Raw genomic sequence first — 72089 nt, 5'->3', positions numbered from 1 at the left:
ACAGAAAGAGAAGGGAGCTGCATGATGGTGAAGAGGGAGGTGGAGCTAAACCACAGTTGAGGAGTATATGTTCTATGCTGTGTGCAATGAAATCAGAATGATTAAACATGTTTGCAAAAGATAAAAATATGGAGGTTATCACATAATAATAGCAATGATTGAGCACTAAGTAATTTTGCATATCTTATCTCATTTAATCAGTTGATGGCCCATTAAGCTGGAGAAAATAAGTTGTGGCTTATTTTACTTACTCTTATAAAGTCCCAAATAATGTTCTGTATTTCCTAAGCATATATCTTTTTTTTTTAAGCATATTTCATTCTTTCTTCTTGGGTATTGTTTTTTTTTCTCTCTTTTGTTTGTTTTGAGACGGAGTTTCGTTCTTGTTGCCCAGGCTGGAGTGCAATGGCACTCATTTTATTCTACAATTTATTCTACAATTTATATATTCTTCAAAATTGTTTTGAGTTTATATAATGAGTTTCCCATTTAAAATCACAGGTAGTTGGGGTTTTTCTTTCGGAATGTGAATCTATTTTAAATCCTTCTTAAAACGTGGTTGTGTACAGATGAATATGATGCATGAAGCCACTTGAGATGGGCAGAAGGATAGCCTCTGATAATAATCTGGCCACAGAACCTTTCTAGTCTTGGTTTTCATTGAACCTGCTAAGTCTAGTTCCAGGAGCATCTTGAGAAGAAATCCTATCCATTCTGCCAAAATGTGTCTCAGTGTTTGGAAACCTGCATGCACGCATGGCTACCACCCTCATTTTTATGTTGGACCCATTTGAGGAGTAAAATTCATTGCTCCTCAAGCAATCTGCAAGAGCACTAACTCACTGTGGCTCCTCAGGCTCCTGGCACAACCCAGATTCTCATGAGTGATCACCTTAAATTATGTTGTGAAGGGACTTCTGATTAAATGAATGAGCACCGGAGTTTGACTACAGTAAATCAGCAAATAATCACAGGCATGGAAAAATATATGAGTGCAATTTCACAATGCCTCATATATCTGCATTCACCTTGGCAGGATTTGATACTCCTTGCATTGAGCTAGAAGTCATCTTTTATACCTAAGTCATGGGGACAGGAATATTCAACTTTGTTTACTCTTGTAACCACTTATACCATAGTTCCCACAACTTCTCGCTTCAGATGCTTCTGATGTACCTTGAAAGCCCTTCATATATAATTTTTATAAGGTTCTGTTCTATGAAAGATTGTCTAAATTTTTAATATTAAGGTCGTATTTTGCAGATACTATTTTTTAAACGTGAAAAATCTTTGATATGGATATATTTCTTTTAGAAAAATATCATTTATTCATTTGATGAGCTAATTATCTTTTGTACAATTTTAGGACTAAATTATATGTGAAGAATTCCATTAAAAAAGAGTAGTTTGTATAGATTATGCCATTTCTATTCCTTAACTATATTTAATTAGTCCATTTTATTTTACCAGGATAAAAAGTTTTAAGACATGTGCTAACCTCAAAGCTATGGACTAGTTCACAGAAAATAATCAGTTGCCTTACTTATAAGTGCTCATTTAATAAACCCATGAGTATCTTCATGTTTTGTTAACCTCACTTGAATAAATAGAACTCAAAACTGACTCTACATTAAGGCTCTGCAGCTCCTTAAATTTATTTGAGAATATTGACACAGATGTTTATGACTTCTGTGTCGAAGAAGGGGCAAGGAAGAGTCCTCACCTCACTGATATTCCCTCCTAAAGTCAATGTTGTTGACACAAGTTAATGAGAAAATCACAGACCATTGTCTTAGTCATGGTAGGATATTTGCAAGATTGCTGCTGTCCTCCAAGAATTCCCTAGAATTGCATGTATTTTTCATAATGAGAGATGGTCTTTGAGGATTTTAAAAGATATCTTAGCAGTTTATGGATATATATATATATATTTCTAGGAATAATATATATTTTTTCTTTCTCTTCTGCAACACTGCTGCTACAAATGTAGATCCTCAAACATTTGATTTTGTATGAAGACACATGGTCACCACTAGCACATTTAGAAGGCAATTTGGCAATTGGAGATCCTCTGGGTTTTGTTTTGTTTCTGTTCTCATTATTGCTTCTTTATTTCAAATGCAGTATTTAATGATTGTCATATATAATTTCAAACATAGTTTTAAATTTGGAAAAGTGAAATTTTATTCTACAATTTATATATCCTTCAAAATTGTTTTGAGTATATGTAATGTGCAAGGAACTTTGCTAGCACTCAAGATGCTACAGATATATGAGATATCTTTGTATCACACAGATCTGTGAAACATCTAAGCTCTACTTCCTAAGGAGAAGAAAGGTTAGTAACTGAAATGTTTACAAAGTAATATGTGCTTTAAGACGTATACAAATCTGAAGATGTAGAAATTATTTTCTTCAATGGGTGCTCAGAAATGTCCTCATGTAGGTAGCCATTTGAACTTGCTCATAAAGAAAGGTAGGGTTTGTGCCTATGGGTGGGAAATTGATGTAGATCAAGTGAAGGGCAAAGACATGTAAAAAGAGATGGAGGATGGAAAGAATGGAATAATCGAAGAATTTGTTTTATATGAATCAAGTGCCTAGGGTTATGAGATCCTTGAAGGGCAGCAAAGGGAAGGGAGATTTTCTTTAAAAATTGAAATTCTGAATAATGAAATGCTAGTTTTGACTGCAAAGCTCTGACCACTCACTCTTTGACTTTCAATCTGACCACTCACTCTTCTACTTTAAATCATTGGTGGTCTCCATAGACACACAAGTTGTCTGAAAACAGATTGGAATAAAGAGACAATGAAAGCCATAGAAATAGAAGTGATAGAAGGGCTAATTAGGGGCTATTCTAAGTTAAAAACTAGAGATCATGGGAGGTTAAAATAGAAAGTTCGAAATAGAAATAGGGGACCCATAATAACCTGTAGATTATCGTAGCAACAACGGTACGGGTTTACATGACTTGTTTGTAAATCGGGCCCTTTCTCCATGTTGTAACACATATCCAATGATGATGCTGAAGATCAGAACATAGGGCACAGGAGCAAAATACATTCTGTTTAATACAAATTATAAAGTTGGAAAGAACAATAATTTTAAGAAGTCAAAGAGATTAACCTAGTTTTGACATTAGACTTAAAAACGTCTGTAGGATTTCATTTATGTGTAACCTTTAAACAGATAATCAGAAACTGGAACACATGGTGGAAAAATAATAAAGATATAGATTGAGGAGTCATTTGGGCAGTTTAGTTAAGTAAAGCTATTAGAATGGATAGGATGCATGATAGCCTACTCTACAGAGTAGAGTAGAAAAGCCAGACTATAACCAGGATTCTAGTTTCAGCTTCAACAAGAACTACCAAGAACTCGGTATGTATTACTCCTAACTTTACAAGAGGAACATGGATAAACTAAAAATCAACAAATTTTCTTGCACCCTTCAGAGATCTGAGGTTGCAAGGCAAATTGCCAACCCTAAATCTGGAGATAGAGGTGGATCCAGAGAAACAGTTGAAATCTGCTTACTTTGGGCAGAGCTCCCTGAAGCCATAAACTGGCAGGTACAATTTAATGGTTTGTAGGGTGAGTGTGGATTACTCTGTGGGTGAGAACCTCCTGAGGCCACAGTCTTGAGTTCCACCCTTCTGTAGATTTTACCTTCAGGGCCCTCATCAGCTTCTCACAGTGAAAAACCTGAGAAAGATCCCCCTCATGGTTTCAACAATGAGAGGTGGAGGAGTGGAGGGTGGGAAGAGGAAGAGACATTATGAATATGCCCAGATCTTTCTTTATATTAAAGGTCTATTGCCCAGGAGCTCAGGAGGTACTTTTGTCACAACCTTATCCAAGATAGAGGAAATTCAATTTTTCTATTTCATCACCCACTAACTTTCCATCTTGCCAAAGAGATAAAAGAAAAGCATAGTCAACAGGGGTAAGAACATCAACAGAGTAAATGGGAAACACTACAGCCAGGGAGTGAATGGGAGAAAAGAAATTGTATCATTGTTGAGATACTTGCTAAGGTCACAGCTGAAAGACAGTTCCACTAAAAGATGGAGATTTAATTTGACAATTACATAATGTTTCCCATCTTTGTCACCTTACAACAACAGAGACCCAGTGCATTAAGAGTGGATTGCAGATGAAAGAGCTGCAAGAAATTGATTTTTCTCTGAGTAGGGGTATTTAGGAAAGCGCAGAGCAAATAGGAAACAAAAAACATCATTAGAGGAATGTGAAGGCTTTGGAGCCTACAGTTATAGCAAATGTCATGCTTGTCTCAACTCTTAGCTAGATGAAGATAAAAATACTAGAAGCCTGTGTTCCTCAGTTCCTATTACTGCATATAATATGTCAGTTTTCCACAAAAAAATATTCAAAGAAATGCCAAGGGCAAGAGAAAACAGTCTGAAGAGACAAAGCCATCAACAGAACCATACCCAGATATAATACGGTTGTTGTAGATTATCAGAGATGAAATTTTAAATATCTATGTTTAAAATGTTAAGGGCCCAAATGAATACAATGAACTTTTAATACTCAACAATAAGAAAACAAACGCCTAAGTTAAAAGTTGGGAAACATCTGAAGAAGCACCTCACCAAAGAAAATATAAAGATGGCAAATAAGCATATGAAAAGACTTTCAGCATCATAGTTCATTAGAGAAATGCAAATTTTTAAAAATGACGTCACGGCACACCTACTAGAATGGCTATCTTTATTCAAATGGCAGTACCAATGCTTTTGAGGATATGAACAACAGGAACTCTCACTCATTGATAGTAAGAATGCAAAATGGCATGGCAACTGTGGGCATAGTTTGACAGTTTCCTGCAAAATTAAGCATGGTTTTCTGTACAGTCCAGTAATCACACTCATAGATCTTTGTCCATGTTATTTGAAAAGTTATGTCCACATAAAACCTTCTTATAAATATTTATAGGATATTTTTCTCTAATCACCAAAAACTGTAAGCAGTAAGATATTTTTCAATAGGTGAATAAATAAACAACTTTTGGTGCATTTTTATAATAAGATAACACTCAGTGATGAAAAGGAATGAATTATCAAAATTTACAAAAATGTGGATGAATTTTAATTGCATATTGCAGTTTGGACAGGCTATCACTGTAAAATTCAATTTATATGACATTCAAGAAAAAGTAGCACTTTAGAGACAGTAAACATAGTACCGTTTGCCAGGGGTTTGGGCAGGGTTTTGAATTTGTGAAGCACAGGGGATTAGTAGTGTGGTGAAACTATTTTATATGATACTGTAATAATAAAACATGATACAATGCTTTTATCAAAAGGTACAGAACTTTACATCACACAGGGTGATCATCGATGTCTACAAAGTTTAAAAAATCATTTAGGCCCGGCGCAGTGGCTCATGCCTGTAATCCCAGCACTTTGGGAGGCCGAGGCGGGCGGATCACAAGGTCAGGAGATCAAGACCATCCTGGCTAACACAGTGAAACCCCGTCTGTACTAAAAATACAAAAAAATTAGCCAGGCGTGGTGGCGGGCACCTGTAGTCCCAGCCACTTGGGAGGCTGAGGAAGGAGAATGGCGTGAACCCGGGGGGCAGAGCTTGCGTTGAGCTGAGATCCCACCACTACACTCCAGCCTGGGAGACAGAGTGAGACTCTGTCAAAAAAAAACAAAAAACAAAAAAACAAACAAAAAAAAACAAAAAGCAAAAAACAAAAAAAAACCATTTAGGTGGGCATAGGATTGTAAGGTAAAATGCAGAATGTGACAAAAATGTCTAATTGAATGAAGTATGTATGTGAAACCTCACTAAAGTGAGTGGTTGGAAAAGGTGCTGGCCTAAGTGATTTTTAAGTGAGTGGGATCTGTAAGAATAAAGCCAAAGGAACTGAAGAACTGTGCATAAACACTGTACTTGAGTTGATATAGCTGTTTCCATTGGAGTAGGGGTTAACGATTCTGAAATCACTATACATATATGCTATAATTGAACAATTAAGTAAATTGATGTCTGATGGTGGGAGCCAAGTTTTTTTACTGTTGGACTACAACGTTGAAAATATGCAAGAAATGGAGGCTGGCATGGTCCATGTTGTAATGAGTTACAGTTAGAGACATCATGCTTAGCTTATAGATACAGATGGTTGCATGGAGAACTATTTATACATAAGTGTATCAATCGGATCAGTACTAACACATATATTTCCTTCCTCTGTCAGCTGAGAGGGACTACAAATAATAACGCCCCAGTAGCATGAGTACACCTAGCACACAGAACTTGTTTTCTGATACCATTATTGCATAAAGAAACTAAATCTTTTTAAAAAGATGTCTTACTTTAGGTCTGGGGCCAGAAATATGCAAATGAGACTGGAGGTTCTTATAGTGACAGAAGGAAAGAAGTACTCCAAAACGCCAACAATGATGGGGTTTTGTCAAAGGAACACAGGAGCCAACTGAAAGAGCTCTCAACAGCCAAACCTGGAACAGTTTGAGAAAAAAAAATATATATATATATATATATATAAATATATAAATTGCTATTAGATTGTAACCCAAAAATATACAAGATAATTTAAAGTATTAAATATCTATAACAAACGTATAAAAGTATAAAATGTATATACGTAAACATATATGTATATATATAGGTAAAAAAATGTTTAGAACACACTAATACAAATAAGAGATTGAATAAAAATATAGAGGAGAAGAGAAAAATCTCCTGTGAAAAATAATTTCAAACAATGTATGTAGATGTGCCGCCACTGGAGAGGTGGAGCACAATTTCTGCTCCTTCAGTTTGGACTGTGCATAGTGCATTTATTCTGAAGAGTATAATATAGAAAAGTGGGGGAAGAGATTAACTTTACAGGGGAGAAATGTGATAAACACTACCTCAATCAGGTGATCAAGGTTAACACTAATATTAATAGTGATAAGTGGTAGAATGTGTCCTTGACATGATGTGAAGAGAATGTACATTACTATTTTGGTTTTCCTCCCCAAAACCCATAACCACTGTGTCATCATGAGAAAAACGTCTGACAAATTTCAATTAAGGGGCTTTCTATTATTAAAAATACCTGATCAGTACTCCTTAAAACTGTCAAAGTTTTCAAAAACAAGAGAAATCTATGAAACTGTCACATCCAAGAGAAGCCTAAGAAGACTTGATAACTAAATTTAATGTCATATTCTGGGTAAGATCCTGGAACAAAAAAAGGAAATTGGGAAAAAATTTATAGATCTGAAAAAAGTATTTGATAATAATGCATCAATGTTGACTCATTAATTGTGACAAATATGGTATATTATTGCAAATATTACTTACAGTTGGAACTGGGAACTGTAAGCACATGGGAACTCATAATCTTTCTGTAAATCTAAAAGTATTATGAAATAAAATAATTTTATAAAGACAGGGAGAGAGATTAAGAGAGTTCATGAAAGTAGATGTATTCCAGGAAGTCACGTGCCAGCAAGCAGAGATAAGAAACCATTTCAAGAAGAAAGAGGTAAACCACTGCATCGAATATTGAAGGAAAATTAACATACTATGAGAGAAATGACTGATAAATTTAACACCAAGTAGTAAAGCTGCTACTATCATGAAACTTTTCTTTAGGGTAGCTGAGTAGGTTGGCTTTCCAGGTGAGAAAACCACCAAGTGAAAGGTGTTCAAGTAAATTAATAAAAAGTTTCTATTGATTCTGTTCTATATACTGCTTTTAACCATTTTCAACACACTGAATTATTAATCCCTTGGAACCCAGGCAAGGTTCGTTTGTGTGAATTTGTATGGGTGGCTAACAGCACAGCCAGTTTCACCGCTTGGGGAAAGCAGAAGGGGACAGCATAGCCTACACTTTCCAGTTGGCAAAATCTGGAGGAACAGAGGAAAAAACTGCTGGCAGTGGGCATGGGAAAACTCTGCCAGTTCTTTGGTTGCACAGTTGAAAACTCCATGTGCTTCCTGTCACACAGCAATATTTTCACACCTCTTGTGCCATTAATTAAGTTCTCTTTATCCTCCTGAATTCGGAGAAGAGACCCCCATCATTGAATGTTGAGATCCATTTATCATGGGGCAAGCATGGGATATATTCAATATTGGATGGTTTTTCCATTATCATTTCTGCACGGTAGGGCTGAGTTAGGTGTGAAACACCACATGTATTTGCTAAAGCAATTGATCTTGTCAGAGAGCTAAACCTTTTGGGAAAAATCATTCAGACTGTCTGTCTAAGACTGGGTCATAAATTGCATACTTTTATTTCCATAGAATTTTATTCTGTAGCATTAGTACGAGTTGAATAGTTATTAACAGACTGTGACTTGAATAAATGAATTCTACTATATGTCAACAGCACTGTGGAATTTCAAAATTATAGCCTGAATAGGTATATATATATATATATATATATATATATAATAGTAATTTAGTTTATGTCAAATATGGGCATTGTATGTAGTCATCATTTAAGTTGGTTACCTAGTCAAAGAAATTACCAATAACAAGTAGAATTTATTTTTGGTTAGTTCTTTGTTGTTTCTCTCTTTTTTAAATGGGCAATTTATGTCTTGTGTTGTTTTTATTTTTTTTACTTTGAAATAATTATTGATTCACAGAAAGATTAGAGAAAATATACAGAGAGGTCTTAGGTACCCTTTGCCTAGGGGACACATCTTGCAATGCTATAGTACAATATCTAAACCAGGAATTTTATACTCTTATAATCCAAAGAACTTATTCAGATTTCAACAGTTTTACATGCACTTGCATGTTTGGGTGTGTATTTCTACAGAATTTGATTGCATGCATTGATTCCTGCAACTACCAGCACAATCTGGACACGCAACTCTTCCATCACACTCACCAGCCTTCTGCTACCCTTTTTTAGGCACACCCACTCCCCTCCCGCATTCACAACCCCTGGAAATCATTCATTGCTTCTCCATCACTATAATTTTGTTATTTTAAGATGAAAATATATATGCTTTCATCAAAACCTGTAGAACTTAACATCACAAAGCGTGATCATTGATATATACAAATTTAAAAAAATTAATTACAAGGTTAGAGAACTGCAGAATAAAATGCAAAATTTAACAAAAATATCTAATTGAACTAAAAATATATGAGAAACCTCACTAAAGGAAGCAGTTAAGAAAGATGCTGGCCCAAGTAATTTTGTAAATGAGTGGAACATATATATATATATGGAGTATATATATATATATATATATATATATGGAGTATATATATATATATATATATAGAGAGAGAGAGAGAGAGAGAGAGAGAGAGAATATATATGTATTCTCCCTTCTGAAACCTATTTAGATTGGCTTCTTTCACTCAGCATAAATCTTTTGACATTATTTTTTAATTAAAAATATAGTAACAAATCTCAATTCATTATCAAAATCCCTTAAGTCACTTTAAAATTAGATTTCTGAGCCCAGACAGCAAGGATTTTGGAGATGAAGAATGTGATTTCAGCATCTATTGGCTGAGAATCTCTATGTGTATGGGAAGACTAGACTCTTAAGGTGGGAAGCTTGAAATTTCCTCTGAAGATAATTTATCTTAGTGTCTACTTCCTAAATATTTGTGTTAGGGAGCAAGGTGTCAGGCCCGGGCTATTAAAGGCAGAGGCAGCTGGTGATCAGGGCCAGTAGCATACTGTTGCTGGGTCAAAACAGGATGGTAATGGCCAGAATACCACAATAAGATGATAAGAGTTGAACAGAATGACATGCTCTTGCATTTGACCTGGCTCTACCCTGTCTCACCAGTTCCTTTTCCTTGTCTCTTCCTAGCTTCACATGAGTAGCTAGAGAAAGGCCAGGGGTCAGCATGCTTCAAGCTGGCCTGTGCTACATGGAAAGAGTAGATGACAAATTTATTCACTGATTCCAAGCCCACACTAGAGGTCTGGTCCGCTTGACATAAATCAATTTTTATTATTCCAAAAGTCAAAAGGAATATGGGGCAAGGGAGAAAGCATTATATAAAAAAGACTAGCATATATAATATATAATAAGTTATTCTCTAGGTATCTACAAGGAAAATGAGGCATACAATTTTTTTTAAATTCAGGTGAAGCCCCTATTCTCTAAGAAGAAGCAGACAAAAGAAGCAAAGTCTATTTGTGTCTAAAATATTTGCCACTTACCAAGGGATACTCTGTAAGTATAATCTTGAGAGGCAGAAACCATATTACTTTTATATAACTAGTGCATTCTAGAGCCTAGCATAGTGCTTTGTCCATAGTATATGTTAATATCGATCGTATAAATAACATTATGAGGTAGTAATTATCTCCCTCTTATGGTAGAGGAACAAAAGAAAATTGATTAATATTTATTTATCTGAATGCCTTTCTTAGTCACCATCTAGACTTATCTGAAATCCATGAAGTATAATCAGAATAATTGTTTCTCTATATTCACTAGGTTCTATTTCTAGGGTTACCCGCAGATAACAATATGTGTATTTGTATGCTTAAGTCCCTTATATAAAATGGCATAGTATTTGCACATAACCTATGCACATTCTATTGTATACTTTGAACCAGCAGTCTCCTACCTTTTTGGCACCAATGACCAGTTTCACGGACCAGGGGGCAGTAGATGATTTCTGGATGATTCAAGAGCATTACATTTATTGTGTGCTTTATTTCTATCATTATTACTTCGTTTTAATATATAATTAAATAATTATATAACTCACCATAATGTAGAATCAGTGGGAACCCTGAGCTTGTTTTCCTGCAATTAGATGGTCCCATCTGGGGGGGATGGGAGACAGTGACAGATCATCAGACATTAAATTCTCAAAAGGGATGTGCAACCTAAATACCTCACATGTGCAGTTTATAACAGGATTGTGCTCCTGTGAGAATCTAATGCTGTGGCTGATCTGACAGGAGGGTGGAGCGGAGGTGGTAATGTGAGTGATGGGGAGTGGCTGTAAATAACAGATGAAGCTTCACTGATTCACCAGCCCCTTACCTCCTGCCGTGTAGCTCAGTTCCTAACAGGTGGGTACTGGTCCTTGGCCCAGGAATTGGGGACCCCTGCTTTAAACTATTTCTAGATTACGTATAAAACCTAAATATAATGTGAATGCTATATAAATAATTGTTATATTGTATTATTATGGGTATTATTTGTGTTGTTGTATTGCCATTTTTTATTTTGCATTTTGTATATTTTTGATCCAAGGTTGGTTGAATTCATGGATGCTGATTGTATTTAGAACTCCTCTTGAGTTACAGTTATTATTACAAGTGACACCAAATATAAGACATGCATGTCCTGGAATAGCAATGGAACAAGGCTTTGGGAACACTGCTCTAAGCATGCCTTTCTATGAGAATGTGGGACTGGTACACAGCGGGTTGTAAATAAAATAAATAAAATGTGCTGTCCTGATTTGAATTGTTCAGGTCACAGCCGGTCGTTAGAATCTGGTGAGAATGGCTTTTTTTTTTTTTTTTTTTTTTTTTTTTGAGATGGAGTCTGGCTCTGTCGCCCAGGCTGGAGTGCATTGGCACGATCTCCACTCACTGCAAGCCCTGCCTCCCGGATTCATGCCATTCTCCTGCCACAGCCTCCTGAGTAGCTGGGACTGCAGGCGCCCACCACCAGCCTGGATAATTTTTTTTTTTTTTGTATTTTTAGTAGAGACGGGGTTTCACTGTGTAACTTCGAATCAAATTAAAGAGTTTGTTTGTAGGAAAGACATTTTTGATGTTGTTGCATCATTTCCTTTTTCCTTTTTTTTTCTTAAGTTTAATGATCAGAAGAGATGATTTCATTAGTTTCCTTTCCTCCTTCATATTTTCACTTTGTCCTGGAGGATGACTTTATAGATTTTTCCAGAGGACCACTTTTCCAAAAAATGTTTATAAATCACTAAATCTCATATTAGAAATTTAAAACTAAAATCTATTTCTGTGGACAGCAATTAATTAATCCCTCTTACCCCTCCACAAGATCACAAATTTAGTAAGTGATGAGAATGCAAACATGAATTCTTGAGGCATTAGTGACGTAAGCCAGTCATTAGAATTCTATTTCATATTTTTCTCTAGATAAGAGAGATAAAATATCTCATACTGGGGTGGAGTGTTAGGTGTTTTTTTGTTGTTATCCACTGATTTGGATCCGTACTAATTCTGTGAGTAAGGGTCAAACATTCATTAACAGTTTGAAATGTACCTTTTAAATTATTTTATGAGTTTATAGATTGTGTAAGTCATATTTATGTCATGTTAAAAGGAGGGTGCTTGTTGATATAAAGAGAAAAAATAATATACAAAAAAGTAATTTTAGCATCCTGGTATAGCGTAGAGACCTCCACTGAATAAATCCCCCACAGATACAGTATCTTAAGTTATATCTTAGAAACTGCCTGGTAAACATGACCACAATTGCCATTGCTTTTTAGGAGAATATGAGCTGTTAATTTTATGAGACTACTTTCGTGCATCATTAATTTTAATGGAGCTCTACATAGAGAAATATTTTTTAGGTATTGTATAATGCGTAGCAAGACCTATGATTCCTAAATAATACAGATAATATTATTTCCCATATAGGAATTAATAAAGAATTCTACATTATGATTTGAGTTGTTTCTGGCATCAAATCCCCCTCACTACCACCACCAATGGCTTTCCTATCAAGCCCAAAGTACAAAATTCACATACTGTTTTGTTTCTTTTTTCTCAAAGAAAACACATCTCAGAGCTAGGGCATAATAAAAATGATTCATTATTAGGAGATTACAAGTGAGTTCTGTGTGATTAGTTATTTCATTGTTGAGGGAAAATTCATTCAGTTAACATTAAAAGAGATAATTGATTTAATTCCTTAGAAAGGGTAAGAAAACTTTAAAACATCAATTTAAGACATATAACTTAAGGAGAGTGAGTTTGTGAAAGTGCTGTGAGAAAGCAGACCACTGGATTGATCATATAAGCTTCTCAAAATAAAAAATTCAGAACTTAATCTATGCATCTATAATATATGAACTGCATTACATAGTGAGGTCGGTCATGGGTCAGTTTTTGTAGGTTGGAGTCAGATGTTCATATGTTATCATTGCAGACTGGGGACTTATATTTAATTTGATGCCTCATGTTCAGAAAAGAGTGCTGTATATTGGCATTTGACCATATCTGTCAAGTTTCTAGACAGGAAAATTGAAACATATTAGCTTTATTCATGTATAGTTAAGTAACTAGCAAAAGCCTCCCTTCTATTGCTTTTTCTCCAAATTTGAAGATACAAGGCACCCGAGTCTTATGGAATAATCTCATTTTTCCTATTTTTTCATAAGAAATTATTCTTGTTTTCCCAACTCACTTGGATAGTAATACCAAGGAATTAGTCCTTATTCTACCTCCAATCCATTCATTTGCTTCCAAGTAGCTTCTCAGATGAGGAGGGGTAAAATAGATCAAGAAGGAATAGACAGGAGATCACATTTGTCTGGTACAACTTGGCTTAACTCTTCCTCCTTTTATAAATTATCTCCTCTTCCTTCTGAATAAATATGGTTTCTTTGTTGTAGTCCTCAGTAAACGAAGTCACTTTCTAATTTGTCTTAAAGTTACATCCAAGCAGGGAAAATAAGTTCTAGAGTTTTTAAATACATTCTCAGTCTCCATTCTAGACCTTCGCCATAGTCTTAACAATAAGATAATTGATATTAAAGCAAGCACATATGTTTCCATACATATAGCCTTTATTTTGTGATGTCGATTGAAAATTCACTTCTTTATTTTGAATACTCTCAGGTGTCAAAACTAGAAAATTGGAAGGTTATGACATTTACAAGTGATTATTTATTTATTTATTTATTTATTTATTTATTTATTTATTTTGAGACAGAGTCTTGCTCTGTTGCCCAGGCCGGAGTGCAGTGGCGTGATCTCATCTCACCACAACCTCTGCCTCCTAGGTTCAAGTTATTCTCCTGCCTTAGCCTCCCAAGTAACTGGGACTACAGGCGCATGCCACCATGACTGGCTAATTTTTGTATTTTTAGTAGAGACAAGGTTTCACTATGTTGGACAAACTGGTCTCAAACTCCTGACCTTGTGATCCACCCACCTCAGCCTCCTAAAGTGCTGGGATTACAGGGGTGAGACACTGCGCCCGGCCACGAGTGATCATTTAAACATGCTAAGGTAATTCTATCCTACTTGTCTTCTCTTTTTCATTAAGATATTTTCAGTGCCTCATTATCAACATTAGCTTAAGTAAAAGGGTTTAATAAATGTTAGCCCCAAATTATGTCCTGCCCTTGTCATCATTTTATGAATTTATTTTGCTTAATCCTCAAATCTCTATAAAATAAATATCATTATTAACTTTTCTAACTGAAGGTTTGTTTGCAAATATGGTCACAAATCCTTTCATTGTATCCTCTGTGCAGCCACATTTTGGTATTGTGCCTTCCTATGCAGATTCTGGACTTGATCCTGTTACTTGCTCTGGCCAAGAAAACTACTTTAAATTTCATATGGATCCAAAAAAAGGGGCTGTATAGCCAAGGCAATCCTAAGAAAAAGGAACAAAGCTGGAGACATCACGCTACCTGACTTCAAACTACACTGCAAGGCTGCAGTAACCAAAACAGCATGGTACTGGTACCAAAACAGATCTATAGACCAGTGGAACAGAACAGAGGCCTCAGAAATAGCACCACACATCTACAACAATCTGATCTTTGACAAACCTGACAAAAACAAGCAATGGGGAAAGGATTCCCTATTTAATAAATGGTGTTGGGAAAACTGGCTAGCCATATGCCAAAAACTGAAACTGGATCCCTTCCTTATACCTTATACAAAATTAACTCAAGATGGATTAAAGACTTAAACCTAAAACCATAAAAACCCTAGAAGAAAACCTAGGTAATACCATTCAGGACATAGGCATGGACAAAGACTTCATGACTAAAACATCAAAAACAATGGCAACAAAAGCCAAAATTGACAAATGGGATCTAATTAAACTAAAGAGCTTCTGCACAGCAAAAGAAACTATTATCAGAGTGAACAGGCAACCTACAGAATAGGAGAAAATTTTTGCAATCTATCCATCTGATAAAGGGCTAATATCCAGAACCTACAAAGAACTTAACAAATTTACAGGAAAAAAACAACCTCATCAAAAAGTGGGTGAAGGATATGAACAGACACTTTTCAAAAGAAGACATTTTTGCAGCCAACAAACATATGAAAAAAAGTTCATAATCACTGGTCGTTAGAGAAATGCAAATAAAAGCCACAATGAGATACCATCTTACACCATTTAGAATGGCAATCATTAAAATGTCAGGAAACAACTGATGCTGGAGAGGATGTGGAGAAATAGGAATATTTTTACACTGTTGGTGGGAGTGTAAATTAGTTCAGCCATTGTGGAAGACAGTGTGGCAATTCCTCAAGGTTCTAGAACCAGAAATACCATTTGACCCAGCCATCCCATTACTGAGTATATACCCCAAAAATTATAAATCATTCTACTATGAAGACAATGAACACACATGCACATGTGTATTTATGGCAGCACTATTCACAATAGCAAAGACTTGGAATCAACCCAAATGCCCATCAATAACAGACTGGATAAAGAAAATATGGCACATATAAACCATCGAATACTATGCAGCCATAAAAAAGGATGAGTTCATGTCCTTTACAGGGACATGGATGATGCTGGAAACCATCACTCTCAGCAAACTAACATGGGAACAGAAAACCAAACACCACATGTTCTCACTCATAAGTGGGAGTTGAACAATGAGAACACAGGGACACAGGGAGGGGAACATCGCACACTGGGGCCTGTCAGAGGGCAGGGGGCTAGAGGAGGAATAGCATTAGGTGAAATATCTAATGTAGATGATGGACTGATGGGTGTCACAAACCACCATAGCACGTGTATACCTATGTAACAAACCTGCACGTTCTGCACATGTATCCCAGAACTTAAAGTATAATAAAAAAAAAATCTGAGCCACCTCAGATTGATGTTACTGGACTCTAACAGAGGCCATAGATCCAAGGTTAATTTTTGCCTATTTTTTTATATTATGGATATAAAACTGTGTTTTTGGAATTATTTTTTGATTTAGAATATCTATTACAATGACATGATAGATCTTGAAGATATGGAAAATGAATAATGACAATGCATAAATGTTTCTGTACTGTTAGACTCCTACATTGCTTCTAAATTATCAACTGTTAGCAAAAGTTGAGGTAGATATCACAAAACTGACATCTAGTCTAGTAATCTGCTACCTATTAATTAAGTTTTAACATTAGCAACAGCCTTATAAGGTAGTTATGACTTAGATATTATAGGTGAGGAGATTGAGGCTCAGGAAGGGAAGTAATTTTTTTCATTAATGAAATTTATAAACAATAAAATCAAAATTCAAGCTCTTCTGACTCAAAAGCACATGTTATTAAGCATCACGTCAGACATTTGTTGCAGGTGTTCTAAGTTATATTAATCTTCACACTATTCACTTGAAAAACGGATTGGCATAAATGCCCTTTTAAATCACTTTTCATCAAGACCATCTGATCTCAGCCTACATTGTTGTTAAAGGCGTTCAGCCTTGCAGATCTCAAAAGAGAGATTTTTCTAGTAATTTTCAAATTCCCCTAGTGAGTAGGAAGAGCCCTGAGGCTCTCTGTGCCATATAACTTGTGCCCTCAGTCAAGTCATTAACTGGCTCTGAGCCTCCAAATTTCCATCTAAAACAATGGAAATACTTACCTTAACAAACATTTGGAGGGAAATTGCTTTATGCATCAAACCATCGTTGCGATTTATCCTCCAGGGTTCACACCATTAACATTTCACATCTAAATTAGTTTGATTATTCGTGCAGTTTTTTTTTTAAAACATTTTAAGGCCACCTAATTTAACTTCAAGTTTTATATGAAATAGATAAAATTAAATGCCCTGGAAAGCTGAAGAATGTGGAACTGGGAGCCCTGCCTCGGGGTCTCAGTCTTGACTCCCATGAGAGCTAAGGCATTGCTATAAAAACCTTAAAGATCTGGGAACAGAACGTGAATCATGCCACTGATTAAGCGAATCTATTTCTTCCGTTATTCTGAGCCCATGCATTCAACCAATGGCTAGTACAGTGCCTGGCACATAAGACAATCTAAATTCAACAAGTTATTCAGTTTTACTACATGTGCTGCTGAAGCAAGCACACCACATGTTATTTAAACAGTATTAACACAAAAAGATAAGTGATACACTCCTATAGTGTTTCAAATAATTCTTCACCATATTCACTAAATGACTGCTGTCTGCCTTAAGCATATTAATCCAACTCTGTCAAACACAGCACATGTCAAGCTCACAAATCGTCTTTGTTCCTGGGTTTAACAAGCTGACTTACCTGATAATATCCAGTGATATCCTTATAGGAGCTAATTAGAGAAATGCTGTAGAAAATGATTTAACAAAATTAGTATAAAGTGACTTTCACTTAGTGTACCCATGTTGGTTTATATTGATCTCCACTATTAATTGCATAGTCTTACTATTTAAAAATGCTCTCTAATTATTACGGGACCTTAGCTTGATTTGCTTCTGATTATATCTCTTCCAGCCTACTTTCCTGATCTAGGTTAACTTTTTTTGTTATTAAATTTCTGACTTGCAAAACAAATTACACATGAAAATAATAGGTCTAAAGACCAGCAATAGGGCCCATTACAGAACAGATAATTATAACTCTGATGCTCAAAAGACCTATTTAGAAAGTAGGAAGAAACCACTATCACATAACATTGCTTGAACACTGGGAAAGGCACAGTGAGATTTGTCTTTTTTTCTGGATTTTTTAAATCAATGTGACTCTGGCATAAGTATAATGAGATCTATAGGTGGAAGAAAGTAAAAACATAAGGAAGAGGTATAAAGACCAATTTTGTTTTCCAGGTAGGCTCACACAGTTGTAAATTACGAAATTAGAAAAACAACTTTGGTTTAACTGACATATATTGATTTTTAAAAATACAGAAAAAGAAAAACAGAAGGTAGCCAAGATGGCTGACTACAGGCAACTGGTACCTCCTCCAAAAGAGAACAGAAGTAGTGAATAAATAATTACCATTCAAACTGATCACCTAAGAGAGAATGCTGTAATTTAACAGAGAAGTGATAAGAAACACCTAAGACAAGGAAGGAAGCCAGGCCGACTGCTCAAGGAGCTGAAATTGGCTGGGAACCTTGAGAGACTCCCTAACGTGGGGTAAGGATAAGTGAATGACCCTCAGCAGTTTACATTCCTACTGTAAACTCTTGAAATCCTAGCCACTGGCGAATGTGTTGGTCAACATGGGCCCTGAGATGACCATAGGCAGCTGCCTGGGGACCACATGATGGCACTGCTGCAGAGAGGAAACACAATGGGTCCCCCTACCCCATCATAAGCAGCTATAGTAAGATGTCATTTTGAGATTCCAGTTGGCCACCAGATTATATCTTGCCCTGGAGCCTAACAACCTTTGCATATCCACATCCCTGGAGCTCAGTGACCTTATTCACCCCCAACTAGGTGCCATTGCTGGCTGCTGACACCAGGGTCAAAGCATGAGACATTGGCAGTTACCCACTACACTGCCCCCAGTAACAGGACTGCCACACATACATAGGAGCCCTGAGGAAATGCTTCCCCACTTGCAATCACCACCTGGGGCTAAAACACATGGTCTTCAACTGCTTGTATATGGTTTCTGTCACTGAAAATATTCCTGTCCTCCCTGCAGCAGTGCTGTGGGGCAACCATTTCTGCTTCCACTGGAGCTTTCTTGGGGATTCACCTTCCTCTGCCTACCACAGCCAGCACCTGCATACAACAATAGGGGGTCCAGCTCCATATCCGCTTCAGTGCCTGGGTATGCGATCCCAGGGTTAGGGGATTGCCTTGAACTATTCACCACAATTGGCATTTGAGCACTTATTCAGGAGCCTAAATACCAGCTCATCCAACCTGCAGCTCCCAAGACAGCTGGTACCCACCTGTATGTACTACCTGCAGACCTGGGGATGAGCCTGTTCAGCCCATTGCAAACACCATCAACAGCAGTGTAGACTGCTTGGGAGCCAGGTGATTGTTCAACCACTGCTACTGTGATCATCCACTCCACACCAGCTGCCAAGTCATATGAGGAGTCAGCAACTCACCAAACCTACTGCTGCCACTGCTGGCACTAGCAAGATGCCTGGAGGCCCAAGAATTGGCCCACCTGGACCCACTAACACTGATGCCAGCATATACTGCATGGGACACAAAGACAGGCATGCTCAGCCCACTTCTGCTACCACTGTAGCCTAAGGACTGTCTCAACTGAAATCCCTGTCCCCAGCAAAATTTTGCCACGGGCTCCACTAAAAACTGCACCCTAAGCTACAGAGGAAACCACAGACACCACTGATACTATTCACAGCAGAAGAAATCAGACAGAGACTACACTACTGCACACACCTAGAATCAAAGCCAAAGTGCCCTACCCAACCAACAACAGAGCTACATCTTCAGAAAAAAGTCTTTCTCTCTCCTTCATTTTTGAAGGACAGATTTGTCAGGTGTAGTATTCTTGGTTGATGATTTCTTTTTATTCCTATACTTTGAATATGTCATCCCTCTCTCTTCTGTCCTGCAAGGTTTCTGCTGGGAAGTAAGCTGAGATTTTTGTAGGGGCTCTGTTGTACATGACAAGTCGTTTCTTTTCTCTTTTTGTCTTTGTATTTGACAATTTGATTATAATGTTTCTCAGTGTAGATTTATTTGTCTTCATCCCATTTAGGGTCCCTTATGCTTCATGCATCTGGCTGTCCATTTTCCTTCCAGATTTCAGAAGTTTTCAGTCATCATTTAAAAATGTTTTCTACATCTTTCTCTATCCTCTCCTTTTGAAACATCCATAATGCATATTTCTTTTAATTTGGTGGTATCTCATAATCACTTAGGTTTCTTTTACTTTTTAAAATTTTTTTCTTTTTGCATCCCCAACTGAATAATTTTAAATGGCCTTTCTTTGACTTCACTAATTCTTTCTTCTTGATCATGTGTACTTTTGAAATCCTCTAGCAAATTTTAGAGTTCAGTTATTGCATTCTTTAGCTCCAGAATTTGTCTCTTAAAACATATATATTATATATGATAGACAAATATATCATATATAACATTATATAATATATAATATACACACTATAATATATAATATACATAATATAATATATAATATATAAAATACACATACTATACATATATTTTGTATAATATACATACTATACATATGTATTATATATGTATATGTGTGTATATGTTTATATATGTATATATGTATTTTTTATTTTTTTGGTACAGAGGTCTCACTGTGTTTCCCTGGCTGGTTGCAAAATTCTGGCCTTAACAAATCCTCTGGTCTTGACTTCCCAAAAATGCTGGGATTACAGGCATGAGAAACCATTCCCAGCCTGGCTCTTTATCTATAGTTTCTATATCTTTGCTGATATTCTCATTTTGTTCATGAATAGTGTTCCTAATTTGGTTTAGTTGTCTGAGTTCTCTTGTGATTCATCAGGTTTAAGTCTTTTTATCAGTTGAATTATAGATTTCTCTTTCTTTAGGGTCAGATACTGGAAATTCATTTTGTTTATTTGATTTAGTCATGTCTCCCTGATTCTTTGTGTTTCTGTAGCTTCATGTTAGTATCTGTGCATTTTTTTCTTAAACAAATTTTCTGTCAATCTTTACTAACTGGCTTTGTCCAGAAAAGACCTTCACCAATCAATCTAGAAATTTTCAGAGCCTCTTATCTCTTTTCTATAGGTGTGTCTTGCCTGAACTTGTCTGTGTAGATTCCTAGTTAGAAATATTTATTGATTTCTTTCTTTTTTTTTTTCCGGGAGCCCATAATTTCTTGCTTACTTTTGGTCTATTGCACTGCAGAGCACCTTTCCCCTGCCACCCCTTCCAGAAAAAAGCCTTGAGTTGTGCACCTTCTCCCAATCTCATCAAGTCATGCAGGCCTGAACAAGCCACCTGTCTCTCTTCTTTGTTCTTAGCTATCCCCAGGAATTGGAACTTGGCAGCTCCGTCAGTGCTCCATGTGAGTCAAGACAGAATCTGGTGCACCAAAAAGCTGTGGATGTTGTACACATGCTCTAAACTGTTTTTCCCCTGGGGGAGAATTCATAGGTCAAGGTGATCTCTCTCAGCTCTCAGTTTTGCCAGCTTGGGGAATGAGCTGAAGCAGGTAAAGTGAAATTATTATTCTTATTCATATCAATGCTGCTGTTTTCAGTTTTATACTCATATGGGATGTTGAAACTTTTTAACTGGATTATGGATATTTCATAAAGGCATTTTGGTCCACATATAATTATTAAAAAAAAGTTTCTGTGAGAGAATGAGGACTAGAACATCTCGCTGATGTCCTCCTCAATTTACTAGTGTTTTAAACAGGGTTTCTGCCTCCATGGAAATGTCACTCTAATACAAAGGAGCAGATTATAAACAAATTATTAGTTTTACAGTTTAATAACCATGCTATTTATGCAAGTTACTTATTATATTTGAGTCTTAATTTCCTTAACAATAAAATAAAAATATATGCATTTATAATGTTTGTTGATGGGTCTGCATACATCAAGTGTCTGGAACAATTAATTCAATAGCCAGTATTTCCTTTTCTTGATCTCATTTTAAATGCTATGTTCAAACACTCAAGATATCACTTTGTACTTTGCCTGATTAGATATAGATACAGATGATATAGATTAGATATATATCTAGATATAGATATATATTGTTCCAAAAGGATAGTGTAAGATTCATGGCACAATCATTTTACATCTACAAAAATGAAATGAGAAGGATTAATCATTTAATTAATCTGCATCTAAAGGGACAATGTTTAGCTTGCATAATGGGTTACTAATTCAGTGACCCTCTCAGCATATAGACTCTGTCTCTTACTATCCAAAGCATCTTATAGGCAAATAAACCACTTTAGATTCCAAGCTGAACATTTGCCAATCTATGTGTCATTTGCCATTTGTGTACTCTAAATCTCGGTCACTCTATTTTTCAGTAGCCTGTTGAAAATCATTCATGTTACTCATCAGTCTTTCAGTTCTTTTAGTAAATGATCACTGAATCAAGGTACAGTTCCTCAATCAAGAGAAACAGTAAGAAAAGCGCTGTTCTCCTCCCTGTGCCCATGTGTTCTCATTGTTCAGCTCCCACCTATGAGTGAGAACATGCAGTGTTTGGTTTTCTGTTCCTGTTTTAGTTTGTTGAGAATGATGGCTTCCAACTTCATTCATGTCCTTGGGACAAGGGGCAGGAGAGCATTAGGACAAATACCTAATGTATGTGTGGCTTAAAACCTAGATGACGGGTTGATAGGTGCCTCAAACTACCATGGCATATGTATACCTATGTAACAAAACTGCACGTTCTTCTGCACGTGTCCCAGAACTTAAAGTAAAATTTAAAAAAAGAAAAGCACTGTTCTTTCTAAATAAACTTCTAATAGGAGTCATTCAAACATGAAATTTTGGAGTCAGAGTAACACACTCAAATTTGTGTATTTTAAGTTAAAAAGGCTCAGAATGCCAAAACTTAGAATATGACAATTGTTTTAACATTAAACACAAGCAGGATATGCAACATCCCTTTATATATATTAATCTAAAGTGTTACCATTTGTATTATGATATCAATGTGGCTTATTGTGGATTTATTAAGTCTTTTAGTGGCAAGTGGTGATATTACAGTTCATATATGATCCAAACATTTGCAAAGTCAGGGAATACTTCTTCTGACGAGTTCAGCTTTCAAACCCATAGCAGAGATCCTGTTATGCTATAATATGTGCTCAATAAATATTTGTTAGATTAATGAATCATTAAATTACTGGTTCACAGCACTTCATTAATTAGCTAAATTTGATTGAAGTACTATGACAAAATTAACTCATTTAATCATAAAAATTGTCCCATATGTTCTTATGCACACTATATAAATGAGACCAGTTTAATTGGAGAGGGCTAACCTTAACAAAATTGCGTATGTCCCAAAAGCGTACACGTTGCATCAACCTTCAATTAAAACAGATTATATTCATTATACAATATTCTTGGAATGTTCCGAAGCTTACTGTGTGTTCATTCATTCATACATACATATTAATCCTTTGAATAAAAACAACACGCCATGTTCCATTTTATAATTACTGGAACACACTGGTGGGTGCAAATAGACATGATCTTTGTTTCACTTAAGCTCACAATCTGTTGGCAGAGGCATACTTTAATCAAATAGTCACACATATAAATGTAAAGTTATAGCTCTAATTACTACACATGTGGTATGCATAATGCTCTGAGATTTACAATAAGGAATTCTGGCATTATGTGAATGGTCAAGAATGGTTTGGTTTCCCTGTGAGAAGATAAATAAACTAATTTATTGAGAACAGAAGGCCAGTGCTTTCCAGGCAGAGGCAATATGAGTACAAATACTTTCCCTGGAAGAAGTGTGCTTGTGAATAGGGCCTGAAGGAATCTGCAACTAGAAAGCAGAGAGAGCATCAGTGTACAGAGGTATGCAGAGGTTTGAATAGGCTGAGTTTTATAAGGTAAGTAAGTATTTTCAACATTATTTTTGGTGAAAAGGCAAGTCATTAAAAGATTTTGAGCAAAGGAGTTACATGATCAGATTCCTGCTTTAAAAAGAAAACAGTGGCTGATAGTCTCCTCCCCGTCAGATATAAACCTACTTAGATGTGGAAAGTAATTAGTGGTTGGAATCACTCTTTTTAATGTAATTATTTTTGCTCTCCTTTTTACCCATCAGAGAAGGAATTGAGAATTATCTTCACTGATGCTTTAATCACTGGAGAACTGTTTCACTTGATCAATCCTTAGAGTTCGTTCAATGTTATTTACTTTACAATAACAGGAAATCTCCCAAGCGTCATTCTTGTATTCTGGGTATAAATTTCATAATTGTTAACAAAAATGTTCAAATCCAGGTTCCAGCTACCAAAACTGAAAGGTTGCTTTAAAAATGTTTAACAACTATAAAGTTATCCATAGAATCATTAATTAAATTACCTAATAGTAAAATTTAGGAATCAATTTCAAAAATAATGAAAGGAATGAGACTAGCAACATTTAGAAGATAGTATAAAGACAGCAATTGTGTGAAATAGCAATTGTCCCTGGACACACTTAATAATTACAAACACTTAAATGCATTATTGGTTCCAAAATGGCCCCATGCGGAGTACAGAAAAGAAAGGATATTCATTCTCCAGATAGTGGCCTGAATTGTTTTCCAGAAATAAGCTATGTGTATTAATTTATACAATACATTAAAGTTGAATCATGCATATAAAGTTATTATGTTAAAACATAAAAGCACTATTGTATCTTTAAAACAAGTATAGGTGATTTCTTGGTCTTTGAACTGATCCAACTGAATCTACTCATTGAATTGGCTAAATAATGTCCAGCAATTTAAATCAGCTTTCTATGTACCAGTAAAGAGAAATACTTTTTATATTGAACACGTAAAGTGCAGTCTAAAGTCATTGTGTGTTGGTGTCAACCATGCTAGTTTCACATTTCAACTCTGCACTCTTAGGCAGAAGATGACAGAAGTTAAAGTGCTTTGCCTCACTTAAAAATGGGTACTTATTTAAAACTATGTCATAGACTTACTTTGAAAATTAAATGGAACAGTTTACACGAAGAACCTAGACCATAAAAATCATTAATATTAATTATTAATATATTGAGCACATCCCAATACTCATGCATGGTATTTTAAAACTGTTAACCATATACAGTTTGAGAAGATATTTTTCATCCCTTAACCCATGTTTTAACATAATTCATATTGTAAAAGTTTGTCTTGGTGAACTGATCTATTTCCTTTATTTTATGACAAAAGCCTTGTGTACCACCTTGTGTTCCTTTTGGCTTTGCCAGCCGGTGGCTTCAAGGTAATAGCTTCTAAATCCAAGCCACCATTCTTAACTGTTTTTTTCTATTATGTGAATTCTCCCTCCATCTTTGATAATGACTGAGTTACGTAGATTATTCTCATTTTAGTTGTGTTTTTTTAATCTATTTCCAGAAAGAATTTTATGTGGACTAAGACCATGTGTATAAATACAGAAACAAATATAAATGCAAACAGACATGAGAATAGAGTGCCTAATCCTCATCTCTATCTCTAAATGCCTCCAAGGATGATCTACGTCAGCAGCCACAAAATTCACATAAATGGGCATATGACATCCTGACAGCCATTGTCACTTGAGCTGGTCATCTCTTCTCCCAGGCTACTTTAACTTACAGATTGATTGACCATTTCTCCCTCTCTGGTTTTACCCATCATTTCTTACTGTCCTGTCCCCAAATCTGGTAACTTTGTAATCTGGTTTACCTCTTTGCACCTGACACTATGTGTTTCCACTTCTTTGGGTTGGGCCTTCTGTAATTTACTCAAGTTTACCTTACATAAGATTGAAGTGTACCTTACATACTGTTGGGTTGCCTGGGGCAGCCCATCAATTCTGAAGCCAAGTCCTGAAGGAGCCCCCATCAAATTAAGAAGCTGGCTATGCCTGTTGCAAAGAGTAATACATCTTTTCATGCTTTTGTCTGACTTTTAGTCAGAACAGACACACATCTTCCTTGATCTTTAATAAAATGAGACCTTCAAAAAAAATGAAAAATTATTTTCCATTTCTACCAACCAGCAATGTATTATTTTGTATTGTAAGCTCCATAATTTAGAATACTCAAATAATAGGAATCTATTTCAATAACAAATTCATCCAGTTATTAGGAAAGACAAAAGGGATGCACTTTTTAAATAAAGATGTGACAAGATTAGAAACCAATAGAAATCATCAGAAATTTGAAGAAAAAAATATATTTTCTTCTCTCAGTTAGCAATTAGACAGCTGTATTTTGCATAAGCTAAAATTGATACCAGGAATACTGTGCTCAAGTTGCTTGAGCCAGAAATAGAATTGAATACAAGTTAGGGTGAAAAGATTCTTCCTGAATGCCCATAAGACCCTCTCACCCATATCTGGCCCATGTTTCTATATTCATGGCTAAGTGAATTTTTTCCCTTTATTGTAAACTGCTTGTCTGGCTTTGTTTTCTTTCTTTTTTCTCTTTCTTTCTCTTTCTTTCTTTTTCTTTCTTTCTTTCTTTCTTTTTCTTTCTTTCTTTCTTTTTCTTTCCTTCCTTCCTTTCTTTCTTTCCTTCTTTCTTTCCTTCTTTCTTTCTTTCTCTCTTTCTTTCTCTCTTTCTTTCTCTTTCTTTCTCTTTCTTTTTCTTTCTTTTACTTTCTTTTTCTTTCTTTCTCTTTCCCTTCCTTCTTCCTTCTTTATTTTTTCTTTCTTTCTTCCTTTTTTCCCTCTTCTTTTTTGCTCTTTCTTTCTTCTTTTCTTCTTCCTTTTCTTCTTTGCTTTTACCTTTTCCTTAAATAAGACAAAGTTTTAATTGACAAAAAAAATGCTAGTATTTAAAGCAGGAAAAATGAACAAGGAGATACATAAAGAGGTAGAGAAAGAGAACTACATGACTTGAATTCATGGATATTTCCTTAGACCTTTCCAGCTCTCTAACCATCTATCTAGTTTTTTACTTATATCTATAAGCAATATATCTATGCTTTCTAAATAAAATATGTAGGGACCAAGTTAATCTAAATAATAGCCTTTAAATTACATTCTTCACATTCTTTTAATACACTGAAGTAGTTTAGCTCATGTTTTACTAATCTCCCTGAAAAAAAGGTGATCATATCTCTTTGGAATCAATTAGTAAATAAAGATATTTTTGTGGCAATTGGCAGTACTATCTAGAACTAACATTTCATATTATGCCCTGATAAAAAGAAGGTATCAAGATCAGCATTATTTAATTTATATGGTAAATTTTTAGACAACTGAAGAATGATAAGGAGTACTTACATTGTTTGGCTTCCATTTCATGAGCTATTTTGAAAAAAAACCAATGTATGAGTAGAGAAATAATAGCACTTTCTGCCTTCTGAATTAGCTCATATTTTGGAGGAAGATAAGACTGTGATGAGCAGTTGGGGGTCTGTATCATGCATTAATGCAAAACCACTCTGAAATCTTGCAGAAAAATACACACAGTATGTTGTATGACAAAACTTCCATTAGCATTTTATTGTTCCAATGGTACAGCAATTACTCATGCATTCTCAAAGTCTTTTGAGTCGCTCCATTTTGAGCAATGTCTTAATAATATATGTAATAGCATTTTACCTGTGGTAGTAATATTATTGATCTTACACCATTAACGTTAGCAGCGTTTTTAAGACCCAATACCTGATTGTATAGTAGCCCTGCCTGGCAAAAGCACATCACTTTCTCTGTTAAAGTCTGGCAGACAACAACACAAAAAAAGCAACTTTACCTGCTACAGTGTCTGTCTGCTTGCTTGATAATGTCAATCAATAAGTGAATTCACTTTTCTACAGTCTCTGGTAAACAAGATGTCTGCTCCATTTCAGATGCAAACAAAAAGAAAAGAGGCAAGATATGGGCTGGAGGGGTGGTCAAATAAAAATGTTTTGGATAATGTTTAAGGGGCATTTGGGGTAAGATTGGGGGGTAGGGTGGGCGGTGAAGATACTAAAAATTATATCCTCTAAAGAAAACATTGACTGAATTACCCATGGCAACAGCAGTATGGTAGCCTGGAAAAAAACTTAACAGAGATAAGAGGTTTATTTCTTTCTTAATAGAGTTATGATAGAAAGCCATTTGAATTGAAATACATTTTAAAATATTCAGAGAGAAAATAAACCACCTTACCTGGATAACCAGATTTATATCACTTCATCACCTATGTATTATGTATCTTATATCTGCCTAGTAAATATGGGGCATTAGAAGGACAGTTACTATTTTAAAGAAACATTGGGATAATTTAGGGCAATTTTTTAAAACGTGCAAAGAATTCTAAGGCACTTTAATATAGCTATAGAACCAAAGAGAAACATGAGTAGTAATCCTCACCAAACATGCACATTGGATCTGAGTATGAGTAGACAGAGTTAGGCTCATGACATGTATCTGCTCAGATCACCAATCTAGAGTTTGTATGGATGCATGAGGAAGTTGGGTTTTGATGAAACTATTTTAATAGTGCATTTTTTAAAAAAGCAATACGTGTTTACAAATCTTTTGCACCAATAATTTGGGATGTCACAGAGTCAACAGCTCCATCTTTTTCCTTGAAGACAGACACTCTCCTTTGAGTTCTTCCTTGCACAGTTGTGTTCCACAAATTTGGTTTTTCTTTTTCTAAATTATTTAAGATATCTGAGTGTCCCCAAAAAGTAAACAAAAGACATGTTAAAAAAAAAAAAAAAGAAATACAAAGGCAGGTTCATAGGGTCACAAAATTATTTAACCAAATTTATTACAATGATAATTATATATGTTAACCACTTTTTTAAATTTTTTTATTTTATTATTATTATACTTTAAGTTTTAGGGTACATGTGCACAATGTGCAGGTTTGTTACATATGTATCCATGTGCCATGTTGGTGTGCTGCACCCATTAACTCGTCATTTAGCATTAGGTATATCTCCTAATGCGATCCCTCCCCCCTCCCCCCACCCCACAACAGTCCCCGGAGTGTGATGTTCCCCTTCCTGTGTCCATGTGTTTTCATTGTTCAATTCCCACCTATGAGTGAGAACACGCGGTGTTTGGTTTTTTGTCCTTGCGATCGTTTACTGAGAATAATGATTTCCAGTTTCATCCATGTCCCTACAAAGGACGTGAACTCATCATTTTTTATGGCTGCATAGTATTCCGTGGTGTATATGTGCCACATTTTCTTAATCCAGTCTATCGTTGTTGGACATTTGGGTTGGTTCCAAGTCTTTGCTATTGTGAATAGTACCATTTTTAGAGAATAATATGTGATAGGCACCAGGCTAACATTGGAAGCTTTAAACGTCCTGTTAAGAAAACAGATGGAACACTCAAAAGAGTTTATCTAAAAATAAAGCAAGAACTGTTTACAAAAGCTGAAGGAATTTAAACATTTGGAGGAATGAACAAGGGATGGTAAGACATGAAGGGGCTGCCATGGTGAGAAGTCGTTTTTTTTTTGTTTTTTTTTTTTTGAGATGGAGTCTCGCTCTGTTGCCCAGGCTGGAGTGCAGTGGTGCGATCTCGGCTCATGGCAAGCTCCGTATCCCAGGTTCATACCATTCTCCTGCCTCAGCCTCCAGAGCAGCTGGGACTACAGGTGCCCGCCACCACGCCCGGCTAATTCTTTTTTGTATTTTTTAGTAGAGACGGAGTTTCACTGTGTTAGCCAGGATGGTCTTGATCTCCTGACCTTGTGATCCACCCACCTCGGCCTCCCAAAGTGCTGGGATTACAGGCGTAAGCCACCGTGCCCATCTATGATGGTGAGAAGTCTTTAACCCCCCTGAGACTGGAGAACAAAAGTTGTAGGTATTGGGGGCCAATGCGAGCTAGAGTGATGAATAGAAGCTGTCCTTCAGGAGTCTTAGCCTCAGATGAACTCAAACACTGCCAGTGAAAAATAACCTGACCTCCCTTTCCTCCTTCTCTACTATCTCCTGTAGGTGCTTTCCATTACTGGACTCAACAAGAAGTAAAGGGCACAGGAGGGACATACTAGGCAATTGTACAGGTCAGTCTGCTGGGACATGGAGTAGTGACAGGAAGGGCAGAGAATTGACTGTATGTATTCAGGGGAAATGGAGAATAACCTGCATGATGCTTCATGCCAGTTAAATCCTACCACACTCATAAGATCGCCCTGTGCTACAGTTGAAAAGCATCTTGACTCAGAGTAGAAGAGTGACAGCCAAGATCAGCGAACTAGTAATTGGTAGTGATGGGCTCAGTCACAGCTCTGTTCAATCTCATCACCACACATACACTCCCACAGCCCCATACAATGTTTCCATTTAAAAGATTAAAAGGGATTGGAGAAACTTCAATTGGACAGAAAATATTCATTGGGTTTGAGAAAGTTTTGGAGTAAAGAACTTTACAGTTCATAAACATTTGGAACAGTATTGCAATTGATTTTCACAGCAACACAATTGTCAAGTTAGGAAAGGAGTTTTATTTCCATTTGTAGACAAGGAACTTCAACTCAAAAAGGCCCAGGGGTTTGTTTCCAGTCATACGATCAATGCTAGAAGCTGCACTCAAATCCAGGCTGCCTAAGCTTTAGTCCAGTGCTTCTACCCTAACCACAACCACACACCATACTACATTATTAAACATGGCTTGTGCATCAAAAAAGGTAACATTTTATACTCATTACGTTAATCTTATGTAGTTACTGTTAAGCAATAAATAAATAAATAAATAAATAAATAAATAAATAAAATAGCACACCCATCCCACTGGAGTTGTTTCAAACAGTTGTAAATTCTATTTTTATGATGTTTATGTGTTTTGATTTGTGCATAATTTCTTGGCCTACAAAGAAAATATTAATACATTATTAACTGAACCCATAGTACAACTGGTGATGACCTTTTGAAAACCTGAGATAAGCTGATGAGAGCAGCTCCATGCAAAATAATAAAGGTCATTCAGATTTAATCCTTTAATTTTCATAATGCAGATGTCAAATAAAACCTGCTTAATAAAGTGTGTATTTTGAAAAAGAGAAGATGACACCATGAATTATATCAGTTGAACTGCCACAATGCATTTTGGTAAATATTCTCTATATTATACAAAATATGAGGATTATTTCCCCCAACAAGCAGGAGCTCAAATGAAGAACATGGCAGTCAGGGCCTATGCTTCCATATGTAAAAAGCTTCTACCCTCAGTCTCGCCTCTATCCTGTATCTGACCCAGCTGCATCCTGAGAATGCAAACAGCCCCACTATGTTAAGTGAAATATTGCTGTGTAATAAACCATATTTAGTGATTTTAAATAATGATGTTTTATTGTTTCTCACAATTCTATAGGTTGGCTGGATTTAGCTGGGCAGTCCTTCACTAACTGACACTCTATTTGGAATGACTTGTGGCTTCACTCAATGGTGAGCTCTGCTGGGCTGTGACATTTGAGGTGGCTTTACTCACTTGTCTGGGACATGGTTGCTGGTAGCCAGCTGGGGAGCCATGACTTTTTGTTTATGTGACTTCTGTTTCCACATGGCTTCTCATCATTCAATAGAGAAAGCTTAGTTTCTTTATGGTGGCTGGGTTCCAAGACAGCAAAAACTCAGTTCTTATGGCCTAATCCCAGAACTGGCACGATGTTACTTTGGTCGCATTCTATTGACCAAACAAGTTCTGAAGCCAGACATAAACTCATCTCTTGAAGGGAGGAGAGCCATGCCCAGGTATGGATGGGAGGATTGTGGTTGGCCATCTTTGGAGACAATCTTCCATTCCTATCCTGGCCAAAATTTCAAATCTAAGCAAAGGGTAGGGTTTAAATACAACTCATAGGTTGAGAAATAGAAATACTTTTGGCAAAAGAACAAGATATCATGCAGTCCAGGGCAGAACGTTTTTGTGATTAAAGTAATATGACTTATTAGAGAGATTCAAAGATGATACCTGGAAGATATGCCTAACTTGAAATTATCCGGCCTATTACACCTCGATATCTATGAGTCAGAAAACGTATTGAATATGTTCAGCCTAATCCTTTTTTTGCTACTATTAGGACTTATGACTATGCTTGTCATCACAAGATAGTTCAAGTATTTGTACTTCACAAGGTGAAGAATAAATTTTTTAACATTTATTGATCAAATGTTTTGTGTCACACAATTTAGCTTATTTAATATTCATGATAACCTAATGAAGTAAGTATCGGTATACTCCATTTATTCGTTCAATTATTTTTTATAATTCAGAGTTTATTATATTCTAAGCATTATTTGGGGCATACAAATATGGCAGATAACAAAATAGACAAAGATTCAATCCTCCCAAAGCCCACATACAAGGGAAGAGTAAGAATTATTTTAATGTTTGCTCATTGTCTGTTAATTGGCAATCAATATTGTAAAGAAAATGTACGCATTGAACAAATCCTACAGGATTTCACATTATTCAAGATGATTACATTGTACATTATTCCTGATGAGCATAAAAGATATTTGATGAGGTGATATTTGATTATAGTTTGATTTTTCAAAATTAATGAAGCCAAATGCTTTTATCTCACGATTATCCTCCTCTCTCTGATGCCTACCCTTTTCCTGAAATATAATAAAAATACTGGCATTTTTAAGATTAATTTCTCCAGAGTTATTTGTATATCTGTACAAGCTAATAAAATTTGTCAATTCACCTTTTTACAGAATAAATAAAGGTTATAATATAAAATGATACACTCTTTTTTACCCTTGGATATACAGAGATATGCTTTGCTCTTTTCAAGAAATACATAGAGTACCGTGACACAAATGTTTCATAAGCTATTTAACTGGTTGGTAAGATGAAATTTTAGCTGAAATCTTAAGAAAGTGACAAAATACGATATGTGAATATATGAGCAAGAAATAATTCTTTTAAAAGTGTAAACAGCAAGTACATGTTTTCTGAGTCAGAATCACACTCGATGCTAAGAAGAATACTGAGAAGAGCCATAAGATTAATACAGAGCATTAATGCAGTGTCATAAGAAATGCGGTTATCCAGGAAACTAGGGACAAAACCGGTTGACCTCGTAGTTAATTTTGGATTTTATTGTGACAAAATAAACACCCATTAGAGAGTTTTGAATATATAACTAACGTGCTAGGGTTTACAATTTAAAAGTATTACTCTGGGAGTGGGGGGCAAGATGGAAGAATAGAAGGCTCCACCAATTGTCCCTCTTGCAAGGACACCAATTTAACAACTATCTACACAGAAAAAAACGCCTTCATAAGAACCAGAAATCAGGCAAGCTGTCATAGTTACTGGTTTAAACTTCATATCGTTGAAAGAAACATGGAAGAGCTAGAAAAAAACAGTCTTGGATCGCCAAAGCCATCCCTTCCCCATCCTCTGGCAGTGGTGGTGCTATGCGGAGAGTGTTTCTGGGTGCTGGGAAGGGGAGATCACAGCAATTGTGAGGCATTGAACTCACAGCTGTCCCATTAGAGCAGAAAGGAAAACCAGACGAAACTCAGCTCATACACACGCACGGAGGTAGCATTTAAACTAGCCATAGCCAGAAAGTTAATCACCAATCCCAGCAGTTGGAACTTAAGTTGGGATTAAGTGCTTTATGCTCTAAATAAACTTAAAAGTCATTCTAGGCCCTAAGGACTGTAACTTAGAGGCAAGTCCTACTGGTCTCAGAGACAGACTGAGTGGAGCATGTGACCTACTCTGACACCAGCTAAGGCAGCTAAGGAAGGGCTGACATCACCCCTTCTCTAATTCGGGCTGCACAGCTCAGGACTCCAGAAGAGACCTCTTCTTTCCACTTGAAGAGAGGGGGGGAAGAGCGGGGAAGACTTTTTCTTCTATCTTGGACACCAGCTTAGCCACAGCAGCACAGGGCAGAGGGACTCCCCTCCAACCTCCCTATTCTAGGCCCTAGCTCCCAGACATTTCTTGACACACTCTGGGCCAAGGGAAACAAGCTGCTTTGAAGGAAAGGACCCAGTCTTGAAAGAACCCATTCATAATCTGCTAACTAAAGAGCCCTTGGGCCCTGAATGACCAGCAGCAATATCAAGGTACTATACCAAGGGCCTTGCATGAGCCTCCAAGAATTGCTGGCTTCAGGTTAGACTCTGCACAGTACCAGCTGGGTGGCTACAGGGCAAAACTTCTGCTTGAGAGAAGCAGAGGAAAAAGTAAAGGAGACTGTGTCTTGAACCTTAGGTACCAGCACAGCCACAGGTGGGTAGAGTACCAAAAAGGCTCTTGGGGTCCCCGATTCCAGGACTTGTTTCTTGGACAGCATCTCTAGACCTGCCCTGGGCCAGAAGGCAACCCATTGCCCTGAAAAGTGAGTCTCAGGCCAGGCAACATTCACCCCAAGCTGTCTGAAGAGTTCTTAGGCCCTAAGAGAATATCAGCGACAGTCTGGCAGTACACCCTGTGGCCTGTGGTGGCAGTGGCCATGGGGTGAGGCACTCCACCTTTGGAAAGGTGAAGAAAGAGTGGGAAAGACAGTGTCTTGTTGTATGAGTGCCAGCTCAACCACAGTACAATAGAATGCCAGGTAGCAGGTAGACTTCTAAGGTTTTTTACCCTAGTCTGTGACTCCCAGACAATACCTCTGAACTGACCCAGGGCCTGGAGGAACTCACCGCCCTGAAAGGCAGGACACAGACTTGGCTGGCTTTGCCACCTGATGATTTTTTTTTTTTTTTTTTGAGACGGAGTCTCACTCTGTTGCCCAGGTTGGAGTGCAGTGGCGCAATCTCGGCTCACTGCAAGCTCTGCCTCCCGGGTTCACGCCATTCTCCTGCCTCAGCCTCCTTAGTAGCTGGGACTACGGACACCTGCCACCACGCCCGGCTAATTTTTTTATTTTTTAGTAGAGATGGGGTTTCACCTTGTTAGCCAGGATGGTCTTGATCTCCTGAGCTCATGATCTGCCTGCCTTAGCCTCCCAAAGTGCTAGGATTACAGGTGTGAGCCACCGCACCCGGCCTGAAATAATATTAAGCATCTGCTCTGACCACAGTGAAATACAACTGGAAATTAATAACAAGAGGAATTTTAATAGCTATACAAATACATGGAAATAAAACAATATGCTCTTCAATGACCAGTGAGTAAATAAAGAAATTAAAGAGAAAATTGAAAAATGTCTTGAAACAAATAATAATGGAAAAACAACATACTATACTATGGGATACAGCAAAAGCAGTACTCAGAAGGAAGTTCGTAGCTATAAGTGTCTACATCAAAAACAGAAAAAACTTCAAAAAACAATCTAATGATGCATCTTAAATAACTATGAAAAGAAATAATAAAGATCAGAGCAGAAATAAATGAAATAGGAATGAAGGAAACAATACAAAAGATCAATGAAACAAAAATTTGGTTTTTTGAAAAGTTAAACACAACTGACAAACCTTCAGCCAGACAAAGAAAAAGAGAGAAGATACAAATAAATAAAACTGTAAATGAAAAAGTAGACATTACAACTGATACTCCAGCAGTTCAAAGGATCACTACAGGATACTGTAAACACCTTTATGCCAATATATTGGAAAACCTGAAAGAAGTGGACAAATTTGTAGACACGTAAAACCTACTAAGATTGAATCAGGAACAAGTTCAAAACACATGAACAGACAATAACAAATGATGAGATCAAGGCCATAACAAAAAGTCTCTCAGTAAAGAAAAGGCCAAGACCCAATGGCTTCACTGCTGAATTCTACCAAATATTTAAAGAAAGTTAATACCAATCCCACTCAAACTACTCTGAAGAATAGAGGAGGGGGGAAACTTCTGTACTCATTCTGTGAGGTCAGTATTGCCTTGATAACAAAATCACACAGACACATCAAAAAAAGTAAACTAAAGACCGTTATCTCTAATGAATATTGATGCAAAAATCTTCAACAAAATACTAGCAAACCGAATTCAGCAATACATTAGAAAGATCATTTGTCATGACCAAGTAAGATTTATCATCCCTGGGATGCAAATATCCTTCAAAATATGCAAATTGACAATGTGATACATAATGTCAACAGAATAAAGGATAAAAACTGTATGAACTTTTCAATTGATCCTGGAAAAAACACTTAATAAAATTTAATATCCCTTCATGATAAAAACCCTCAATAAACTGTGTATAGAATGAACATATATCAACATAATAAAAGCCATATACAACAGAACCACAGCTAGTATTATACTAAATGGGGAAAAAACGTAATCCTTTCCTCTAAGATCTGGAACACAGCAAGGAATTTTTTTTTTAGAAGGATTCTCTGTCACCCAGGCTGGAGTGCAGTGGCACCAACTTGGCTTACTGCAACCTTCGCCTCCTGGGCTCAAGCAGTCCTCCCACCTCAGCCTCCCAAGTAGCTGGGACCACAGGTGCTCACCTGGCTAATTTTTTTATATTTTTGGTAGAGATGGGGTGGTTGTCAGTAGTTGTAAGATTAAAGTAATAGGTTATAAAGTGGTATTCACAATCCTCATGATAGTATTTGCAAGCCTCATGTTACCCAGGCTGGTCTTGAACTCCTGAGCTCAAGTGATACACCTGCCTCAGCCTCCCAAAGTGATGGGATTATAGGCATGAGCCACTTTGCCCAGCCAGGATGCCCACTTTCACCAGTGCTTTTCAACATAGTACTGGAAGTCCTAGCTAAGTAAATCAGATAAGAGAAAGAAATAAAAGGCATCCATATTGAAAAAGAGGAAATCAATTTATTCTTGTTTGCAGATGATATGATCATGTACTTGGAAAAACCTACCACTCCAGAAGAAAACTATCAGAATTGTTATACAAATTCAGTGAAGTTGCTGGATACAAAAGCAACAAATAAAAATCATTAGCATTTCTATTTGTCAACAGTGAGGAATCTGAAAAAGAAATTAAAAAGTAATCCCATTTACAATAGCCAAAAATAAAATTAAATACTTAGAAATGAACCAAAGAAGTGAAATATCTCTATAATGAAAATTATAAAATGCTGCTGAAAGGAATTAAAGAGGACACCAAAATATGGAAGAATATTCTATGTTCATAGATAGGAAGAACCGATATTGTTAAAATGTTCATTCTACCCAAAGCAATCTACAGTTTCAATGCAATTCCTATCAAAATACCAATGACATTCTTCACAGGAATAGAAAAAGACCCTAAAATGTATATGAATCCTCAAAAGACCCAGAATAGCCACATCTATTTTAAGAAAAGAGAACAAAATTGAAGGAATCACATTACTTGACTTTAAATAATACTATAGAGCTGTAGTAACCAAAACAGCATGGTACCGGCATAAAAACAAAGACATAGACCAATGGAACAGAATAGAGAACCCAGAAACAAATCCACACAGGTACAGTGAACTTGTTTTGGACAAAGATGCCAAGAACGTACACTGCGGAAAAGGCAGTCTTTTCAATAAGTTGTGCTGGGGAAACCAGATACCCATATGCAGAAAAATGAATCTAGACCCCCTATACCTTGCTATATACAAAAAGAAAATCGAAATGGACTGAAGACTTAAATCTAAGCCCTCAAGTTATGAAATTATTACAAGAAAACATCACAAAAACTCCTCAGGATATCAGCTGGGGCAAAAGTTTCTTCAGCAATACCTCACAAGCACAGGCAACAAAAGTAAAAATGGACAAATTGGATCACATCAAGTTAAAAAGCTTCTGAAAAACTGTCACAAGAATAGAAAACCAAATACTGCATGTCCTCACTCAAAAGTGGGAGTTGAACAATGAGAACACATGGACATAGGGAGAGGAACATCACACACGGGGGCCTGTTTAGGGGTGGGAGACTAGGGTAGGGATAGCTTTTGGAGAAATAAATAATGTAGATGACGGGCTGATAGGTGCAGCAAACCACCATGGCACATGTATACCTATGTAACAAACCTGCATGTTCTGCACAAGTATCCCAGAACTTAAAATACAATATATATTTGAAAAACTTCTGCGAAGCAAAGGATACAATCAGCAAAGTGAAGAGACAACTCACAGAATGGAAGAAAATATTTGCAAACTTCCCATCTGACAAGGGATTAATAATAATATATAAGGAGCTCAAACAACTGTATAGGAAAAAATTTAATAAGCTGTTCAAAAACTGGGCAAAAGATTTGAATAGACATTTCTTGAAAGAAGATATACAAATGACCAGCAGGAATCAGAAAAGGTGATCGACATCATTGATCATCAGAGATATGCAAATCAAAACTATAATGAGATATCGTCTCACCTTGGTTAAAATTGCTTATATCCAAAAGACAGACAATAACAAATGCTGGTGAGGATGTAGAGAAAAGGGAACCCTCTTACACTGTTAGTGGGAATGTAAATTAGTACAACCACTGTGGAGGACAGTTTGAGGTTCCTCAAAAAACTGAAAATAGAGCTACCATATGATCGAGCAATCCCTCTTCTGCATCTATACCCAAAAGGTTTATTGAGGACGTATCTGCACTTCCATGTTTATTGCAGCACTGTTCACAATAGCTAAGATTTAGGAGCAACTTTAATATCTATCAACAGATGAATGAATAAAGAAAATGTAGTGTGTATATATATATATATATACACACACACATATATATACATATATATACACATATATACATATATACACATATGTATACATATATACACATATATACGTATATATATATATACGTATATATGTGTATATATATATATACACAATGGGGTACTATTCAGCTATAAAAAACAATGAGATCATGTCATTTGCAACAACATGGATGGAACTGGAGATCACTCTGTTAAGTGAAATAAGCCAGACACAGAAAGGCAAATATCACAAGTTCTCACTTATGTGTGGGGTTTAGAAATAAAAACAATTGAACTCACGAACATAGAGAGTAGAAGGATGATTACCAAAGTCCAGGAAGGGAGGTAGGGATGGTTAATGGATACAAAAAAAAACAGAAAAAAATGAATAAGACCTATTATTTGATAACACAACAGGATGATTATAGTCAATAATAACTTAATTGTACATTTAAAAATAACTAAAAGAGTGTAATTGGGTTGTTTGCAACACAAAGAATAAATGCTTGAGGGAATGGACACCCCATTCTCCACGATGTGCTTATTTCACATTGCAAACTTATATCAAAACATCTCATATACCCCATAAATATATACATCTATTGTATACCCACAAAAATTAAAATTAAAAGTTAATTAAAAAATAACCAGTCATCACAAACAAAAAAATAAAAATAAAAGTGTTACTCTGCTTTCTGTATTGAGAATAAATTCTAAGAGAGATAGTATGGAGGCAGGTAGGCCAATTAGAAGACTATTGAAGTAACTCAGGCCATAGAGAATGATGAGTTTGACTAGTGGTAACCAGAGGACATAATGAGCATTGGTTAGATCATAGTTATATTTTCTATTAGAGTCAGCAGGATTTGATGATGCATTGAATCAGCAGTAGCAATAGTGAGATTATGCAAAGAGTCAATGACAATATGAAGATATTTGTCCTGGGTCTCTGAAGGAATGGAAGAGTATGAGGGAAATGAAGTTGAACATACGGAACACAAACGCAGATGTCTACAGGAGCCAGAAGGTCATGAGAAGAAGAAAAGTGAACTGGGTTTATGTTTATATGGATTAATGGTGTGAATCATGGATACTGTTTTAGCTAGGGCAGTCTTGGTCCACATAATGGAATTGGCTATATCCAATTGTTTCCATGAGGTAAGTAGACCTAGAATTTGTTTCCAAATCTTCTAATTTTTCAAGAGAATTTTGAAGGCTGCCATTTTGAAACATCTTTCCCCTTTTTCACCAAAATCAATCCATCAAGCAAGCAAGTCTAACTCTTAAAAACTAAGAGTCAGAGAACTTGAAGTTTGACTAAAGCTTTGCAAATGTAAATTTTGTAGTGCTGGGCTTTCTGATTTCCAAGTGTTCTGGCATCACAACCTTAATATGCAATGGTCTTGACTCTGAATTCCAATCTTTCTGCGCCAATACTGTTCTGAAATCCACATTACTTCTACCAATCATCAACCTCTTTTGCTGAAATTCCACATTGTACCATTATGTGAACTGCATTCTACAACAAAACTGGATACAATGGAGACTCCAGTATTTGGAGTTAAGAATGTGGGTTTAAGTAGTTTAGTTTTATTGTAACCTGTCTGAAATTTTGTGTCATCAGATGTATTATGAAAGTTGTAAAAATGTATTATTGTTGTAAGGACCAAATGAGACAATAGTTTTCAAAAAGTTATCTGTTGTACTTCACATGTATGCATTGAATAAGCTTAAAATTCTTGCTTCAAAATAGTTACTTTTTTAATTTTATTATTATTATATTTTAAGTTTTGGGGTACATGTGCACAATGTGCAGGTTTGTTACATATGTATCCATGTGCCATGTTGGTGTGCTGCACTCATTAACTCTTCATTTAGCATTAGGTATATGTCCTAATGCTGTCCCTCCCCACTCCCCCCACCCCACAACAGGCCCCAGAGTGTGACATTCCCCTTCCTGTGTCCATGTGTTCTCATTGTTCAATTCCCACCTATGAGTGAGAACATGCGCTGTTTGGTTTTTTGTCCTTGTGATAGTACTGAGAATGATGATTTCCAATTTCATCCATGTCCCTACAAAGGATATGAACTCATCATTTTTTATGGCTGCATAGTATTCCATGGTGTATATGTGCCACATTTTCTTAATCCAGTCTATCGTTGTTGGATATTTGGGTTGGTTCCAAGTCTTTGCTATTGTGAATAGTGCTGCAATAAACATACATGTGCATGTGTCTTTATAGTAGCATGATTTATAGTCCTCTGGGTATATACCCAGTAATGGGATGGCTGGGTCAAATGGTATTTCTAGTTCTAGATCCCTGAGGAATCACCACACTGACTTCCACAATGGTTGAACTAGTTTACAGTCCCACCAACAGTGTAAAAGTGTTCCTATTTCTCCACATCCTCTCCAGCACCTGTTTGTTCCTGACTTTTTAATGACGCCATTCTAACTGGTGTGAGATGGTATCTCATTGTGGTTTTGATTTGCATTTCTCTGATGGCCAGTGATGATGAGCATTTTTTCATGTGTTTTTTGGCTGCATAAATGTCTTCTCTTGAGAAGTGTCTGTTCATGTCCTTCGTCCACTTTTTGATAGGGTTGTTTGTTTTTTTCTTGTAAATTTGTTTGAGTTCATTGTAGATTCTGGATATTAGTCCTTTGTCAGATGAGTAGGTTGCGAAAATTTTTTCCCATTTTGTAGGTTGCCTGTTCACTCTGATGGTAGTTTCTTTTGCTGTGAAGAAGCTCTTTAGTTTAATTAGATCCCATTTGTCAATTTTGGCTTTTGTTGCCATTGCTTTTGGTGTTTTAGACATGAAGTCCTTGCCCATGCCTATGTCCTGAATGGTAATGCCTAGGTTTTCTTCTAGGGTTTTTATGGATTTAGGTCTAACATGTAAGTCTTTAATCCATCTTGAATTAATTTTTGTATAAGGTGTAAGGAAGGGATCCAGTTTCAGCTTTCTACATATGGCTAGCCAGTTTTCCCAGCACCATTTATTAAATAGGGAATCCTTTCCCCATTGCTTGTTTTTGTCAGGTTTGTCAAAGATCAGATAGTTGTAGATATGCAGTGTTATTTCTGAGGGCTCTGTTCTGTTCCATTGGTCTATATCTCTGTTTTGGTAGCAGTACCATGCTGTTTTGGTTACTGTAGCCTTGTAGTATAGTTTGAAGTCAGGTAGCTTGATGCCTCCAGCTTTGTTCTTTTGGCTTAGGATTGACTTGGCGATGTGGGAATTGAAGAATGAGAACACATGGACACAGGAAGGGGAACATCACACACCGGGGACTGTTGTGGGGTGGGGGAAGGGGAGAGGAATAGCATTAGGGGATATACCTAATGCTAAATGACGAGTTAATGGGTACAGCACACCAACATGGCACATGTATACATATGTAACAAACCTGCACATTGTGCACATGTACCCTAAAACTTCAAGTATAATAATAATAAAATAAAAAAATAAAAAAAAGTGAAAAAAAATTTTCCTGTTTCCGTGTAAAAAAAATTTCAAATGAAGACTAAATAAAATGCAAGATAGAGCATCAAAAAAGAAGATCAATAATAAGGAAATAGAATCTTTGGACAACACTCTAGACCAAATAGACCTAACAGACAAATATAGAACATTCTACCCAACAGCAGCAGAATACACTTTCTTCTCAAGTGCACATTGAATAGTCTTTGCATGTTAGGTCACACAACAAATCTTAAGAAATTTAAGAAGGTTGAAATCACAACCTTTATATTTTTCAAATGCAATGGCATGAAAATAGAAATTAATGACAGGAGGAAATCTGAAAAATTAACAAACATGTGGAAATTAAACAATGCACTCTTGAACAGCCAATCGGTAATAGAAATGAAAAAAGAGTTTAGAAATTAGAAACTATCTTGAGACCAATGAAAATAAACACACAACATATTAAAACTTCAGGCATGAGACAAAATTATAACTGAGGAGGAAGTTTACAGTGAGAAAATTTTTACTTATATTTTTGAAAAACTGAAATAACCAAACTTTACATCTCAAGGAACTAGAAAACAAACATATGATAAAAACCTCATCATCACTGGTCATTAGAGAAATGCAAATGAAAACCACAATACCGTCTCACGCCAGTTAAAACTATGATCATTAAAAAGTTGGGAAACAACAGATGCTGGAGAGGATGTGGAGAAATAGGAACGCTTTTACACTCTTGGTGGGTGCATAAATTAGTTCAACTATTGTGGAAGACAGTGTGGTGATTCCTCAAGGATCTATAACCGGAAATGCCATTTGACCCAGCAATCCCATTACTGGGTATATACCCAAAGGGTTATAAATCATTCTACTATAAAGACATGTCCACACGTATGTTTATTGCAGCATTATTAACAATGGCAGAGACTTGGAACCAACCCAAATGCCCATCGGTGATAGACTGGATAAAGAAAATGTGGCACATACACATCATGGAATACTCTGCAGCCATAAAAAAAGATGAGTTCATCTCCTTTGCAGGGAAATGGACGAATTTGGAAACCATCATTCTCAGCAAATTAACACAAGAACAGAAAACCGAACACCGCATGTTCTCACTCATAAGTGGGAGTTGAACAATAAGAACACATGGACCCAGGGAGGGGAAATCACACACCGGGGCATGTGAGGGGATGCGGGGGATAGGGGAAGGATAGCATTAGGAGAAAAACCTAATGTAGGTGATGGGTTGATGGGTGCAGCAAACCACCATGGCATGTGTATACCTATATAACAAACCTCCACATTCTGCATATGTACCCCAGAACTTAAAGTATAATTTTTTTAAAAAAAGAAATTACCTTGCATTCCAAAAAATAAGCAAAGAACAATGTAAGCCCAAAGTTAGCAGAAAGAAGGAAATAAAATTAGAGCAGACATAAACAAAGTAGAGAACAGAAAACTAATAGAACATATCAAAGAAGATAAGTTGTTTTCAAAAATCAACAAAATTGACAAACTTTTAGATAGATTAAGAAAAAATAAGATATCATTCAGCCTATATAATGAAGGAAATCCTGTTAGATGCCACAGCATGGATGAATCTTGAGGACATTAGGCTAAGTGAGAAAAGATAGTCACAAAAGGACAAATACTGTGTAATTTCATTTACATAAAGTATCTAAAGTAGTCAGACTCGTAGAAACAGAAAGCATAATGTTGGTTGCCAGGGGTTGAGGGGAGGAAAAAATGGGGGGTTGCTGTTCAAGATACAGAAAGATTCAGTCATGAAGGATGAAAATGTTCTGGGGGTATTCTGTATAGCCTTGCACTTAATAAAACAATCCTCTAATGTATACTCTAATGTACACTTAAAAATTTGTTAGGCTGGTAGATATGTGTTTTTTAGCAAAATTAAAAAGCAAGATAGTATAGTTATTTTTGTTGTTGCTGTTATGGTTTTTGTTGTTAAGTGACAGGTTCTCTTTGAAGAGTTTTAAATACCTTTTTCTCAGCTAATCCTCACATCAGCACTAAGACAAAAGTAGAGATGAGAAAATTAAACTTAGGAAGGCTATGTACAGTTCCCAAAGCTGTAATTCTAAGAAGGCTAAAAGCTAGATTTCTAACTCAGTTCATCTGATGCCACAGCCCTAATGTTTTTTTTTTCTTTGACACAGGGTCTCGCCCTGTCACCCAGGCTGGAGTGCAGTGGTGCAACCCTGCAGAGTCCTAATTTTTAACAGCAGTGTTCTATCATGTTACCTGTAATCTCTAATATGAAAGTATAAATATATCTTGTCAAATGAAAAGAATATGCACTTTCATGCAAAAATCAAATGAATACAGATCTTTTCTGTGTAAAACACTGAGGAGACTCGTGAAAGAAGGAAAGTCAAAGATAAAAAGTGGCAATGTAAATGAATAATGGGATTCCATATTCAAAGAACTACGAGAACTTTTTCAACCTGGCAGTTGGTAAATATTCAAAAGTAGCCATGCATCATGCTGCACATCCACTTACAATATAAACACCCAACATAAATAAATAAATCCCTATCATGAATAAATCATAATGATCAGCATGATTCTAGTAAATCTTAACAATAAAATGAATCAAATAAGTGTCTCTGATTAATAAATCTATAATTAAATAATAGAATCCTCCTCTGAAGTACTCTTATATAATATATTTTTATTGAGGGATTTTTCAAACCCTTAAAGATGTGTTTCTCCACAATCCCTCTGGAAAGCATGACAGATTTATACATATGTATCTATTTTTCTCTTTTTCCTTGGCATGAAGAGAGAATAAAATTTCTTCTGACTGCATAATTCTTTATTTTAGGATCTGCACTTAAAAAGTACCTACTATACAAGTCTGCATATTTCATTGTATTTAAATTCTCTGAACATCAATTTCTTCATCTGCAAAGCAAGGTTGATATTTCTCATAGCTGCATTGATTCTTTCAGTTATTTAAAAATAGATTTTGAGGAGCAACTATGGGAGAGACATTATTTTCATACTAAGAAAAGTGAGGTCCCTGCCTGCTTGGAATTTATATTTTATTAGGAACAGACAGGCTTTCTTGTTTTTACATTTTTTAAATATCACTTTATAATTAGGTGTTTGATGTCAAATGGTAAAAGAGCTATTCATATAATTGAAATATGTTGAAGTGACAGTGACTGAGTGAATAGGGGCCTACTCTATACCAGGTGGCCCAAGAATAATTCTATAGGGGATATAATTTAAACCAAGATCTTAATGACAAGAAGACATCAACCAAGCAGTGTTAGGGAAAATTCCATTCCAGGAGGAAGGAAGAGCTAATAGGTCTTCAGCAAAATGAGTTAACAAGAGAATAAAGTCTGAAGCCCATTAAGTGTAGGGAAGAGTACTGAGAAGATACTGGGGAAATACATGCAACATGAAATACATAGAATTGTTTTTGGCCAAGGTAAGGGTTTATATTTTAGTGTAGATGTCATGAAAAACCATTGGATGACTTTTAGCATAATTCAAAATCTAAAATAATTTACTTGCACAAGTCATAGTCATTTTTTATATTTGCTCTCTGATACTTGTCTTGCACTTTCTGTCCTGGGGTGTTGGGAGAGGGTGCCTTGAGAACTACATTTTCTAGATGCCCTTGTCAATTGATTTTCAATTAGTTCTGCACAGTGGAAGGCACTGGCAGGTGTTTGGAGTGTCAGGCAAGGCGAAAAGCGTGCATAGCTCCTCTCTTCCTCTATACTGAATAGAATATCCTTCAGAAGTGGCTGCAATCCTTCAATTGCCTACAGACCAGCCCCTTTCTCCATTGTCCCATTGATGCCAAATGTCTTCTGCTACTCAACTCTGGTCACTTCACCTTCTCTTTTTGTCCCTACAAGCTGTAAAGATAATAGTGGCTTCCTGTTGGTATTAATCTCTTGGTTATCTCATTGGTTCATTTTATGCTTTCCACCTTTCTAATTCCTTTGTAGAGAGGATTGAATATTAAATACTCTCTGTTGATCTAGTGTAGATTATCTTTCCTGACTGTTTCATGGCTCGTGGCCAAGGCAAATAAACATGAAGATAGTAAAAACTTATTTTCTTTAGAATCTACAACATACTTTTGGAGTGTTTGCTCTTAATTTACTATTAACTTGGTGACAGCAGTGTTTACAAATTGTTGGTTTTCTCATTTATTTCCTCAACCAGAGTTTTAGGTCTCCAGAAACATACTTTTAAGTATCTATCTCTGTGTCCCTAGAGCCTAACTAAGTGCCATTAAACAACCAGATATTAATAATTGAATGACTTGTCATATTGTGACACCCAAGAATTTCCAATTATTAGACCAGATGTCTGGTATAGCCATCTACTTTTGAAACTGTTCCTGATAACATGAAGCCCTTGCCAAATGTCTGTCTATATCAGACAAAGACATAGAAGTTCTCTTCCTCAACCCCAATGGGAAGTCTGATTACTTGCTACTTTGAACAAAGTTCCGAGTCCAGAGACTCAATTGTTGTGTGTCATTTAATATATTAAACTCCTCCATTCCCCATTGTTGCAAATCACACACCTATTGAATACAGGAATACAAGGAAGTACCAAATATTAATACTTCTGTTGATGAATTAAATGTGTCCCTTCAAAATCCATATGTTGAAGTCCTAAATGCCAGTGTGACGGTATTAGGAGATGGAGCCTTTGGGAGATAATTAGGCTCAGATGAGATGATGAAGGTGAAGCCCCTATGATGAGATTAGTACTCTTAAAAGAAGATGGAGAAATACCAGAGCTTCCTTTCTCCCATGTGAGGATCCAGTGAGAACTTAGCCATCTATACGCCAGGAAGCTGACTATAACCAAGAACTGAATCTACCAAGATCTTAGTATTGAATGATCCAACATCCTGAACTGTGAGAAATAAATGTCTGTTGTTTAAGTGACTCAATGTATGGTGTTTTTGTTATAGCATCCCCAAACTAAGATTCTCTAAAATTTGATTTGGACACAGTGCTATACCTTAAAATGTTTTGGTAAAGCTTAAATTGTTGGAAAGAATATCACAATGATCAACAGTGCAGATAGATCTGAACTGGCAATGCAAGGAGAGGTAGGTGCTTCTACGGTTCATGGAGAGTGTTTTAAACATCTGTGATGATAATAAAACTAATTTTAACATCTGCTACCAGTTGGGAAAAATATTTTATATCTACTACCCTTAAAAAATATGTTACATGCTAAACATAATGTTAATAGCTATATGTCTATTAGATATTCAGCCCACAATATTTTATAATCTTGCTAGTTTCATGAGAGAATTATTGAAAGTTAACTATAATAGAAAATTGTTTTACAGCAAGTTATAGATGGTTTAGAGAGACTTATTTCCAACATGCTTTTGGCTTTCATTTTTTGGATACTTTCTATAGTTTGTATGTATCAAACTTGGATCTAGTTTATCCAAACATTATTTCAAGCTGTGTATAAATATTTGATACCAATATTCTAAAACAACATAGATGGTGCTTGTATAAGTTTTTAAAAGAAATTTTGGTTTATAAAACATGCTCAAGTGCAAATTTTTCCTTCTGAAATAGAGATAATTTCTTCTTGAAGACAGAACTCAATTGAGAGAGAGAGAGAGAGACAGGAAAGAGGCAGAGAGAGACAGAAGTGGAGAGAAAGGGAGATAATATATTCATCAATTTATTATGGTTAATATTACATTAGATTTATCCAATATATATTTATAATTATTAATATTCAATATGGCTGATAGAGTCAATGCAAGCAAAATAAATCCATGGGCATATTTTGATAGAGGATAGCCTTAGGGAAACATTCTTATACTTGTAGGATTAGCTGATAGATACTGCAAAATGAGACCACATTGAACCAATTTAGTAATGATTTCTCTCTTTTTGTCTTTGTCTTTCTCTGCTTCTGTTTGTCCCTTTCTATTCTCCCAAAACTTCTGCAATACTTGTTTCACCTAAAAAGTAAAAATAGACTATTAACTTCAACAATTATAGTTCCTCAACTCCTCCAACATAGCTAAGGCATTTCCATATCACAGATCAAGACATACCCTCTAATTAAATACTAATTGACTTTGACAACTGCAAGTCAGCAAACACAGATGCCTTAAACTTGTGACTGATTATCTTCAACAAAACAGTGATCACCACCTTTTAAACACATTAGTCACAGAGCATTTTCCCTTTAATTGTGAAATATCAAGTCAACAGGAAGGGCTTATAGTAAAACACCAGCATAGACTTTAAAACTTCTCAAGGAGATGAACACTCAAAGCCATTAAAGACAAAAAACCCTATCGACTTGAAAGACAATAATAGCTTGGCACATCCATTAGTACATTAATACTACATGAAGCCATTACATTGTTTCCATATATCTGTTAATACTCTGTTTCCACATGTCTATTAATATAATTAGTGATAATATGGAAAACATTCAATATCTTGAAACTTGCAAAAAAATTTAAGAAGAGTGTTTTTGAGAATAAGCATGGTATTTTCTCCATCTCTTCTTGTCCAATGGCAATAACAAGACATTGGCCAGGGACTACCATCCCAAAGATGCATATAATTATTGTTTGCACAATCAATGAAATATCCTGAAAGTTGAGCTGATAAACATACTGTCCAAGATTAGGGTTGCAGTTTTCAGATTGTTTGGGTTGGGTTTCCTTGCCATCTTAATCTTTTTTTTTTTTTTTTTTTTCTTTCGTGAGACTCGCTCCGTCGCCCAGGCTGGAGTGCAGTGGCACGATCTCGGCTCACTGCAAGCTCCGCCTCCCGGGTTCACGCCATTCTCCTGCCTCAGCCTCCCCAGTAGCTGGGACTACAGGCGCCCGCAACCACGCCCGGCTAATTTTTAGTATTTTTAGTAGAGACGGGGTTTCACCGTGTTAGCCAAGATGGTCTGGATCTCCTGAGCTCGTGATCCGCCCACCTCGGCCTCCCAAAGGGCTGGGATTACAGGCGTGAGCCGCAGCACCCGGCCTAATCATTTATTTTCATTGTAACTTGAAACTCCTTGAACTTCTATTTCTTACAAAATAAGACAGATAATAACATCTGTCTCACTGAATAATTATTACAATTAAAAACGCCAATTTAGAGTTTAGCTCATTGCCTAGAACATTGGAAGCTCCTTCTGTATCAACTTTTTGTAGCATTATTACCTTTTAAAGCTCACACAATGATTTCCAATGGAGTAGACTTACATTTCCATTTTGTAGAAAAGGAGAACTGAATTTGGCTCATGGACACACAGTCAATAGGTATTTGGGGCTGGATTTTTAAAAGGGTCATTATCTGGGAGATGACATATTGTCATAGTTAGCTACTTAGCACAGTGCCTGTCAAAAACAGTAAAATAGCATCAATATTTTTATTGCTTCAATGTATGTCTTTATAGCAACTTCAAAAACAGTAAAATAGCATCAATATTTTTGTTGCTTCAATGTGTGTCTTTTTCTCTCTTTTGACTCCTGCCTTTTATAACAGTGTGTCAGACCACGTGGGAAGGCAAAAGAAGAGTACAAAGGAGATGGAGACCCAGCAGACAAGGTATTTATACCAAGTGGCTGGGATCTGACAATAGTTTAATCTCTGATTTCAGTTTTATCAGAGATGTTAAAGCTGAAGAAGCTGTGCTGGACATCAGATCAGTGAGGCGGGTCTGTTGCTTTAAACCTGTCTTATGATCATTTGCCTCATTGGTGGTTTGGTTTCATAAAGTGGAAAAATGTAGGACTTTCCCTCTGTGCTTGATTTTGGCCCTTGTTCTTGACTTTGACCCAGCTACTTACCACACTTCAGTTCTTGAAATTGTTTCAATCTGACACTAAGAGAGTTGAAGGGCAAAGTGAGATTCAAGACCTGTCAAAGTCAGTCCAACATAAAAGGGCATTTTGGCTTCTACTCCTCTAGTATTAGCCCACAACAGGTGTCCAGTTTTGATTTTTCTATGTCCTACTCCAGAGCCAGTGCACAAAACTCAGATTTCCGTCTTCATTTTTACATGTTACTTGGTTTGATGATGAATGTCTTTCAGCATTGCACTCAACCAGAAATTGTTTATTTTTCTACATCCCTGCCAAAGGAAAACAAACAAACAAACAAAATAACCCTAAAGCACATCTGTATGTTTTTCTTTCCAAATTTGGAGAAGTTTAAAATAAATTAGAAAGGAAACATAACTGGTTGTAGCAGATGGTGATATTCCATTTTATTAGATGCATTTTTCCTCTTTTTCAAAGCTAGGTAGATAATGTAATTCAGCAGGCAGTCTTAGGTAATTCAAAGAGTCAATATAGTCAAATCAACTCCTCAGCAAATCAATGTGTGACAACTGCTCTCTTCACTTATAAATTGTCCCCACACTTCATAAAGTACATCTTTGGCATAAAGCATAAGGGAGTTTTGTGACATAGTTAGATATCAATATGGCTTCCAGGTTTTTTTTTTCATAATTGCAATTTAAATGTATGGCTAGAAGCTGGCATTTTCTAGTTGTAAAGAGGCTGTCTGGTGTCTTTCTGGCTTAGATATGTGAATCTGACCCCTGCTCCCCGCCACTCTTGTTCAGAATCCTTATTCTTTCATATGTCACCCTCTGAGGTAGCATGAGAAGAAAGTTCAGAGGAAAGGTCATATTCTGGGCAGACAGCTTGCATCTGTCTGAAAGGGAACTTCATTTGTTTCCACTTTATGCTATTTTATTTGAAAAGAGGTGTTTAAGTGATATTTGCTTGCTTCTTGCTCTACTAGTAAGAAAAATTACAGACTATAAACAGGTCAGTGGAAGCTGTAAAAGATTTTCTTCCTAAGAAATAGTTCCAAATTTTTTTATTTGAAAATAGTTCTCAAATTTTATTTTTCTTGATAAATAACAAGACTTTCTTTCTGTTGTGAACCATACCATATTGATGAAATTACTAAATCAGTATTTCAATGGGATTTTTAAATAAATTTATGAATACAAATAAGACCAACTAACACGTTAGAAAACGGTAATTTAATACCTACTATTAAAGCAGACAAGCTGAAATATAAATACTAATATATCATTGCTGATAATACATCTTTACACAACCTTTTCAGAGAGCAGTTGAGGAGTATTTGCCAAGTTTTAAATGCACACAAAATTTATATTAGCAATACTGCAGAAACGTATCTGTTTTATAGACATATTTGTTCATCTGTGACACTAAATGTATATGAATATTTATTGCAAAATTGTTTGTAATTTTATCTATTGATGAACATTTAGTTTGTTTTTAAGTTTTCTACTATTTAAACAAAATATGGTACATTAAACAATAGTGCACTAAATGGCCTATAAAAATAATATATATCTAGATGCACTGACAAAGATGATTTCATACATATAAAACCTAAAAAAAAAACCTTGTATACAATGATGTCTAAAAAAGCACCCTGATAAATTAAATTATTTGGGCTAAATATCTGATTCCATTTACTAACATCACCGTGTTAGCCAGGATGGTCTCGATCTCCTGACCTCATGATCTGCCCACCTTGGCCTCCCAAAGTGCTGGGATTACAGGCGTGAGCCACCGCGCCCAGCCATAACTTAGAAGATTTAATAGTGAAAAATAGGATGAGAATATGAAGGGTAATTGTCTTTCTTCTTATATAATAATTAAAATGTTAAAATTAATTATTTCTGAATTGCAAGATTATGTTTATAATACTGAAAACAAAATTTACAAAAGGCACATTACACAACAATTATTATACAGTGATATTTAATTAATTAATATATAAACCATATTTCTAATAGTTTGAAACATTATGTACACTCCACATTCCAAGCACGGTGTTTAATGCTGAGGATACTAACTATAATGCTCTCACCAGATCCTTTTTTTCAGTTAAGAACTTCTTGTTTGCTGGGCACAGTGTCTCATATCTGTCATCCTAGAGCTTTGGGAAGCCAAGGTAGGCAGATCACTTGAGGTCAGGAGTTCAAGGGCAGTCTGGCCAACATGATAAAACTCCATCTCTACTAAAAATACAAAAATTAGCCAGGTGTGGTTGCAGGCACCTATAATCCCAGCCTGGGTGACAGAGCAAGATTTTGTCTAAAATAAATAAATAATAAATAAAAGAAAAAAGAAAAGAAAAAAGAACTTACTGCATTTTTGTTAAATATACTGGGTTCCCACCCCATTCAATGGATGAGATTAAACTAGTACAAACTTTTTTCATGGATTTGAAAGAATACATTAAAATTACAGATTTCAAATGTCAAGAAAAGTAAAAATTTAAAGAAGGGACATTGTTAATTTTAAACAATGACAAAAATGCCAACAATACTAATGATGATACAGTGTTTATGACTAGGAAACTTCTCAATAAATGTTAGCTGAGTAATTTCACTCATTTAGCCTTTACAGCAATAACTTAGGAGCAGTTGTTGCTATTCCCATTTTATGCATATGAAATCTGGGGTGAGGAGATATTAAGTCACACAAATATAAGTAGCCAGAGGCAGAGATACTAAATTCAGATCTTCCCTACTTTAACTGCTATATTGTAGAGCCTCACAGCAGTTTTCTTACCCTAATAGCTTATTGTATTTAAATGACTGTACGTATTATTTCAGAAAGAGTTATATTTGTACATAGACCCATATGTTACAACATTTGATTCCTAAGGAAGTATCATAACATAACTTTGTATCTCAATTTGACCTATAAACCAATACTAAAATCATATTCATGTAACCAACTATAAGAATATTAATAATAACAAATAATTAGTCTAGCATCAACAACAAATTTTACTTGCTAGAATATGCAAATATCAAAAAAAGAAAAAAAACTTTTATTACCCAGTTGCAAGTTTATAGCAGTAATTGAAGGCAACCTAATTTTAATTATATTGAAAGATTTTCATCTGCAACAAGTGTCTGAAGACAATAAAGCAAATTATTCAGAAGCCTCAATGAAAAGGATGTGTTCCTTAACCACTAGGAAGGAAAAATAGTAAAAACAGCATAGATTAGGAGGCACATTTTCTAGGACCTATATTTTACAGGCAGTTGGGTTTATAAATTACAAGAAATATCAGCAGAACAGTGCCTTCATTAATAGAAGTGGAATATATAGATGATGATTCTATTTATTTATTAATTTATTAATCCATTTACTCATTCATGATTCATTTACTTATTCAGTATGTATTTAACATGTAATTGGTGCTTGGTTGGCACTGGGCTAATTGCTGCAGAAAGAGCAGGAAATTAAATTCATTCGCAGTTACACCATCATTAGACTGCAATCTCCCCAAGAAGGACTTTTGGATTTTGTATTTGTGTCAATGAGTTTGAGTCTATCAGGCATGGTCTTGATATAAAAAGATGGCACATTCAAATTAGATAACATGAGAAGAACATAAGAGGCTATTTTTAAAGGCTCCAAGTAGCATTTAAAAAAAAATAAGGGATGGTACCATGCTTTAGAGCACGTAACATTGGAAAGATACTATCTCATCTAGGGTTGATGGAGCGGGCGGAGGGAATAATTATCAGAATGCTGAGAGAAACAGATTGGAGAAGGTCATTCAAGTTATGGCCATCAGCAGAAGGAAATAGCCAAATTAAGGTATTATAACAGAAAAGCCATCTGGGGAATAAATACAAAACTCCACTCTCCTATTACCCTCCATTTTCATACGGAATTTGTTCCCACAGCTCCCGTTGATCTAACTCAACCACAACCTACAGCATGGGAGAACCCAATGATGCACTGCACTGAAGTTAGCCTTCAGGGGCATACAACAAGGAAAAGATGAGTGAAGAGTGTTTCTGGAACTGGAGGGCTGAAAGGATGAGATCCAACACATGGAGCAAGATATGTAAATACATAAGATTTAATATTCCTTACATGCATTCAGGAAGACAACAATTTCCACCCCCACCCCGGTCATCTGCACTCGATTTTCAGGGATACACATAACAAACTAGAGTAATACAAATGAAAAAAAAGTGTTGTTCCTATCTTTGAGTTGTATTATTAGTGACCTTTCTCAGCACAACTGTGATTATGAGCCCTGATTAGAAAGATCCAGGTTTGTTTTGTTGAAGTTTCAACAAATATCTTATCAATTCTTTCTTTTTTTGATCAAATAGTTAAAAAACTTCTATTTTAAGTTCAGGGGTACATGTGCAAGTTTGTTACATAGGTAAACGTGTGTCATGAGGGGTTTGTTGTACAGATTATTTAATCACCCAGATATTAAGCCTAGTACTGATTCATTATTTTTGCTGATTCACTCCCTTCTCCAAACCTTCATGCTCTGATAGGTCCCAGCATGTGTTGTTCCCCTCTAAGTGTCCATGTGTCTTCAACTTTGAGCTCCCACTTATTAATGAGAAACTGCAGTATTTGCTTTTCTGTTCCAGGGTTAGTTTGTTAAGGATAATGGCCTGTAACTCCACCCATGTCCCTAAGAAGGACATGATCTCATTCTTTTTTATGGCTGCTTAGTATTCCTTGGTGCATATGTACCACATTTTCTTTATCCAGTCTATCACTGATGGGCATTATAAGAAGAATCAATTCTTTATTAACACATTCTGCCCATTCGACCATTGTTGCACTTAATGGAACTAAGATGAATCGAAAAAATAGAAGAAAAATTGTTCCGATGTGGAAAGAGGAAGACTAAAATCTTATTTCAAAGAGATGTAGTTCTGTTCACAATCAATCATTGATGGAGGCTATGGAGAGTGGCCCAAAGTATATTTCAAATTTCCCATGTCTTCGGAGAACATAAGGATGAGTTGAATATTAGAAGGACAATTCCCATTCTCTTTCCTTCTCACGACATTTCTCAAATCTATGTTAAAATGCAGCATGCTATATTCTTCTGCACTCTCATGTTTATCAGCATGTATATGTGTGTACATGAGTGTGTACACACAGTGATTACTGAACATAACATTTGGCCTTCCACTAGTAATAGTATAATGCTGGCATTACATGTAAAATGGTTGTCATAATGTTAAAATAACCCAGTCAGAAGGTATTTTTAAAATATTGTGAGATAAAATGGGTGCAACACTTTATTGGGGACTGGTATATATCAATTATTTATTAAATATTAGATTCTAAATGTAATTTTTTAAAAATGAACTACAGCTAGCTTGTGCTATCTGTGAGTTCCACGTCCATTGGATCAACCAAATGCAGACCAAAAACATTTAAAAAACAATAAAAATAGCTATAACAATAAAAATAATACAAAGAAAAATAAAGTATAAGAACTACTTACAAGGCATTTACATTCCATTAGGTATTTATAAATAATTTAGAGATGATTTAAAGTACTCAGGAAGATATGTATATATGATATGCAAATAATATGCCATTTTATATAAGGGACTTGAGGATCCATAGGTTTTGATATCTGCAGGAGTCCTGGATCCAATCTCTTGTGGATACCCAGGGTCAAATCTACTTATTCTCAGCTTCCTCATATAAACACCTCTCATCAAGCTTCATGCATTCTAAAGCCTTCTAAGACCTAACATTACAAATTAATAACAGATGCCATGGCTATCTGTGAGTGTCTTTCACAGATATATTTGTGAGATTAGAAAGTACATTCATCTTATTTAAAGAGCAAAATTCTACTTTAATAAAAGGATGATTATGTATGGCAATCAAAAACATCAAGGCTATTCTGGTTAACCACTTGAAAAGGAGGAGGGACTCTATCCAGGCTGCATAGAACTCATAAACCCCCATGACACAGAAATGGTGACAGAGTCCAATATGGATATATGAAATGCCATTAAGACATTGTCTTTTATTGAAACAGATTCAAATTTAAATCCAACTTCATCCATCATTTGTATATAATCTTATGCAGGTCACTTAGCACTTCTGAGTTTGCTTCCTAATCTAAAACATACGTATTTTTTGTATCACCATCTTGTGGAAACCTTAAGCGGTTTAGCAATATTTTGCTAGTGTCTGTACTGTTTCTTACATACATAATTATATAATCATTGATATCATTTTCTGCTTTATTGTCCTAATTAGCTATATAATAAAATATTAATATTATTTATGAACCAAGCATAGTACTAGATATGCTGGACTTCATTCACTTACTTACTTTTCATATTGTTTGCTCTTCTGTAATGTGCTTACATGTCAGGACTGCATGAGGTAACTGCATACAGCTGAAGCCAAAATTTAAAATAAGGTTATGTTTATTGCAGCACTATTTACAATAGCAAAGACTTGGAACCAACCAAAATACCCATCAGTGATAGACTGGATAAAGAAAATGTGGCACATATACACCATTGAATACTATCCAGCCATTAAAAAAAGAATGAGTTTATGTCCTTTTGCAGAGACATGGATGAAGCTGGACCATCATCCTCAGCAAACTAACAAAGGAACAGAAAAATAAACACTGCACATTCTCACTCATAAGTGGGAGTTGAACAATGAGAACACATGAACACAGGGAGGGGAACATCACACACCGGGGTTTGTTGTGGGGTGGGGGGAAAGGGGAGGGAGAGCATTAGGACAAATATCTAATGCATGTGGGGCTTAAAACCTAGATGATGTGGCCGGGCGCAGTGGCTCATGCCTGCAATCCCAGCACTTTGGGAGGCTGAGGCGGGTAGATCCTGAGGTCAGGAGATCGAGACCATCCTAGCCAACATGGTGAAACCCATCTCTACTAAAAATACAAAAATTAGTTGGGAGTGGTGGCACATGCCTGTAATCCCAGCTACTCGGGAGGCTGAGGCAGGAGAATCGCTTGAACCAGGGAATCAGAGGTTGCAGTGAGCAGAGATCGTGCTACTGCACTCCAGCCTGGTGACAGAGCAAGACTCCATCTCAAAAAAAAAAACAAACCCTAGATGATGGGTTGATAGGTGCAGCAAACCACCATGGCACATGTATACCTATGTAACAAACCTGCATGTTCAGCACATGTATCACAGAACTTAAAGTACAATAAGATAAAATAAGAAAGATAAAATAAGGTTATCTGATATGATTCGCAGTGTTATAACAACTTGATCTTACTGTTCTGCCTAACCAAGTGTGCTTGATTCATCATACAGAACGCATCACAGATACCAGTCTCTACTAGAACCAAGTGTTGATTGCAGGTCTAGTGTCTAGTAACTGACATCATACTGTTCCAAGTTTACATTGGAACATGATGTAGGTCAAGAAAATCCAACTTTCTCATTCTCTCTCTCTCATTGTTTCTGCTTTACTAAGAGAGGTTTTACCTCACTCCTTGCACCTGCTTTCTCACAACCTTTTTTTAACATATGTATTAATAACACCAATTGGTGCAATCTGGTTTTGCCCAATAAAACAATCTTCCTAACGGCTGTCTATTCATGCTGATTACTCAAGCTCCAATTCCCACAGATTGATGTGAATGGTCAGATGGAATCTGGACACACAGTAGGGTATGCCACAGAGAGGGACCCGTAACATAAATAATCCTCCACATTTTTCTTAAAAAGAAATAAAACAACTGTATTGTTGAATAAGTGTTTAACTAGAATATGCTGTGCATCACAGAAATCTACTAAAAGACTGCCTAGACTGAAAGAAATCCCATCCTTTTATGTACCCAAGCAGACACAAGTCATTGCTTACTTGTTCTCAAGGTAAACAATACCTAGTCTTCAAACAAGAGCTTGACAGCACTGATTGTTGCATATAGTTCATCCTAAGTTCACTTAGTAATCGGGGTGACTATCTGTATTAACTAATTAGCTTTACCCAAAGAAAAAATAAACTTCCCATATAAGAGATAATTTTACAACTGGGAGGGAAAGGACCACTAAAGTTAGTTTCCTACTGTACTGCAGAAATTAGGAAATAAAAACACTATGTTTCTTGATGATTACATTTTTTAAAAATGCTTTCCAGATCCTTAAGAAAGATATTCGTAGATCATAAAGCTGGCAAGAGGTGTATTTACCTTTAAAAAGATTTATGTACATTTCAAAGAAACAAGAAGAAACTTACACATTTTCTTAAGTAAATACTCATAAGAAAAGGGAGGGAGGGAGTATCTTCCTTTAATTTTAACCAAGAAAATTATGTCTTTTTAAATAAATTTGTATTTGCCCTTCTAATACACATATGCATGCACACACACAATTATAATTTTTATTCTGAATACACACATTCATGCACATATAATACACACATGCATACACATAATTATGATTTTTATACTGAATAATTTGAAAGTTGCAGACATCTATGATATATTTACTAATTTGTTTAATTTTAGAATATATATAAAGTTGTGTCAGAATTGGTACCTTCTTTTTCCCTTTGAGCTGTTATCACAACATGCCATAGATTGGGTAATTTATAAATAACAGAAATTTATTTATCACAGTTCCAGAGGCTGGGAAGTCCAAGATCCAGGTACTGGCAGATTCTGTGTCTGGTGAAAGCTCTGTCTTTGCTGCATAGATGGTGCCTCTTGCGGATTCTCACATGGTGGAAGGGCAGGTGGGCAATAGGGATAAATGCTGTGTTCTCACTTAGCAGAAGATGTTGAGTGTAAGAGCCAGGCAGCTCTCTGAAGCCTCTTCTATAAAGGCATTAATTCCACTTGTGACAGCAGAGTGTTCATGACTTACATGCTTCCCTAAGGTCCTTACCTCTTAATATCGCCACAATGGAGATTAGGTTTCAATATGAATTTTGGAGGGATGCAAACATTCAAACCATGGCAGTAACCTATACCACTGTGAAAAGCAAACCCATGAAGTAGAGTTCAATATTTGTTTACATTTCTGTAAATATTATGTTCAAAAGTTACTTTTGGTCTTTCTCTCTTCAACAAAGCTGTCTGTCATTCAGTTGAAACATGATTTGATTCTTTTATAATGGATTTAGGGTGTTTACCCAGTATAATTATTTTTTTTTCAAAAAACTGCTATTGTTGAGCGTGAAAAACATTCATATGCTTCCAAAAGTTATATTCAGAGAAGTATCATTCACTTTCCCACAGCTCATATATTTTTGTATTGTTGGATGTTATCTTTAGAGTAAATTTCTTCCACATTTAATAAACATATAAAGCATGTTAGCTGTATAGAATAAGACTAGGTCCCTTGTCGAATCTCATAGTATATTCCTCCAATATGTTTTATCATTTTCAGAATTTCCAACTGCGTAAACTATCCTGAGAAGTGGCCTGAGTGAAAGAACCATCAAGATCTTGTAATTTTGACGTTTGCAGAAAGATGTGTGGGAGTACAAGAGGTTCATGGTGGGTGGCCTCCCAGTATCTTCTGTAGAAACCGTGTGGCTCTTCCTGTGGCTTGATTAGGTCCTTCTCCTTTGTTCTACTTCTTCCATCCAAGCACTTAACATTTTGCATTATAATCATTGATTTTCTTATTGGTCTCTCTTTCCTTAAGGGAAGAAACTACATCTTACTGAACTACTATAAGAGCCTGATGTTCTCTGGATGCGTGGGGACACAGAGTTGAATGGATGCAGGTGAGTAAACATAATGACATAGTGAAAAGTTGAGGAAAGGCAATCAGTACATTAATCATCTGGGTTTTATTATCTCCCATTCCGGATGCTTAGCACAAAGTGGTACTTGTTAAAATGCAAATTATTACCCCCTTCTCTTACAGGGATTTAGGGATAGGGAGTTACACTCTACTTATTACCTATTAATTGAAGAGAATTTGAAGCAAGTACTGCAGAAACCATATGTAGAAGATTGATTTTGACCTAGACAAGTGGATTTTCCATGCTTTAAACTACACATTATGATAAGAAAAGGAAAATCTGGAAAGTAAACACAAGACTTACAGAGGCTGCTTTTGTGGAATGATATTATGGGTATCATCAATGTGATCATTACTACCTGAAAGAACAGGTCCAAACAATTTTCCATTTACTGCATTAAAAAAGGGGGCTGGGCATGGTGGCTCACACCTATAATCCCAGCATTTTGGAAGGTCGAGGTGGGCAGATCAACTGAGATCAAGAGTTGGAGACCATCCTGGCAACATAGCGAAACCCCGTCTCTACTAAAAATACAAAAATTAGCTGGGCGTGGTAGCATGAACTGTAGTCCCAGCTACCTGGGAGGCGGAAGCAGAAGAATCGCTTGAACCCCGGGAGGTGGAGGTTTCAGTGAGCCGAGATCACACCACTGCACTCCAGCCTGGGCGACACAGCAAGAAAAGAGGCGAGGGGAGGCGAGGCGGGGCGGGGAGGGGCGGGGCGGGGCGGGGCGGGGCGAGGCAGACATGCATGATAAGTTCCAAATGCTTAAGAATATAAAATATGCAGCCTTCACGTTTAGCGGGCAGTGTTAACCTTACGTAAAATATGGGTAACTATAGAAAGACACTATTATAGTGGAGATTTTTGTCAAATGGCCCTATATAATCTCAATGGTTTTTACTATGGAACATTGTAAGGGAAAGATATTTGCCCTGTTTCCCCAACTTTAATGAATTACCTCTTCTCCATGCGTATATATATATATATATATATATATATATATATACAGAGAGAGAGAGAGACTGCAAATCATAGTATCACCTGGTTTCCTGGTTGCAGGTGTAAATCAGTGACTTGGCTTGAATCAATAGAGTACCCTCTCTTTCCACAACTATTAGTTTAAACATTACTACTCATCACAGTCATTTCAAAGTACTCAAGCCAGTAAATCGTGCATGGCAATTTTCGTGACTCACTTAAACCTGATAATACTTTTGTTATCTTTCAAAATGCATGAGTAAGTCCTGCTTGAGAATAAAGTCTGCACAGAAGAAAGCAGCATCAAGAAACAGATGGAGGTGCAGAACTCTGAAAGTGGTATAGGAGAACAGGGATCCAGCGATGTCAGCAGTAAACTGTTTCTTAGCTGTTGTGTTATATAAGCCAATAAGTCTCTCACCCTCTCTTCCTTTCTATTTTATTCTTCCATAACTTTCTGGGATTAGTAAAGAACCTTCTCTGAATTCATTAGAGAAGAACATCTAACTCAAACTGTCTTAAACAAAATGGGTCAAAACAAATATCTAAGTTGTTTTGCTAGTTTCCTCTTTTCTTTATCACTCTGTCTTCTTCCCTTAGATTTTACACTTACTGTGACTTACTGTGAAAATACATACATTCATATATACGTAATAAAAGTGAGACAAAAGGAATAAAATAAATTTAATGTTGGTTAGTACTTGGTTTATGAAAAGGAGAAAGTAATCATGAGAATACTAGTCTGAAGGACAATAGACACAGGTTCTATTCCTACCTCTGCCTTTAATTTGTCTTGTGGTATTTAGTGAAAACAAAATGCATTTAGTCAAATGTAGAAAACAAACCAAGTATTGGTTTTAAATTAAATTCTTGAATTTCTAAAAAGTGTACAAAAATAACAATCAGAGGCTTAGTCTATTTTAAAACTTAAATTACAAATATCTCTTAAAAATCATAGATGTAATGGGGAAACTCCTGCCCAAACCAAAGCATCCTCCTATTTTTGTTAATATGCATGGTCTTACTTGAACTCAGCCTGGTAACTTTGGTCTACTCATGGAAACAAAAAGGGTTATGACTTCTGGGCTATATATGCCTTTGATTAATAATAAATTTGTAGTCAGTTATTATTAATAAACTCCATGGGTTTGGAAGACCACAGCCAGATGGTCCTGTGGTTCCTGACCTTTATTCCCCCAACAAGACCCTTTTTATTATTTTCTTCCCCCTTTTGAAATATTTCAAAATATCCTAGGAAAGAGTATGTGCTTTGGTGACATACTGATTGGGGTTTTGCTTCTATGCTTAGAATTAACCAGTTGAGTGTTTCTCTGAACTTTAGTTTTATCACCTTTAAAATGGGATTGCATGTACCTCCAGCACAGAGTTACTATTAAGTACAAATCAGAATTTTGTTTGTCCTGTTGTTAATGTTTTATAAACATTAGTTTTCTATTCAGATTCACATTTTAAAAATCAGGTTTCTACCTTAACTATAATGTATTACAAATAATGTAAGACCACAGGTAGTCTATAGGATTAGAAAGAGAATTCTGCTTTATTAAAAATGGGTTAATAAAATCTTAGATTTAGTAATGTAACACTAATGGAATATGAAATGTATATTATAAATTCTCTATAAGCCATATCTTTTACAAAGATACTGAAAAAAAATCATGGATTCAGTAGTATAAATACTCAATTGCCACAAAATGTCTGAAACAGAAAACTTTTTTTTTTTTTTTTTAGACAGAGTTTCACTCTTGTCCCCCATGCTGGAGTGCAACGGCACAATCTCAGCTCACTGCAACTTCCACCTCCCGGGTTCAAATGATTCTCCTGCCTCAGCCTCCCAAGTAGCTAGGATTACAGGTGTGTGCCACCACACTTGGCTAATTTTTTGTATTTTTAGTAGAGATGGGATTTCACCATGTTGGCCAAGCTGGTCTCGAACTCCTGACCTCAGGTGATCCGCCTGCCTCGGCCTCTCAAAGTGCTGGATTACAGGAGTAAGCCATTGAACCGGGCCTGGAATAGAAAACTTTAATTTGACCTCCCTTAATGATGTGTTAACATTTGATGTCTAAGAAAGCAAACATTAACTGACCTAGTAAGATCTTTCATATGTATAGCAAAAATGATGCACAAAATGCAATAGGTTACAAAAAGATATGCCAGGGATTCTGTTGCTTTCTATAAGGCCACATATAGCAAAGTGAGATATTTTCAGAAACAGACAAGGAGACCAGGGATGTTCTGAAGGAGAGGTCAGACTAATATTTTTTAAGGTTTAAACAAGATAAAAAATATATCATTGTAACCCTAAAATGTCTTGACTTTCTTTGAACATGCAGAGCCCTCATGTGATTCAAAATTATCCACAAAACTTAAAAACTTTTGCAGAGAAATTTGGCAGCCACCAAAAATTCCTGGAAGATAAATATCTTTGTAAGGACAGCACGTAAGTGTATATAGATGCTCAAGGTGGGTCCACATGTCCCAAATCCAATTTTTTTCCTAAGGCTATTATGGAAATTGTGTTATTCATTCAGAATCTGACGAAAATTACTGATACTTTCTCAAGAATAAGTCACATATGGACACATACACTAATTAGTTTAGGGAGCATCAAAAACTCCTTGAAACTTACAATGTTCCTTAGATAAAGAACAACTGGTTTATTTATCAGCTAATACATGTTCATGATTGCATACATCGGTTAACATGTTTTTAGGTCAATAATTGTCCTCTCTAGCTAATGTTTGTATTCCACAAAAGAGTCATAGGAGAAATGGAGGCAAATACTTGAAGATGTCTATATTCAGTTGCATTACATACTCAGATAGGGCCTTCTCTGAAGTATATGAGACCCTAAGCACTGGACTCAATACGGGTTCTGGTTCAGCCTCAAGGCAATCCACCCATTATATTTTGAATTAATTAATCAAATTAATGGTGATTTCATTGTTAGGCCTGGAGGCTCCCATGCAACAGAGGGGATTTTAAAAATTTTTCAAGAAATTCCTTTAAAGCATGAAGACACAATGCTCCATATACAGGGCCTGCCTGTGGGCCCTAAGGCAACATTGTGTCCAATAGCTAGTGAAACTTTGAGGGAGAGATTTACATTAAATAATCAGCCAGAAGATTGGTACATGATATAATACACCAATTTCAAAACTTCCCCATGTCAGCCAGATGCGGTGGCTCATGCCTGTAATTCTAACACTTTGGGAGGCCAAGGTAGGAGGATCACTTGAGCCCAGGAGTTCAGACCAGTGTGGACAACATGGCAAAACCCTGTCTCTACTAAAAATACAAAAAAATTATTTGAGCATGGTGGTGTTCACCAACAGTCCCAGCTACTCAAGTACAGTGAGGCTGAGGTTGGAGGATCGCTTGAGCACAGGAGGTTGAGGTGGTAATGAGCACTGATGCTCTCACTGCACTGGAGCCTGGGCAACAGAGCAAGACCCTGTCTCAAAAAAACATAAACCAAAAACAAACAAACAAAACTTATCCATGTCAATAGAATTATCAAACACACTGGAATGTTCAATTTCAACCCACCCTTTTGCTAAGGGCAATCTATGAAAAAACACTAAGTTATTTGAATAAAATAGCATTCAGATACCACAGGAAATGTACTGTACAATTTTAGAGCCTAGGTTCATTAAGTAATGTGTGACATCTATATATGATAGATCCACTTTAATCTTAGGATTTTTTTTGAAAGAGGAATGAGGTACGTCAGTTGCTTTCCTCAGTAGAGCCAATGAACTCAATGTGTCCATAGAAGATGGACCACACAGTAAGTAAAATGAACGAGGGTAAAAGGGGAAGAATTTTGCTAGTATGGCTTTGTATGTAGTCACACATACATTTTATTGCAAAGTGGGGAAAGGTCTGGCTCTTTCTATGAAATACTCTTGGTACGACAAGAAGTAGGCACCAGGCACCAGGATGCAGGAGATTTGCCAATGTCTGAAGACATTTTTGTTAGATACAATTTAGAGGATGGTGTTACTGACATCCTGTATGTAAAGGCCAGGGATGCAGCTAACCTTACTATGATGCACGGGATAGCCTCCCACAACAAATAATTATCCAGCTCTAAATGTTAATAGTGCTAACATTGTGAAACCTATCATATATAATATGTATAAATACATGATATGATATAATTTTCCAATACTGTGTGATTGTGTGGATGGAGGATCTCAGTATCTACACATGGTGTCTGTAAAATGGGCATATTAAGTTACTCATACTGCACAGACATTTGAAAAAGAAAAAGCAGACCAAGATTCTCTGCCTGGTATGTGTTACTCCTCACATAGCTTTGAAATTTTAGCTTTTTCTATGTCTTATTTTTTGCATCATAAAGGAAGTTTTGCTAGTATAACTTTCATAGCTCTGGAGGTATCTCATTTTTATACCCATCAATACCACCAATCTCCCACCATCAAATTTTGAAATCTTCCCAACCCTGCCTACCTTCATGCATACACTTCGTTTTACTTTTGGACTAAGGATTTAGTTTCTATTGTAGAATGGGACTTTGCAGTCTCTTTTTGAATTGAGTGCTGAAGAAACGTCATCTTTAATTAAAACGATAGTATCACCATTTAAAGGTTAAAATACATACAAAGACACGAGTAATAATGATTCAGTTTTATATGGCTTAGCGGGCTGGCTATTGCAAGAATGCTTCTTAGGCGCCTGGTTCGCTTTGAGAAAAGAAAAGAAAGAGAGAGAGGATCTTGCTTTTCTAAAGATATGAATTCTAGATCTGATTGCTTCTGTGAAGAACATTTAAAAAGGATTAGGCAATTCTGGCTGGAAAAAATATTTGAGTTCATGTTAAAAGTTTCATAGTTGACTGCAGTATAAGTGCCATCAACTTTTCCTGAGCAAATTTGTGCGTGGCTTCCAAATTGTTGAAGAATTCATATCTCTTATAGCTCCAACAAGAATAGGACATGTAAGGCCTGTTGTGCATCCCACTCAGTGTGGCTTGAGAGAGCTTGAACAAAAGAAGAGGATTGGAAGAAAGAAGCCAAGTGCATCAAAGTGAGTCTGATCTCCTTAATCTTTATTATCAGCTAATGATTTGCTTCCTAGTTTATCAAGAAAACACAAAAATGACTTCCATGTGGAGAAACTGTCGTGTTTATACATTTCAATGCATGGGCTTCCATGTAGGTCTGCACTCTCTCCGGTTAACTCAAACTATTTTACTTCTTATAAAAGCCAATCCTCCCACTAATGTACAAGTTCCAAGAAGGTAGAGACTCCAAAGTCTGTGTTATTTGTTGTTGGATCCGTTATACCTAGAGGATCACTTAGCACATAACTGGCTGACAAAAATTATGTTTTGAATTAGTTAATCAATGCAGTGGTTTCAAAAGTAAAAGGAATACAGAGGGTGGTTGACTGGTTGCTCCTGGGATCTTCTGGAGGGGGTGCATTCCAGTGCTACCATCAAAAATCTGTTCTTCAGCATAGTAGGACTAGAAATAGTTTAACAGCCAATCTTCAAAATTCACAGTTATTAAACCCAAAGGAACAAATTTATTTTCTGGTACAAGTTTGTCGAGATGAAATGAGTTAAATATCTTATGCTGTAGCAAGATTTTCAATAGTTTCTTTATATTATATTTTAGAAGAATCTTTTAAGATAGGAAATGCTTCTAATATGTTACCAATTGGAAATAAAAGCAAGAATTATAAGACTATGTAAGCACAAATAATATAAACCAACAATTTGTATTGCTTATCTCTGGATAGTGGGATGATATATTTTTTACTTTTCTGTGACTTTCTATACTTTCAAGTTTCTGTCTCTCACTCTCACTCTCTCTTGCCCTCACTCTGTCTCTCTTTCTTGGTGAATATGTGTATAAACGACAGGTATAACACTTTTTAAAATTTCTTTATAGAGTATATGAATATATGTATATGCAAATATGTATTAAACCAAATGTGTATTTTATAATCTGTTTGGTACTTATGTTTCTAATTAAAATGCTAATTGCTACTTTCCTGGTCATTATAATCATCTATATCTGGTGCGCATGTGTGTGTTTGTGGATAGAGTAGGGTTGTAAATAGTCACTAGAGAATAGCTTGGCAAGAGTGCAATCAGAACAAAGGGCATTATCTCAGAGATGTCACCATTTGGTGTTGCTATAGATATGTGAGCATTGCATTTTCATCTTCATGTTGGTCAAGCAGGCAGGTATGTTTGAGCCCATATCCAGGTGTCCTCTCCATAGATAATGCTGGAAACACTGATCTATCTACTACAGAATCTCTATTACTAACCACCATGTATCTCTTCCTCCATTTATTTATACCATATCTCTTGAGAGAGAATCTGGAAACATGTGATTGTTTGAGCTGTCACAGTGCCTAGATATTTTTGAATATTTTATAAACCTGAATGAGACAGAGGTATGATAGACCTGCCCACCTTTTAATTTACATAATGGATCAAGTTGCTTCCAGAGACTGAACTCATTATTCTAAGCAAAGAAACAAACAACCCCATTAAAAACTGGGCAAAGAACATGAGCAGACATTTCTCAAAAGACGAAATGTAAGTAGCAAACAAACACAGGAAAAAATGTTCATCAATATTCATCAGAAATGCAAATTAAAACTGTAATGAAATATCATCTCACACCAGTTAGAATGGCTATTACTAAAAAGTCAAAAAACAACAGATGTTGGCATGGATGTGGAAAAAAGGTAAACTTATTCATTGTTAGTGGGAATGGAAATTAGTTCAACCTCTATGGAAAGCAGTATAGAGATTTCTTAAGTAACTAAGAAAACAAACATTCAACCCAGCAATCCCAAAGGAAAAGAAAGCATTATATAAAAAAGAAATCTGTACTTGTACGTTTATAACAGTGTTATTTAGAATCGCAAAGACATGGACCCAACCTGAGTGTCCATCAACGGTTGAATGGATAAAGAAAATGTGGTATATATACATTGTGAAATACTATGCACCCATAAAAAGAATGAAATCATCTTCTTTCCTGCAACTTTGATGGAGCTGGAGTCCCTTAACCTAAGGTGACTAACTCAGAAACAGGAAACCGAATACCACATGTTCTCACTTATAAGTGGGAGTAATAAATGGGTACACATGGATGTAAAGATGGAAACAATAGACACTAGGGACATTCAAAGGGGCGACGGTAGAGGGTTCAAAAATTACCCACTGGGTACAATGTTCACTGTTTGGGTAAAGAGTACACTAGAAACTCAATCCCCACCAGTATACAATATAGCCATGTCACAAACATGTACCCCTTGAATCCAAAATAATATAAAAAATTATAAATAGAAACCAAATAAGGCAAGATTAACTTAGAATAGGTAGCCTTGGTTTTTAGATGCCACACTGTTCTCATGCAGAATGAGTAATCACGTTGCTCTGGATATCAAGGCCTTAAGATGCTCTGTGACAAACTTGGGGAACCTCTTCTTTTACAATCTGTTAATGGGCTCTCAAAAGTATAATTTCTTAGACCTAACAGCTTAACTAAATCAAAGCTATTTCAATTTTATCCATGAAGGTCTGCCACTCCCACGGATTTGTTCTAGAGTCTAAGGGTGTCTTGACCACATGCAAGACCCCCAGTGCATGTGAGAGAACTTCAGGTGGAAGCAACAACAATGCCACAAGTGCAGATGCCCCAATAGAGACTGTAAATAAGTCTGTTTGCTTATCTTTTCCTGTCCATTGTTATAGTCAGATACAAGAGGGTAATGAAAAATAGAAGAGAAAAGTAAACAGAAAGCACATTGGAAAGTGCTCCTAGGATATCCCAGAGTTACTTAGGAGCTTGGACACATTTATCTTGGGCCAACATTAAAAGGTAGGGCAAACATCAGCAAACCAAAATTTACCAAAGCTACAAGACCCTCAAGATAGCGATCGCTTAACCCCCTCAAGGTAGCTCCCACTTAATCCCAGGACTGCCATTGTTTTGCATTTGGTTTTGGTTTTTACATTTGCCTTTTACCTTCAGAAACAATAGAGAGTAGACATAGAAATCACATTGTCTTCAATGGGGTTGAGGGAGTGAATATTCTTTCATGGGGACATGAGCACATTGAGAAAATGTGGCATATATATGCTGCAAAATACTATGCAGCCACAAGATGAATGAAATCAATTCCTTTTGCTGCCACTTCAATGGAGCTGGAGTCCAAGACTGCTGCTCACAGAGCTCAGCATCTGTGGGATTTTTCATAACAGCATGACCTGTGGCAATAGAACCCCCTATCTTCCGGGGCATAGATGCTAATGTAAAAATTTACAATTTACATTGTCAATGCCCCTATACAGAGAACCCCCTATATTTACAGTTCAAAAGGTTTCCATTTATTCATTTATATAAACATTTATCATCTTGTACACCTCATGAAAAAAACATTAAAATAATAAAATAATTAAAACAATAAAAAATAAATGAACTAATAATTAAAGTAATATAATTGTTAAATTTCTAATAAAAATTTTACTTGAAGAGGATATTATGAGGAAAAGGGAATGAGAAGATCCTAATGGACACTTCCCTTTGGCAACGATGAAGCCAGTGGAACTATGAGAACAGATAGAGCTCACCTCCGTGCTGGCGAATGGCAGAAATACTGTTGACATTAGAGTCTCAATGGACAGTGTGTTTCCTTAAAGGAAATTTCTCTCTCATAGTTCACCTCATCTCATAGTTCACCGATGAGGTGAAACTTCTCCCAGCACATTTTGTTCAATTTCTTCTGGTCATGTTTTCTGCAAACCTCTATTTAATGTGACATTTCTCCTCCCTAAACTTTTAGGAATGCCTGCTATATATAGAATCAGGTTATGTATCTATGCTTATGATTACATCTCTTTTGTTAACAAAATTTTATGTGAGGATAACGCATGGAGTTTAGTTAAAGCCTTGCATATTTCCAATTCTTGCAGAAAATGGGAGTATTATAATTCATATACACCAAGTTGTTTTTAAAAAATGAAAGAGAGAAATGAAGAGTGTTTTCAGTTACATTTTATTTTTCTGACACCAAAAGCATTTATTTCCCTTTCTGCTGGGCTGCCACCTGTCCCCAGCAGATGCTTTTTTATTAATCCTTTAACAGTGTCCATTGCCAACTCATTACCTGAATTCTCGTGGTTCTTAGCAGGAAAACTTCTCTTTCCTGAAGCCATTCTTTTCTCTTTCTCTCTCTCTCTCTCTCTCTCTCTCTCTCTCTCTCTCACTGTCTCTGTCTCTGTCTCTCTATCTCTCTCTCTCTCCCTCTCCCTTTCTTTCTTTCTTGTTTTCTCTTTGCCATTTTAGTTCCTTGGTGTACTCATCTTTATTTTTCAGAGTACATTAGTGGAAGGGAATGAAATTATCAAATCTTTGTTAATCTCTAAAATTGGCTTATGTTCTCTTCAGAAACACTGCCTCCTTCTCTTTGATTGGTTTCCTGACCCAGAGGAAAATAGTCTGACAAAGAAAGCTATAAGAAAACTAAACTGCTTTATAATATGTCACATCAAATTACTTATTTAAAATATAATGGCAGTTTTGCATTTATCTTCACTTCCTTCCAAATTACATCAGTTTCAAGAATATTCTCCGATCACTATCCCTTTTTTGTCTATCTTAGAAATTATACAGTGTGGTCATGAGGGCAAGTGTTTCTGTATCCAGCTTATTAAAGATAACTCTCCTAATGCCCTCATGTCCCCATGAAGGAATATTCATTCATTCCCAACCCCATGGAAAACAATGTGATTTCTATGTGTATTATCTATTGTTTCTGAAGCTGAAAAGGCAAGAGATATAGTTAATTATCACCTCTTAATCCCTTTTGTTTTATTCATTTTTCTTCTATTTTAGAGACAGGGTCTCTTTCTGTCACCCAGGCTGGAATGCAGTGGTGCAATCACAGCTCACTGCAGCCTCAAACTCCTGGGCTGAAGCAATCCTCCCACCCCAGCCTCTGGAGTAGCTGATACCACAAGTGTGCCACCATTTCTAGCTAAGTTTTTGTTTTTTCCTTTTTTTGTAAAGATGAGGTCTCCCTATGTTGCCCAGGCTGGTCTTGAACTCTTGGCCTCAAGTAATCCTCCTGCCCCAGCCTCACAAAATGCTGGAATTATAGGCATGAGTCACCAAGCCTAGCCTCTTAACCCCATTTGAGCTACATTAGTATGTGATCTTGAGCTAATTAACTAACTTCTCTAAATTTTATATTTCTAATATATAAAAGAGGGATACATAATACTACACCTCATATAAGAATGTCAGAGACTTAGATAGAAAACTTAGGTCAAAGACACTTGGTACGTCACTTGCTGTATGATGGGTAATTAATAAGCTTTAGATTCTCTTGCCTCATATTTCTTACACAGTCTTTTGATACCCTTCTATAAAGATCTACTCCACTATTCAAGCCAACCCTCTGACTTTGTTTGAGTATGCTTTGGTTTCTTCTCAGGATTTACTAAAATAATGAATATAAATGATAATACCAAATCCTTACAATTATTTTTTTTTATTTTTATTTTTTTAGACAGGGTCTCACTCTGTCACCCAGGGAGTGCAGTGATGTGATCTTGGCTCACTGCAACCTCTGCCTCTTGGGTTCAAGTGATCCTCCTGCCTCAGCCTCCTGAGTAGCTGGGATTACAGGCATGAGCCACCATGCCCAGCTAATTTTTGTATTTTTAGTAGAGACAGGGTTTCACCATGTTGGCCAGGCAGGACAATTCTTAATAATCAAATAGTTTTTATTATATTTATATTACATAGACACCCATGTCTCTCTATTTTTTTGGATAAGTCTCTTTTGAGGGAGAAAAAAAAAATGCCTCTTGAACCAATTGATTCATCAGCCAATGGAATGTCCTAGGTCCCAGTTGGCAAAGTTTTGGCTCAGAACATGCAGAAAATAGAGAATGGGGAGATCTGTGGCATTAAGACAGAAAAGGTGGATTATTGAAATCAAATTTTTCCATATTTTTCTTATCATTACAATATCTGCAGCTCCCTGGGAACATGCTCAAAGGCTTGATGTGAAATGAACAGATGTCCTGCCTTTTAATTTAATTTCTGCTTAATTTTATGCAAAGACTAACCATTTTTCTTAAGTCATTTTTATTACAGTTCATACAAGAAAGAGCTCTTGCAAGTAATTACTTCATAAAACTTGAGGGAATAAATCACAGAACTTCAGGATTAGTAGGGAACGCAGGCATGAATCTTCCTTACATGCCAGGAGAGAACCTCCTGAAATAATATGCTAAAATCATAGAATGCTAAAAGAAAGACCAGAGTAGTATGAAAGATCATCTTTTCCAAATACTTAATTTTGTCTCCTAAAGAACCTAAGCCCCAAATAACTTAGATAAGCTACCCAGGTTCCACAGTTGATATATGTCGTTAAACCTGGGCCAATACTTGCACTGGGTCCTCACCAACACTGGAGGGCAAATATCATTAAACTTTGGGAACCAAAGTTATGCAACTTGCCAACAGACCTAAACAGTCATTGGCTACAACAAGACTAAAGATACAAACCTCATAGGTATTGATGGGAGTGCAGATGAATAAACAGTCAAAGTAC

The sequence above is a fragment of the Nomascus leucogenys genome, chromosome 2 (assembly GCF_006542625.1).
Source record: "Nomascus leucogenys isolate Asia chromosome 2, Asia_NLE_v1, whole genome shotgun sequence".
Taxonomy (NCBI): Eukaryota; Metazoa; Chordata; class Mammalia; order Primates; family Hylobatidae; genus Nomascus; species Nomascus leucogenys.
This window is presented reverse-complemented; position numbering follows the sequence as displayed.